The sequence below is a fragment of the Macrotis lagotis genome, chromosome 4 (genome assembly GCF_037893015.1).
Source record: "Macrotis lagotis isolate mMagLag1 chromosome 4, bilby.v1.9.chrom.fasta, whole genome shotgun sequence".
Classification (NCBI taxonomy): Eukaryota; Metazoa; Chordata; class Mammalia; order Peramelemorphia; family Peramelidae; genus Macrotis; species Macrotis lagotis.
The window spans coordinates 261465464-261537552 of NC_133661.1; the positions used below are offsets into that span (position 1 = coordinate 261465464).

Genomic DNA, 72089 nt, shown 5'->3' on the forward strand with positions numbered 1-72089 from the left:
GAAAAAACCAAACTCATTTTTCTTTTGCCATATCTAATATACTTTTTATCATCTTGTTTTACCTTTTGTGGTTTAAAAGAATTTCCGCTTGAAAGCTTTAACAAGGTACTTTATTGGTGTGGATACTGAATGATATTTTCCTGGAATTTTAGATGAAAATTAAGCCAAAGGAGATTCTGACATAGATTATCTACTTGTCTTCACTTGACTTTAGCCTCTAAACTATTAATCTTCACACTAATGAGAACTTACCCTTTAAAAAAGTACAAGAGCATTCTAACTAGATTAAGTAGTTATCTTCAAATGAATTCCACATGATAGAATTTTTAAGAGTTGTACCCTAACTTTTCTTTTTATGTCATTTTCATTTCTGAATATACCCCTTCTCAGACTCTGATCCAAAGAGACACTACTGGTAATTAAGAATGAAAAGAGAAGGGGCGGGGGTGGAGCCAAGATGGCTACAAGAAGGGATCCAGTCTTAGGAGCTCTCTGATAAAATTCATCAGCTAAGGACTCTAACTAAACTTTCGAAAGACAGAACCCACAAAGGGACCCAGTGAGGCAGTTCTCCTACTCAAGGTAACCTGGAAAAGAGCAGAAAGGCTCTGCTCCCCGTGCCGGAGGGGCTGCCCGCCAGAGGGGTGGCCCGCCAGAGCCAAAGAACTTCAGCCTTCTGGAGGCAGCCCCAGGGCACTGGGAGCCTCAGCTCAGAGCAGCAGGGGAGTCACCTGAGCTGCACCCCGGGGAGCACCGGGCACAAAGTGGGTGAACAGCAGGGGACCTCTGCCAGAGCAAGCACATGGAGCCCAGCCCTCAGGGCACACAGCAAGCAGCATCCTCTTTCCCCAGCCCTGATCCAGGAAACAGAAGCAGGTGGAGCAGGTAAGCAAGAGCCCCCAGGGCATGAGCCCATTGAGCTGAGGGAGGGGAGTGAAGAGAGACTGCAGAGCTCTGTCCTCAGCCCCTGAAACAGGACTCTGGGGCTCTGACCACATTCAGATCCTGACCACAGTCTAGGCCCCCCCATAGAACAGCAGCGCCCCCCCCCCCACATCAGCCCCTTGGCAGAGGGGGCACTTATGGTCATTCACAGACCAGGAAGGAGGACAGAGCCTCACACACTGAGACCCTTGTGGGAGTGTCCCAAAAGCTCAAGAAACACCCCAAACCAGGCCCAGGCTGGGAAAATGAGCAAACAGAGAGACAAAAAGAAGACTATTGAGAAATATTTTGCAAATGAGCCCAAGAAGGACCAAAATACTCAGTCTGAAGATGAGGAAGCACAAGCTCCTGCATCTAAAGACTCCAAGAAAAACAGAAATTGGGCTCAGGCTATGACAGAGCTCAAAAAAGACTTTGAAAATCAAATGAGGGAGTTGTAAGAAAAACTGGGAAAAGAAAGGAGAGAGATGCAGGAAAAACATGAAAATGAAGTCAGCAGCTTAGTCAAGGAAATCCAAAAAAATGCTGAAGAAAATAGCATGCTAAAAAACAGCTTAGGTCAAATGGATAAAACAATTCAAAAAGTTATTGAGGAGAAGAATGCTTTAAAAAGCAAAATTGGCCAGATGGAAAAAGAGATAAGAAAACTCTCTGAAGAGAACAAATCCTTCAGACAAAGAATAGAATTCAGGGAGATTGATGAATTTGCCAGAAATCAGGAATCAATACTTCAAAACCAAAAAAATGAAAATTAGAAGAAAATGTGAAATATCTCATTGAAAATACAACTGATATGGAAAATAGACTTAGGAAAGATAATTTGAAAATTATTGGAATACCTGAAAGTCATGATCAGGAAAAGAGCCTTGACATCATTTTCAAAGAATTACTACAGGAAAATTGCCCTGATATTCTAGAAGCAGAGGGCAAAATAGAAATGGAGAGACTCCACCAATCCCCCCAAGAAAGAGATCCTAAAAAACCAACCCCCAGGAATATTATAGCCAAGTTCCAAAACTCCCAAGTCAAAGAAAATATTACAAGCAGCCAGAAAGGACACAGTTCAAATATCGTGGAGCTGCAGTCAGGATCACACTTAGCAGCAGCTACATTGGAAGCTCATAGGGCTTGGAATACAATATACTGGAAGGCAAGAGAGCTTAGAATGCAGCCAAGAATGAACTACCCAGCAAGGCTGAATGTCCTCTTCCAGGGAAAAAGATGGACTTTCAATGAACCAGGGGAATTTCAAAGGTTCCTTTTGGAATGGCCAGAGCTGAACAGAAGGTTTGATCTTCAGATACAGGACTCAGGTGAAGCATGGAGATTGGAGGACAGGAGGGGGAAATATGAAGGACTTAATGAGGAGGAACTGCATGTATTCCTGCATAGAAAAATGACACAGATAATACTCATATGAACCCTCTCCGTTAATAGAGCAGGTAGAGAGAGCTTTTATAGTTGAAGCACAGGAGAAAGCTGAATTTGAAGATAAAATATGGTGTAAAAAAAGGAGTCAATAGAAAAAAAGGGAAATGGAATGTGAGAAAGAAAAAGGAGAGGGGGAATAGTCCAAGATATTTCACATAAGATTTTTTTTATTACAATGAGCTATTGCAATGATATGGAAGGGGGGAGGCAAGGGGGAATGAGGGAAACTTTGCTCTCATCAGAGATGGCTAGGAGAGGAAACAGCAAATATACTCAATGGGGTATAGACATCTGGGGTAAGAAGGAGAGGGGAGTAGGGGGAAGGGGTGGGGATGTGAATAAAGGAGGAGAGGATGGACCATGGGGGGAGAGTGGCCAGATATAACACATTTTCTTTCTTACTTCTTGCAAGGGGCTGGGAATGGAAGGCCTGCCCAGGACCACAGGGCCAGGTGGATTCTGGGTCTAAGGGGTGGTGTGGGAGCTCAGGGCTTCTTGGCCCAGGACCAGGGATCTGTCTGCTGTGCCACTCAGTGACCCTACAGCAGAGTCATAGTGAAAGGAGAGTGAAAATATAGTACATGGTAGTGGAGAAATAAGAAAGGAGGGAGTTGCGATCAGCAATGGCAATGGTGGAAAAATATGGAAATAACTTTTGTGATAGGCTTATCATAAAGAATGAGATCCACCCATGAAAAAAAAAAGAATGAAAAGAGAATAATGAGCATTTTGGCAAAGCCAGTCAATCGATAGAGTGATATTGTTGATCTAAAGTTGGAACGAATTTTAGAGACCACCTTAACCTAATCCCCTATTTTACACATGTATCAGAGGTTGTATTGGAATACAATTGCTGCTACATGATGGGGATAGGCCTGTGGGGAATAGCCCCTGGAGCATGTGTGGAGCTGATCTGAATTTCCCAGCTATCTAGGGACACATGTACAGCCATGGAAAACTTTGGGATGACACCAATCACTCAGTCTTTGTGAAGGCAGCAGAAGGAAGGGAATGAACAAGGAGGACTGGTCCTTGAGTCCTGAAGAGCAATCACCCAATAGAACTTCTGAAGGGCTTTGAATGCCAGAGCACTTTGTATTTCTTCCTGGAGGATTTTACCAGCAGGATGGGGGGGGAAATGAGAGGACCTGCTTTCAGAAAATCACTTTACTGACTGAATGGAGAATGGACTGCAATGGAGAAAAGCTTGAGACAGGCATACTCACTAGTAGACTATTGTAATATTCCAAGTAAGAGATAGTGAGGGTCTGCCATAGAGTGGTGACAAGTCAGAGGAGAGAAGGGTAGGAGTATTACAAAGATAAAATTGACAGACTTCGGCAATAGTTTGGATGAAGGAAATGAGAGATGGTGAAAAATCCAGAATGACTCCTAGATTGCAAGTCTAAGGGACTATAAGAGTGTAGTCTTGACCTCCACAGTAATAGGGATGGTAGGAATGCAGGGAGGGTTTGGGGAAAAGATAATGATATTTGTTTTGGACAACTTAAGAACAGTTGACATAAAATATTATCCCTTATAAGCTTGAGGCAGAAATAAATAAATAAATAACTGTAAATAAAATAAATAAACATAATTTCAAAATGAAGAATTAGCTTATACTTAGAGCACAGTACTAGTGAAGCACAGATACAGGTAACATATGTGGCCAAAGGTACCCAACTCTTGGTATTAAAAGTCCTTTCTCTCCCACATCTTCCCTCATAGTAAACACAAAATGTTTTTGCATTCATTCATTCATGTATACATGAAGAGAATATTCCTTGTGTATTTAAGTGCATTATATATCTTTTAAATATATTTAATCTATCTGTCTAGATATATATATACATATGAATAAATGAAAAATGTGCTTGCTATGTTAAAAACTCTGTGCTAACCACTAGGAACACAAATGGAAAGCAAGATAGTCCCTGTTCTCAATAAGTCACATTTTAATAAAGGAGATGACAAACAGAGTAGGATCTGTGTACAAGGAGGGACAGATAGCATCCCTGTTTTGAAAGGGATGAAACTGAGGAATCAAAAATGGGAAATAATATCTAATTTTCACAGCTAGATAGGACTGAAAATAAAGTCCTTGTCTAATTATGCTTAGATTCTCACTTTTTATCCCTCCCCTCAGTCAAATATATGAGAATTTAAATTTTGCTTACAATTGCCTTCATGGTAAATTGCCAAAAATTTTTGCTCTTAATGAAGGCTTAGATGAACCTGCTGCTACTTGCCTTGAAAGCTACTATTTAGAACAATTTAGAAGAAATCTAAACTTTTTTTTTTTGGTATGTTCACCAAGACAATTTGATTTCTACTACTCCTGGTACAATATGTGAATTTTGTTCCAACATTAGCATACAGTCTTTTGTACTAGATCTAGATTTTGTTACTACTAATCACAGAAGACTTCTAACTTTTGCTTCTCTCAACAGTTATGATGAAAGTATAGTGTTATGTCATATTTTCAAATGACTTATTCACTTCTATCATTAGGGGTACCATAAGCCTGATAAATATAGTATTCTTTGCTATATTATTCCTGTGACCTCTAATCCATTCATTTTAAGGCTGATTTTACTTGGGCAATGGGAGAAAATTGTGCTATTAGAGACTTCTGGGGTGAAACCAAGATGGCTTCCTTACCAAAGATAAATGAAGTCTCTGCACAGACATTAAATGTACAGATCCCATCCAGAAAAAAGAGAAGATTCAAAGAAGTTTTCAATGGTAGACATCATGGAGAATCTTTAGTGAAGTTGTCTCTTCAGGGGAAAAGGAGAAGTACAGCCTAGAGAGAGACTGGAGGGGGGGGAAGAAAACAGGAGATTTTAAGTTACAGTGCAGTCCAGGTCCCAAAAGCTTGACAACAGCATAGGTCCCAGCAGCTAGATAGCAAGCCAGCTGGAAGGATCCCAAGCCTAAACAAAGTCTGAACCCCAGTAATACTGGGGTAAAAGATAGAACTGGGATGGAAATAAACCATTGCATAGGTAGAACCTGAACACAAAGGAAGAAATAAACCCTTGCAAAGACAAGGCCTAGACATGTTGCATAGGCAAACATCTTGGCCCACAACAAACCAGGGATCAGACCCAGCATAAAAAGCTTGTATCTATACTTCCCATAACTCGGGAGAAGAGCTAAAATAACAAAGATGAGCAAAAAACTAGAAGAGATAAAGATGCAGATAAAGATGATAGCAATGCCATGTCAGAAGAAGAAATCAGTGAAAAATTCCTCATGGGCAAAGTCTCAAAAAAGTCTATGAATTGGACTCAAATCCAGAAGCTCATTAGATGAGATTAAAAAAGAATTTAAAGGTCAAAGAAGAGAGGAAGGAGAAAAATGGAAAAAAAAAAATGAGAGTCATGCTGGAAAATTAAGAAAAATTCAACAAAGCCATCAACTTCATTAAGAGTAAAAATAACCAACTGGAAAAGGAAACACAAAAAGTAATTGAAGAAGATAAAGACCTAAAAATTAGAATTGAACAAATAGAAACTACCAAATCTACAAAACTACAAAATTCAATTAAAGAAAATGTAAAGTATCTTTTAGGAAAAAATTTTTAAAACCTGGAAAATAGATCCAGAAGAGATAATTTAAAATCATGGGACTACTAGAAAGCCTAAATCAAAAAAAAAAAAAGAACTTGGAAAACATCATGCAGGAAATTATCAGGGAAAACTGTCTAAATCTGCCAGAATAAGAAGACAAAGCCACTGAAAATATCCACAGAACCTCTCCAAAAAAGAGACCCGAGATAAATTCCTAGAATTGTTATAGCCAAATTTCAGAACTCTCAAATAAAAGAGAAAATTTTACAAGCAGCAAAAAGGAAACAACTTAAATATAAAGGAAACACAACCAAACTCACACAGGACTCATCAGGTTCAATATTGAAGGACCAAAGGACCTAGAATACCATATATCAGAGGGCAAAGGACCTGGTATTAAAACCAAGAATTTACTACCCTGCAAAATTCAGGATATACTGTCAGAGGAAAAGATGGATACTCAATGAAATAGAGGACTTCCAAAATTTCCTGACAAAAAGACCAGAACTGAACAGAGAATTAAATCACCAAATACACAGCTCAAAAGAAGAATTAAAAGATAAGTGAAAAGGGGAAGGACAAAACAAAAAAACAAAACAAATTAGTCAAGACCCATCAAATTGTATACAACCCTAAAAGGAAAGATATAACAACTATAACTCTTGAGAATTGTACTTCTCTTAGGATAACTAAAGGGCCAAATATAATTGAAGAGATTGGAGTTAGAGGATATGGGTATGTTTGGATCTTGTCTCGCCATTGAAGAAGTCCAAGATGACATCACTGTGTTTGAGACAAAAATCAGTGGTGTTTACTCTAAATTTAAGTGTCTCAGTTTCCTTTGACCTACTCTAATTCTGCTAAACTCCTAAAATTTAGCACATTCTCTGATGAGGGCATCATCTACTGGGTGGTCCTGAGTCAGTGTGTCCCCTAGCTTACAATCAATTGTAAAGTTCTTAAGTGAGACATTAAGAGTGTCCCTTTTGCCTTGCAAAAAAACCTAAAAAAAAGTGTCTCAGTACTTAGATCCCTTTGAGAATCTTATAGATAATAAATCAGAGATAGGCTTAATCCATACTTTACAAGGGGTTAAATTCCCTGGTTGTTGTGGGGGGATTGAGTGGAGTGAGATTCTTATAGTTAATTAAATCAGGGTTGTACTTAATCCATACTTTTCTTAACAAGAGATTAAGTACTCTGGATGGGGAGGGGAGAGTGTGGGAGTATACTTGGGGGGGGGGGAAAGGGTACAAATAGTTCATGAAATGATTTGGCTTTGGATGATTCAGGGAAGCCTGGAAGGATTTGCATGAACTGATGCTGAGCAAGATGAGCAGAACCAGAAGAACACTGTACACCCTAACAGCAACATGGGAGTGATAATCAACCTTAATGGACTTGTTCACACCAACAGGCACAATTTGGGGGTATCTGTGATGGAGAATGCCATCTGTATCCTGAGAAAGAATTGTGGAGTTTGAACAAAGACAAAAGACTATTACCTGTAATTTTTAAAAAATGTTATCTTATTATGTATTTCTGCTATATCTCATTCTTTATGTTTCTTCCTTAAGGATATGATTTCTCTCTCATCACATTCAATTTAGATCAATGGATACCATGGAAACAATGTAAAGAATAGCAGACCACCTTCTGTGGGAGGGAAGCAAGATTGGGGGAAAAATTGTAAAATTCAAAATAAATAAAATCTTTCAAAAAAAGGAAAGGGGGTAAGGAAAAATGATTATAATTTGCTATAATTCAAGATTCTTGAAAAGTGTATTTTTAATGAGACAGAAGAGGGGAGGTTATTTAGTGACTTTGAGGTAATGCTGCTTATCAAACAATCAATCACTATGTTATTGTACTTTGATAACACTTTTAGCTTATTAAATAAATCAATTAATCAAACTATCATTGATGATCTCTGATTAATAGAATTTGAGTGATAATAGTACTTCAGAAACAAAGATTTATAATTTTAGAGGGAAAGAAGGGAGGGTGTGAATACTGAGTAAATTCAATAGATCTGACCTAGAGAGGGAATAAGATACATTCCCACTATTTAAAAACACTTGGGTTTAAAAAACCCTTACTACTCTATGGGGGGTGAGGAGTGGTGGTTGGTGGGGGTGAAGAAAGGGAAGAAAGGTATAAGTAAAAATAATCAGAAAGTTAAATTTTAAAAGAAAAGTTAAAGGAAAAGGGTGTAAAACTTTGATTAGATGGAATAAGAGAAAAGAAAAGAGAAAAATATAAATAGAGAAAGATAGCATGGAGGGAAATACAGAATTAGTAAACTTAACTGTAATGTGAATGGGATGAACTCTCTCATAAAATGGAAGTGAATAGCAGAAATGATTAAAAACCAGAATCTTACAATATGTTGTTTACAAGAAACAGATCTGAAGCAGAGAGATACACACAGGGTGAGGATAGAAGGATGAAGCAAAATGTATTATGCTTCAGCTGAAGTAAAAAAAAAAACCAGGGATAATGATCTTGATCTTAGATAAAACAAAAAGCAAAAATTTATCTCATTAAAAGGGATAAGGAAAGAAACTACATCTTCTTCTTTTTTTAAAATTTATTTTTCATTTTCATTTTGTACAAATGTTTTTCTTTACATTAATAAAATATACTTGTTTACAAGTAAACAAAATACCCCTCCCCCCATGAATATAGATAGACTTGCTTGGGTGAAAAAAAGTAAAGGGGGGAGAAAAAAATTAAAATAAAAAAAAATAATAGTAATAATTGCAGGTATGGCCAGGTGGTGCAATGGACGAAGCACCAGCCCTGGAGCCACAAGCACCCGAGTCCATATCCAGCCTCGTAAACCCAATAATCACCCAGCCATGTGACATGCAAGCCACCCGATCCCCACTGCCCTGCAAAAACCAAAAAGAAGAAAAAAAAAGACCCAAAATAAAATAAAATAGTAATAATAATAGGGGTGGCTGGGTGGCAGACATAGCATTGGCCCTTGAGCCAGGAGCACCCGGGTCCGAATCCGGCCCCAGACACCCAATGATCACCCTGCTATGTGGCCCCAGGCAGGCCACCCAGACCCACTTGCCCTGCACCCTCCCCCAAATAAAAATAATAACAAAAAATGTGTTTCAGTCTTTGTTCCAACACCATCAACTCTGTCGTGAGTGGATCACATTCTTTATGATAAGTCCATCACAAAAGTTACTTCCATATTTTTCCAATGTTGCCATTGCTGATCGCAACTCCCTCCTTTCTTATTTCTCCACTACCATGTACTATATTTTCTCTCTCCTTTCACTCTGACTCTGCTGTAGGGTCGCTGAGTGGCACAGCAGACAGATCCCTGGTCCTGGGGCCAAGAAGCCCTGAGCCCCCATACCACCCCTTAGGCCCAGAATCCACCTGGCCCTATGGTCCTGGGCAGGCCATCCAATCCCAGCCCCTTGCAAGAAGTAAAAAAAGAAAATGTGTTATATCTGACCACTGTCCCCCCATGGTTCATCCTCTCCTTTATTCACATCCCCACCCCTTCCCCCTGCTCCCCTCTCCTTCTTACTCCAGTTGCCTATACCTCATTGAGTATACTTGCTGTTTCCTCTCCTAGCCATCTCTGATGAGAGCAAAGGTTCCCTCATTGCCCCTTGCCTCCCCCTTCCATATCATTGCAATAGCTCATTGTAATAAAAAAAATCTTATTATGTGAAATATCTTGGACTATTCCCCCTCTCCTTTTTCTTTCTCCCATTTCATTTCCCTTTTTTTCTTATTGACTCCATTTTTACACCATATTTTATCCTCAACTTCAGCTTTCTCCTGTGCTTCAACTATAAAAGCTCCCTCTACCTATGAATATTATCAGTATCATTTTTCTATACATGCAGTTCATCCTCATTAAGTCCCTCATATTCCCCCCCCCCCTCTCCTCCAATCTCCATGCTTCACCTGAGTCTTGCATCTGAAGATCAAACCTTCTGTTCAGCTCTGACCATTCCAAAAGGAACCTTTGAAATTCCCCTGGTTCATTGAAAGTCCATCTTTTTCCCCTGGAAGAGGACATTCAGCCTTGCTGGGTAGTTCATTCTTGGCTGCATTCTAAGCTCTCTTGCCTTCCAGTATATTGTATATGAGCTTCCAATGTAGCTGCTGCTAAGTCCTGTGTGATCCTGACTGCAGCTCCACGATATTTGAACTGTGTCCTTCTGGCTGCTTGTAATATTTTCTTTGACTTGGGAGTTCTGGAACTTGGCTATAATATTCCTGGGGGTTGGTTTTTTAGGATCTCTTTCTTGGGGGGATTGGTGGATTCTCTCCATTTCTATTTTGCCCTCTGCTTCTAGAATATCAGGGCAATTTTCCTGTAGTAATTCTTTGAAAATGATGTCAAGGCTCTTTTCCTGATCATGACTTTCAGGTATTCCAATAATTTTCAAATTATCTTTCCTAAGTCTGTTTTCCATATCAGTTGTATTTTCAATGAGATATTTCGCATTTTCTTCTAATTTTTCATTTTTTTTGGTTTTGAAGTATTGATTCCTGATTTCTGGTAAATTCATCAATCTCCCTGAATTCTATTCTTTGTCTGAAGGATTTATTCTCCTCAGAGAGTTTTCTTATCTCTTTTTCCATCTGGCCAATTTTGCTTTTTAAAGCATTCTTCTCAATAACTTTTTGAACTGTTTTATCCATTTGACCTAAGCTGGCTCTTAGCATGCTATTTTCTTCAGCATTTTTTTGGATTTCCTTGACTAAGCTGCTGACTTCATTTTCATGTTTTTCCTGCATTTCTCTCCTTTCTTTTCCCAGTTTTTCTTCCAACTCCCTCATTTGATTTTCAAAGTCTTTTTTGAGCTCTGTCATAGCTTGAGCCCAATTTCTGTTTTTCTTGGAGTCTTTAGATGCAGGAGCTTGTGCTTCCTCATCTTCAGACTGAGTATTTTGATCCTTCTTGGGCTCATTTGCAAAATATTTCTCAATGGTCTTCCTCTTGTTTCTTTGTTTGGTCATTTTCCCAGCCTAAGCCTGTTTTGGGGGGTGCTTCCTGAGCTTTTGGGACACTCCCACAAGGGTCTCAGTGTGTGAGGCTCTGTCCTCCCTCCTGGTCTGTGAATGCACATAAGCGCCCCCCTACGCCACGGGGCTGAGGTGGGGGGGGCTGCTGTTCTATAGGGGGGCCTAGATTGCGATCAGGATCTGAATGTGGTCAGAGCTCCAGAGTCCTGTTCCAGGTGCAGAGGACAGAGCTCTGCAGTCTCTCTTCACTCCCCTCCCTCAGCTCAATGGGCTCATGCTCTGGGGGCTCCTGCTTACTGGCTCCACCTGCTTCTGTTTCCGGGTTTAGGCTGCTGAAAGACCAGGCTGCTGGCTGTGTGCCCTGAGGGCTGGGCTCCACATGCTTGCTCTGGCAGAGGTCCCCCACTGTTCCCCCACTTTGTGCCGGTGCTCCCCGGGGAGCAGCTCAGGAGACTCCCCCACTGCTGTGAGCTGAGGCTCCCAGCGCCCTGGGACTGCCTCCAGGAGGCTGAAGTTCTTTCGCTCTGGCGGGCCACCCCTCTGGCAGGCCGCCCCTCCAACCCAGGGAGCTGAGCCATTCTGCTCTTTTCCAGGTTACCTTGAGTAGGAGAACTGCCTCACTGGGTCCCTTTGTGGGTTTTGTCTCTCAAAAGTTTAGTTAGAGTCCTTAGTTTATGAGTTTTTATCAGAGAGCTCCTAAGACTGGATCCCTTCATATCACCATCTTGGCTCTGCCCCTCTTTTCTACATCTTCTTAAAAGGCACCATAGGTGCTATATCATTATTAAACATATATGCACCAAGTGATATAACATCCAAATTTCTAGAGGAAAAGTTGAGTGAATTACAAGGAGACAGACAATGAAACTTTAATAATGGGGGACCTCAACTTCCCTCTCTTAGAACTAAATAAATCTAACCACAAAAGAAACAAAAAAGGAAGTTATCTTAGAAAACTTAGATATGATAAACCTCTGGAGAAAACTTAATGGGGATAGAAAAGAATATATCTTTTCCTCAGCAGTATATAGCACCTATACCAAAACTGACCATGTACTAGGACATAAAAACCTTATGATCAAATGCAGAAGGGAAGAAATAACAAATGATAATTCTCAGATCATGATATATTAAAAATTACATGTAATAAAGGGACACAGAAAAAGAAACCAAAAACTAATTGGAAACTACATAACAATTTTAAAAAAATGAATGGATCAAACAGCAAATCATAGAAATAACCAATAACTATATCTGAGAAAATGATAACAATGAGACATCATATTAAAATTTAAGGGATGCAGCCAAGGCCATTTTGAGGGGAAATTTTATTTCTCTAAATCCTTATATGAATACAATAGAGAAATAAGAGATCAACGAATTGGGTATGCAATTAAAAAAGTTAGAAAAAGAACAAATTAAAAATATCTAATTAAATACTAAATTAGAAATTCTGAAAATCATGGAAGCGATTAATAAAATTGAAAGCAAGAAAACCATTGACCTAAACAGATAAAACTAAGAATTGGTTTGATGGGAAAAAATAAAATAGATAAATCTGTGGTTAATCTGATTTAAAAAAGAAAGAAATCAGATAACCAAATTACCAGTATCAAAAATGAAAAGGGTAAAGTAACCACCAAGGAGAAAGATATGAAAGAGATAATTCAGAGCTACTTTGCTGAACTATATGCCAATAAATTGGATAATGTGAATGAAATGGATGAATATTACAAAAATGCAAACTACCCAGATCAGCAGAAGAGGAAATAACATACATAAATAACCTCATTTCAGATAAAGAAATGGAAGAAACCATCAATAAACTCTCTAAGTAAAAGTTTACAGGTCCAGATGAATTTACAAGTGAATTCTACCAAACATTTAAGGAACAATTAATTCCTACTCCACATAAACTAATTTGAGAAAATAGGAGTTCAAATTCCCATTATGACACTAACATGGTGCTGATACCTAACTCAGGAAGAACCAAAACAAAGAAAATTATAGACCAATCTCCATAAGGAACATTGATACAAAAATCTTAAATAAAATTTTACAATGAATTGCAGCAAGTTATTACTAGGATAATACACCATGATCAGGTAGGATTTATACCTGGTAGACCAGAATAGTTCAATATTAGGAAAACATTCAGCATAATTAAACATATCAATAGGAAATCCAACAGAAATCATATGATTATCTCAATAGATGCTGAAAAAGCCTTTGATAAAACATTCATTCCTATTAAAAACACTAGAAATTTTAGGAATAGAGTTTTCCTTAAAATAATAAGTAGTATCTATCTAAAACCATCAACAAATATTATATGTAATTGGGATAAATAAATTGGGATATCCAATAAAATCAGGGTGAAACAAGGATGTCCATTATAGCCATTACTATTAAATATAGTTTTAGACATGTTAACTCTAGCAATAAGAAGAAAAAGAAATTGAAAGAATTAGAATTGACAGTGACAAAGCAGTTTTCACCCTTTGAAGATGATATAATGGTCTACTTAAAGAATCCAAGAAAATCATCTTTAAAATTATTTGAAGCAATTAACAAATTCAGCAAAGTAGCAGGATATAATATAAACCCACAAATCATCAGCATTTCTATGAACAAGAAAGCCCAAGAACAAGAAATAGAAAGAGAAATTCCATTTAAAATAACTGTAGATAATATTAAATACTTGGAAATCTACTTCCCAAGAGAAATGCAGAAACTGTATGAACACAATTATAAATCACTTCTCACCCAAATAAAGTCAGATCTAAATAACTGGAAAAATGTCAATTGCTCATGGGCAGGTCAAGTTAATACAATAAAAATGTACTTCAATTAAATTGCTTATTCAGTGTCATACCAATAAAACTACCAAATAATTATTTTACCAAGCTAGGAAAACAGTAACAAAATTCATCTGGAGCATCAAAAGGTCAAGAATAGCAACAATGTAAAGGAAGATGGTCTAGCTTTACCAGATCTAAAACTATGCTATAAAGCAGCAGTCATTAAAATAGCCTGGTACTGGATAAGAAAGAGAGTAATGGATCAGTGGATTAAGATAGTTCAAAAGAAATAGTAGTGAATGACTACATCAATCTACTATTTGAACAACCCTAAAGACATTAACTTCTGGGGTAAGAACTCACTATTTGACAAAAATTGTTTGGAAAACTGGAAAATAGTATCGCAAAAACTAGGTATAGACCCACATCTCACACACTGTTGTGATCCCCTGACCAGCAGGGGATCTATTCAGTTCAGGAAAGAAAAGGAAACACATTAACAATCATGTGGGGAATATCATCAGGATGACTGACAGAGCCAGTTTATTGAAAACATCAAAATTAGCATATAGGATAAAAACAATGATGGGCAGGAATTACCCCAGCAGGATGTGATCTAGGTCAAGAAGTTCAGAAACAGGGCTTATCAAATAGTGAGGTCACAAATGATGCAGTTGTGTTATCAAATCAGAGTTCCATGGAAGCTTTCAGCTCAAGAATCACCAGAACTCAGGTTATTTTTGACCATAACTGGCCTCTTGACCCTGAATTCACTTAAGCAGCCTCTACAACACCCTATACCAAAATAAGGTCAAAATGGGTACAGGATTTAGACATGAAGGGTGATACTATAGATAAATTAATGTACCAAGAAATACCCTATCAGATCCATGGAAAGAGGATAAATTATGACCAAACAAGAATTGGAGTATTTTACAAATTGCAAAATGAATGATTTTGACTATATTAAATTTTAAAAAATTTTGCATTAATAAAATCAATGCTACCAAAATTAGAAGGAAAGCAGAAAGCTGAGAAACAATCTTCACAACTAAAAGTTCTCATTAAGGTCTCATTTCTAAAATAAAGAGAATTGCATCAAATTTATAAGATTACTAGTCATTCCCCAATTGATAAATGGTCAAAAGATATGAATAGAAAGTTTTCAAATGAAGAAATTAAAGCTATATATGTATATATAATATATATATATATATATATAATCATATGGAAAAATACTCCAAATCATTATTGAGAGAAATGTAAATTAAAAACACCGAGGTATCATTTCACACCTATCAGATTGGCCAAGATGAGAAAATGGGAAAATGATTAATGTTGGAGAGGTTGTGGGAGAATTGAGGCATTAATGGAGTTGTGAACTATGGAGCAATATGGAACTATGCCCAAAGAGCAACAAAACTGTTCATAACCTTTGTCCCAGAAATTCTAATTCTAGGCTATATTCAGAAGAAATCATAAAAACGGGAAAAGTCCTACATATTCCAAAATATTCATAGCAGCTCTTTTTGTAGTGGCAAAGAATTGGAAATTGAGGGGATGCCCACAATTGGGGAATGGTTAAAAAAATTATGGTACATAAATACTATGGAATATTATTGTTCTATAAGAAACCATAAAGGGTCAGACTCAGGAGAATTATGGAATGAATTACAGGATCTGATGCCAAGTGAAGGGAGCAGCACCAACAGACCATCCTACACATTAACAACATTGTCAACCTTAATGTATGCAGCCCCTCTCAGGAGTTCAGAGAGCTGGGACAACCCTATTAGATTGGTTATGGACAATACTATCCTCATCCAGAAGAAGAAAAACAAAACAAAACAAAACATACTTTAGAATCTGATGAACTCTACATTAACTTTAAAAAAAACATCTCTTATGTGTTTCTTTCCCTGAATCCTAAATCCTTATACAGAAAATGACTAATCTGTAAACATATTTATCACAAATGTGCATATGGAGGGGGGCGGTGGGAAGGAAGGTTGGAAGGAAATTTCATAACTTAAAAAATACATAGGAATATGAAAAAAGTAAACAAATGAAAATTGTGCTAATAAGAATTCCAAATTAGATTGTGGAATTAAAGATTGGTTTTTATCTGGACATTTTGAAAAACCCATTAAATTTAATAGTTTCAATAAAAGAGAACTTCTGGTACTGAGCCATTTTGCTGAGTGCCAAAGTTTAAAAAGAAGCTGTTAATTTAATGGCATCTTAAATTATAAGAAGTGATACCAAATGGCCTAGTATGAGGAAGGAAAATGAACATTTTCAATTTAAAATATCCTAATATTTTTGCTCATTAGATTATCTGAAGGAAAACAGGGAATTCTTCACACCAGGTCAAGTAGTGGTAGGCTAAAGAATATAGGTATGTTTATGTGTGTGTGCACATATGTGTATAAGGAATATATTATGAATAAATATGTACATAGACTATATATAAATTATATATATATGTGTATTACACATGAATGGATAGATTAGACAACAGCTAAGACAAAAAATAAATTTAATTTTAGTATATTACCTTAGGACATAAGCAAACTAGCTTAATTTTGTCCATCTCTAAATGTGATTGTCTTTTTTTATGCTGTTTGAACTTTCAAAAAATTGCTCAAAATCTCTGCTTTTCAAATATTACTCCAATCCTCCCTTAAACAGCTAGAATGTAAGAAAAATGAATTCATAATACAAACTTGGATTGGTTTAGCAATGTAAATATTCACTTATTTAAGTATTAAATTCTAAATAAAGTAACATTTAAGAAAATACAGCTTCTAGTGAAATGACATGACTACGTAATCTTTTCATATAAGATAACAGGCAGCATTTTACGTGGTTATTAAAATTGGCATAGTACATTTTTTTCTGCCAAGCTTAGGGATCTGGTTGACAAATACTACCTTTCCCATGCCTTTATGTAGCATACAACTATCTGTCCTAGATGATTTAGACACTAATCTGCCTGAAGGGCTAGATCAGATACTATCTTAAGAATGCTTCTGGCTCTATGATTCTACACCAAGTTAAATTTATGATGTGCTATTTCATAAAGCCTGTTAATCACTTTATTAAATATGTAGTATAAGTTTTGAGAGAAATAAGATTCTTTATGATGATCCTATTATAACTTATTATAATAAATTCAGATGACAAAAAAAGAAAGACAAATGTTGGAGGTATTGTGAGGAAACAAGTAAATTATTAATGCAATGTTGGTGAATGTGTGATTGGTTCAGCCATTCTGAAAAGCAATTTGGAACTATGTCCCTAAAATCCCTAGTTATTGATTACCATAACCAGTACTAGCAATAATCCAAAGAAAGAGGAAGGACTCATTTGTACAAAACTTTGTATTGTAGCTCTTTTTGTGGTGAAAAAAGACTGGAAACTAAAAAGGTCAATTGGGGAGTAATGGAACAAATTATGATATATGGATATAATTGAAGACTATTGTGCCACAAAAAAAAATGTTAAAAGATGTTTTCAGAGAAACCTGGGAAGACTTGTTTGTAAGAAAGGATACAGAGTGAAGTGAGTGGCTCAATTTATATAATAACAACATTGAAAAAAAGGACAATTTTGAAAGGTTCATCTCTGCTCAATACATAAATCATCCACTATTCAAAAGACCAGTGATGAACAGCATGCTGCCTAGCACCTTACAAAGAGACTTAATCTGCACAATAAAACAAATATTTTTGTACTGAGTAGAGAAGAAATTTCTTTGACTAATATGTATTTATTAAATTGGTTTTCTTTTTTTTCTTCTTTTTTATTAGGGGAGTTGGGAGGGAGAGAAAATAAATGCTTTTTAACAAAAATGAAATAAAAAGTTTTTAAAGTACCTACATGGCAAGACAGAGGTTTCATCAGTGACACCTTAGAGCAGATTTGAAATCTCACAACTCCTATCATCATCCCTGATGTTTTCCATATAGATTCTGGGGCAATTTTAACACTAGTACCCTTGGAGCAGGTTCAATGATGAGATTAAATGAGTCACTCACATGTCATTGAACATTTACAAAAGTAGATTTCTTTATCTAGCCAGCCAGGATATTTAAACATACACACACACACACACACACACACACACACACACACACACACACACAGAGGCACTTAGCTGCTTTAGATGGAACCCCCTGGTCTCCCTATAGAAATGAGTCTAGGGTGGCTAGGTGGCCCAGTGGATAGAGCACTGGCCTTGGAGTCAGGAGTACCTGAGTTCAAATCTGGCCTCAGACACTTAATAATTATGTAGCCGTGTGGCAAAGAAATGAGTCTGGTTAGCAGAATAGGTCAGGGTGATTTTACTCACTTGCACTCAGAAATATGCCTTGTCTTATGAGCCTAGTTTCTGCATGACTTGAACGTTTTTGTCCTTAGATAATCAGAAAACAGAATCAGGGAATCTATGGTCAATCAAGTCCAATGTCAATTTTGTCTTAGACTTATCTCTTATTTGCTAGGGGATAAGGTAGGAAGAAAATTACAGGAAAGTTAGGACCATTCACAAAACTCAATTTGCCAGAGGCTAGGTGATGAAGTGGATAAAGCAGTGGCCCTGGAGTCAGGAGTACCTGGGTTCAAATCCGGTCTCAGACACTTAATAATTACCTAGCTGTGTGGCCTTGGGCAAGTCACTTAACCCCATTTGCCTTGCAAAAACCAAAAAATAAAGTCAATTTGAACCTAGGGCATTTTTGTCCTCTTTTAGGTAAAACCTCCCTGTGCTATGGGTCAGAAGAAAGAAATTTCATCAGAGAAATGCTATACCCCAAACCGGAAGTCCTATGTATAGTCAGATACAAACATATCACAGAGATATTACATGATCATTATTCATTTATGGTCAGAATTCTTTGTTCTACCAAAACTGTCTTTGTTTACATTCTAAGTAGATGTGTTCCCTTTTTATCTGCTTGGAAAGGCAGAATGATGGAGTAGTGAGTGATAGATTAGAGGTCAGAAGATTTAGGTCAATCATTTACTACCAGTTATAAACAAATTATGAACACTTGCTGGGTTTCAGTCACTGTATCTATAAAATGACAAAGTTTATAGTTTCTAAAGTTCTTTTTTGATTATATTCTCTGATCCTTTCTTAGTACATCATAGCAAATATAAGGAAATAAAGTAAATAGCTTAATAATTATAAACTTAGAAATGTTGCCTGGTTTGGACCAATGGGTGCTATTGTAGCCATAAGCAATACAATTTTCTTGTCTTTTCTTGTAATGATTTTTATTTTCTGAGGTAGAACTATACTCAGATTTAGTTAACTATACATTTAGGAGGCCCTTCTGCTTTTATGGGAGAATGTGAATTTTTAAAGTTTCATTTTGGGTCTCAAAATCTGTGAAAGACCTGGAGACCTTCTGGGAAGGTTTGCCTGACAAACATACCACTAGTGAGCAGTCCTGAATAGGAATAAGGAATGGATGAGAGACTAATGTGTTTGGAGAACTAATATGTTGATGTTTGTCCTACTTGGCAGAGCCCCAGGAGCACTTGTGAGAAATGTCTATACAAATATAATTAGGAAGTGAATAAAGTATTGAATGTTTTTTTTCCTGTGTTTCTCAGGGTCCCCAAACTTCAAACCACTTGTTATGCAATGGGTCCATATAACTTTTTTCAGGAAGCATGGGGCCATCATTCCATCTCTGATTAGCAGGATGGATGGATGGGGGTGAGAGGGTGGGAAAGTTGTCAGGGCAAAAAAGGGATTGATATAGAGGGGAAAATCTCAGACTAATTCAAGGTCTCTCAAGGACTGTTGCCTCTCCAATAAGAATACTTTAGGAAGATGCTTTATTATTTTTTGTTTTTATCATTTTTATAATTTTTCCTTCAATAATTAAATGATGCCATGTAATGGGAACAATTAGTTGAATGGATGAGTGCTATGTATATGAACTCAAGCGCAAATATTGTTCATATTTGTAACATTATAATACTAAACAGGTTTACCATTGCTCCAGCACAGAGTTCTTTGCAAAGACATAGGAAATATTAGCCAAATAAGGACAAAAAATGGGAACCACATTAAAATAGCAATTAAAAATTGGTTACGGTACAAATCTATGGAGAACCAAGAGTTGGCTACATTCAACAAAAAAGATGCAAATCAATTCAACTTGATAAACATTTATTAATTGACTAATATGGGAAAGGTATTATAAACATAAGTAATGTGTGAGAGTTAATAACCAAAAGGACAAATAACACTAAGAACAAGAATCTGAGTACTCAAGGATGGAAGTAAGAGGGAGAAAAAGCAGATTTTTTTGCTACTTGAAAAAATTTAATTTTTTTAGGGTTTTTTTTGCAAGGCAATGGGGTTAATGACTTGCCCAAGGCCACACAGCTAGGTAATTATTAAGTGTCTGAGACCAGATTTGAACTCAGGTGCTCCTCACTCCAGGGCCAGTGCCCTATACAATGTGCTACCTAGCTGCCCCAATAATTTAATTTTTTAAGAAGTCTGAGATAAATGCAAAGAATTCTAAGGGGAAATGCTTTGACAAAAAGATACATGGGATAGGACTGGGAAAACTTCTTTATAGAGGTAACAACTGAGGTGTTTCTTGAAGGAAGGGAGGGATTTCAAGAGGTGGAGGCATCCTTGGGTTGGAAAAGGGAGTTTCTTCCTGATATCAGAGGTATCGTGAACAAAGGCTCATGGGACAGAACAAAGATAAAAACAGGAACTGAAAAGTAATCCAGTTTGATTGTAAGGAAAACTATGAAGGGAAATCAAGTAAATGTCCTTCAATTGGGGAATGGCTTAACAAACTGTGGTATATGTATGTCATGGAACATTATTGTTCTATTAGAACCATGAGAGAGATGAATTCAGGGAAGCCTGGAGGAATTTGCATGAACTGATGCTGAGTGAGATGAGCAGAATCAGAAAATCATTGTACACCCTAACAGTACCATGGGGGTGATATTCAACCTTGATGAACTTGTTCATTCAATCAGTTCTGCAATCTGGGACAATTTGGGGCTATCTGCAATGGGAATACCATCTGTATCCAGAGAAAGAATTGTGGAGTTTGAACAAAGACCAAGGACTATTACCTTTAATTTAGGGAAAAAAACTGATATCTTATTATGTAATCTTGCTATCTATTATACTTTATTTTTCTTCCTTAAGAGTATAATTTCTCTCTCATCACATTCAGTTTGGATCACTGTATACCATGGAAACAATGTAAAGACTGGCAAATTGCCTTCTGTGGGGGGTGGGGGGAGGGAAGCAAGATTAGGGGGAAATTGTAAAACTCAAAATAAATAAAATCTTTAAAAGGAAAAAAGGAAATGAGAAGATCATTTAAGAGGTTATTATAGTAATCTATATGAAAATTGATTAAAAAAACTCAACAAGTATAGTAATGGACAGCTAAGTGACACAGAAGATAGAGTGCCAAGTTTGGAGTCAGAAAGGCTATTCAAATCTGTCCTCAGACACTTCCTAGCTATGTGACCCTGGGAAATTTTCCTTATCTGTGAAATGAAATGGAAAAGGAAATGCAAACCACTCTAGTATCCTCACTAAGAAAACTGCAAATGGGATCATGAAAACTTGAATATGATTGAAAATGAATGTAAAAAAGTATAATAATCAACTTCTCAGATATTTGTTATATACTGTATATAAGGGTTCCAGGGACACAAAGAAAAAAGAAAAAGAAAAACCATCCCTGGCCTCAAGGAACTTATTATACACTACCAGGAATACACAATGAATACAGATAGCTGAATACAAAGAAATATGAAGAAGGAGAGAGCATAAGTAATGTGGGATCAGGAAAGGTTTTTGAGGAAGGGGAATACTTAAATTAAGCTTTGAAGGAAGCTAAGGATTCTAAGACTCTCAGCTGAAGACAATATACCTATGAAGCATGAATAAAAACATGAAGGCAAGAGGCAAAATTCTAAACTCAGAATCTATATAATGTAGGAGAGGGTATAAATTACACTAAATCTAGAGAGGTAGGTTGTAGCCAGATTAAGTGCTTTCAATACTAAACTAAGAAGCTTCCATTTTGTTTATATATACCATTGCAAAACACTAAATATTTTTGAACAGGGAAATGATATGGTTAAACTTATAGAAAGATTTTTTTTCAGCTATGTGGAGGAAGAAGACTTGGAGAGGGAAGACACTGGAAGCAGGGAAGTTGTTGAAATAATCCAGGAAAGAGATTAAGGAGAGTGATGGTTTTGTAAGTGGGTAAAAGGGACAAATGTGAGAGTTGTGGAGGTAGAGTTAGCGAGAATTTATTGCAGGGAGAGTGGAGGAGAGGAGCCAAATTTGTTGTTGTACAGGTAGAAACGATGGAACTTGGAAATTCATTGGTAAAATTCATTGGGAATTCAAGGGAATAAGAAGAATCAAAGATGAACCTGGGTGAATTGAATGAAGGATAAATCCTGGGGTAGTTAATAGAAGTAGGAAAGTTGAGGGAAGGGGCAATTTTAGTGGGGGAAAAGAATTCTATTTTAGACATGTTGAATTATAGGTGAAGATTCCCAGAATAAGATTGAAAATAATAGTACTTAAGGCAGCTAGGTGGCACAGTGGATAGAGCACCAGCCCTGGAGTCAGGAGTACCTGAGTCCAAATCCAGCCTCAGACACTTAATAATAACCTAGCTGTGTGGCCTTGGGCAAGCTCCTTAACCCCATTGCCTTGCCAAAAACAAAAAACCTAAAAAAAAGAAAATAATAGTACTTTAATCTCTGGAGAGAGGAGGGATTGAAATTATTATTTGGAGTCATCATCTGAATAGAGATGATAATTGGAGACTAGGAGAATAGAAAATTTCACAAGGAATGGAGTGTCAATAAAGAGGAGAAGATCTTATGAAATATCCATTTTTAAAGAGGGTTGAGAATAAAGAGCCAGAAGGGGACAAGAAAAAAAAAAAGACACTTGGGAGGAGAATGATGAGAATGTAGTGACATGGAAACCCTGGGAGGAAAGGAAACTGCCCTCAGTGTCAAATACCATAGAGAGGTCAAGAAGAATGAGAATTAAAAAGAGACTGTTTAATTTAGAGAGATAAGAACTTCATTAGTAATCTATTTCAGATATTTAAGGCACCTTGTAAGGGGTTAAAGAGTGAATTCATGACAAGGAAGTGAAGTCTGTATATAAAGTACTTTTTCTAGAAGTATGGTAGTTCAGAGGGAGGAAGAAGATAGGAAAAACTTTGGAAGGGGTGGAACTGCTAATGGAAGGTTTTTGTTTGCTTTTTAGGATAGTGAGGACTTGGCTTCCCTCCTCTGGCTCTGATTCTCGCTCACTGCCTCCCACACACAAGGCTGGGGAAAAGGCATCAATAGAGATAGAGAAGAAGAGTTTGGAATTGTTTTGTTAAATTTTCTACTGTTCCTACACTTCTTAAAATACAATCTTGAATTAAATGCATTACTCAAATAAAGGTCTGTACAATGCAATCAGGTCATCATGTGATATCCTCTGAAATATCTAACCAGTGATGATAGCAAGGCCTAATTTTAAGGAAAGTCATATCTACCACAAGGTCAACAATCCTGAAGACTCAAGTGATTTTCCTCTTTAATTATCTATTTGACTTTTTTTGATGATTTATCTTTTCTAGAAATATGCAAAATTGGTCAAAGAAAGGATGGTTTAAGTTACTTGAATTTTTATTATCAAGAAATTCTAGAAATAAGTTTGAAGACTATTGATGTTTTTGTTGATAAATTTAATTATGCCGTCTGTCATGTTCAATGATAATTTTAAGAATTCATGTCAGTAAATGCCCCTCAAAGCAGCAAAAGTTTTGAAAAGTTTGCTTACTCTGCACCTCAGAGTAAAGAAATATCAGACATTTTTGGAATATAAAAGGCTTCCAGATGCTCACTTCTTTATAGATTTCCTTTACAAATCAAATGACAATAGATTATCCCATAGTGACAAACTAAAAACTGGGTATCATTTCTTGATACACAGAGGTTAATTCAACCATAGTGATGCCACATAAAAAGAGGGGATGGATCTATCCTTCTAAGAATAAAGACTTCCCCTATAAGGAATTTGAAAAGGAACAGAATGAGAGCAGGACCCTGGTTGTTGCCCCCCAAGAAGAATGCAAGTTCCTTGCAGGTAAGAAAAGGTTTTATTTTGTTTCCATATTACCAGAGCAGAACATAATACCTTGTTCATAGTAGGCAATTAGCATATGCTTATTGAGTTCCTTGTATTCTTATCTAAAAAGTGAGGGTGTTCTAAGGTCTCTTTCTATGATGCTATGTCACAATGGCAAAGCAAAGTAGGAATACATGACTTCACAGACTAAATATTTCACACTCATAAGAGCCCTACTTCAATTGTTAAGCATCAACTCAAAAATCTCAGCAGTTCCATATATATGACATTTACTTTTTTACATAAATACAAAAATATAAATGGCAAAAGAAGATATCTAAGCCCACAATGCAGAATTGGGTTCTGTCATTTATAAGTATAATCATATTTGCTACTGTGACTCTAGAAAGATAGGGAAAAGGTTTAATGAAAAGAAATGGGTTCCATAATTCTGTAAGACTATCATCTTCTCTTCAAGATAACCTTTACAAAACTTAGCTGGCCAAACACCAAAATATAATTTCAGTTTAAGACATATCATCTAAGAAGACTGCTTCACAATAAGAGCTGCTTTCTTTCTCTTCAGTGTCCAGAGGAAAGATCTCCTTAGAAGAATGTCTGACACATGTTGAGCATCTCCCGTTTTCTCTACCTACTTTTCCTATTTTGTGGATGTCCTCAACTATCTTTTTTTCCGTGTCTTCTAAAAATCTGATCAACAAATTAAATACAAGAGCAATCCAGGCAAGACCAAACAGAATCCAAATGCCCACCAGTGCTCGATAATAGGAACAGTAGTGTCTCTCAGGTTGCACACCTAGAAGGAAGAAATAATGCAAATCAAGAAAAATTGACTTTCATGTCTGTTTCTTTCTTCATATACATACCAATTTTCAAGCATAGTAAAGTACCTTCAGGTATTTCCCATTTAACAACCTTCAGTTCTTCAAGTAATTCATTTTGAGGGGGTAGGTGCAACTTTTGCATGATTATTATGTAGACTTAGAGGACTGCTATGGCTGAAAATGTTATCATCCTGTGCCCAACCTTTCCAAACTTGCCAATTATTTTCCTCAGGTGGCATTCAAAATCTTTCAAAACTTTCAAATCAGTTAGTTCAAGACCCTTACCTTTCTAGTGTTCTTATACTTTTTTCAATTGATATTTTATTTTATTTTTCCAATTACATATTATGAAAGTTTTTCAACATTCATCCACATGTATTTGCATATTTTAAGCTACATAATTCCCTTCCATGCTCCCCTCAGCAGTGAACAGTCTGGTTAATAATATACATAAACATCTGTGATTAATGTGTTTAGCAATTAGTAATTTTCTGTGTGAGGAATTAGGATCAAGGAAAAAGAAAGAAAACCACAAGATAGGAAAGAAAAACATAACAGAAAATTTTCAAAAGTGAAGTAAATCCATTCAGATTCTGTAGGATTTTGTTTTGTTTTGTTTTTTCCTCTGGATCTGTATAGCATTGTCCATAGCTGGTCTCCTTTGGTTGTCCTAGCTCTCTGAATTGCTGAGAGGAGCTGCATCCATAAAGGCTGATCAAATCACAATGTTGTTAATGTGCACAGTATTCTTTTGGGGCTGCTCTCTTCCCTCAGCATCAATTCCTATAATTCATTCCATGCTTCTCTAGAGTTTGACCATTCATAGTTTCTCATAGAACAATAATATTCTATAACATTCATATACCATAACTTGTTCAGCCATTCCCCAACTGATAAGTATCCCCTCAATTTCCAGTTCTTTACCAGTCTTCTTATACTTTAACATCATTCAGTTGTTTCAGTCATAGCCAACTCTTCATGACCCCATTAGGAGTTTTCTTGGCAAACTAAAATGATTTGCCATTCTCTTCTCCAACTCATTTCACAGGTAAGGAAATTAAGACCAAAAAGTTAAGTGATTTGCTTCAGGTTAAACAATTAGTGTTTGAAATCACATCTTCCAGGCTCTGCACTCTATTCACTTCTCTTTTCAATTTCTACACAGCCAAATACTTTGTATGCCAGTGACACTGACCTTAACTGTTCCCCATATAAAACATTACATCTCCTGGATGTCTCACCCACCTCATATCTGGCTTTTTTTTCAATTCCCTAGTCAAATACTATTTTTCTACAGGAAATCTTTCCCAGTTCCCCTTAATTCTTATGCCTTCCTTCTACTCCTTACCATCAGTTTGTCTGGTATATAACTTCTTTGTACATATTTGATAGTTGCTTGAATGTCCATTAGATTGTGAGCTACTTGAGAGTAGGAGTTGTCTTTTGTCTTTTGCCTTTCTATCTCTAGTGCCTAACAAAATAGATGTTTAATAATTGTTTATTGACTTACTCAGATAACCAACATGCAGTCTATGACCAGACCAAGACTTTCCAGGCTCTAAGACTCCGCCACATCTTATACCAGCATTATACCTCCAGTAATCCAGTAGCACCTTTACATATCAAATCATCTGAGGAAATCATTAGAAGCTATTTAACAATGTTTTATATATGGATACTTAATTGATTTAATCATAGACTTAAAGAGCAACAATTAATGTTTCAGATTTCATATCAATGTGATAAAATTACAAATGAAAATAGATAAATATATGACCCAAAATATGATTGTGATGGAATGCTAGTGTGCTATAAGAAATGACAAGTAGGATGCTCTCAGAAAAAAAAAAAACCTGGAAAGACTTATATGAGCTGATCCAAAATGAAATGAGCAGAACAAGGGTAATATTGTATATAATTGTATTTTATGATGATCTACTATGGATGACTTAGCATTCTCAGCAATACAATGATCCAAGACAATTCTGAAGGTCTTTTCATGAAAAGTGCTTTACATCTCCAGAGGAAGAATTGATAAAGTCTGAATGCAAATCAAAACATATTTCTTCTTAACTTGCTTTACTTTTCTTGGCTTTTTAAATCTGTTGTCTTTCACAACATGACTGAATTCAAGAAAATTTAAAAATTGAGAGAAAAAGTAAATTATCAAAGGAAATATCTATAGGCATATATACATATATATGTATATGTGTAATATAAAATTGTTCTAAAATAGTTGTATATATTAAATGAAGAGTGATATATCCTTTCAGTTGGACATTGTGGTTAGTGTTAGAACTCAAAAAGACCCAAGTTCAAGTTCAAATTCTGCTTTTGCACTTACTAGGTGACTATGACACAGTCATTTAATATTGAAATCTCAATTTCCTCATCTGTAAAATGAGGATATAATGTCTTATATCTCCTACCTCACAGAGTTCTTAGGGTGTTCAAATGAGATCAAGTATACAAAGTTCATGGAAAAATTTTAAAGCACCTTATAAATGTCTCTAAGAAGCATGGTACATTCAATAAAAAGCCAGACTTAAAATTGGGAAAATGCAGAATAGAAGACTGTGTCTGACTCACATTGGGATGTGACTTTACGCAAGTTGCTTGTTCTCTCAGGGCTAGAAGCAACTAAGACTATAAACTGCATAATAGTTAAGGATTTGAATTGGTGAAGAAAGCTTACTCATTGGAAATACCCCCTACAAATATAATCATAGATTCAGATCCATTTCTATATAAATGTCAGCTGTCATCATTATTATCATAGGTTTCCATTCTTAACAATTTTATTCATTTGCCCTTTCAGATAATGACAACTTTGAAGTTTGGGTCTCTATCTCACATAGCATTTAGTGTAGACATAAATGTGAAGGAATAATATCAGTTCCCAATCAAAGAAGCTCTAGGTTGCTTTTTGTGATCTCATGAAATAATCAACAACACAATTACACATTTTTTCCCCATTCTCATCCACAACCCACCTCTGGGGCTTCTTAAATAACAATGTCTTTGTCAGTAAGAACAGTAATCATCAAGAATATGATTTAGGAGTCTACCAAAGACACAACTGGAATACGTGTGGAGTCCTGTGACTTGTCAAGCCAGAACAAAACCACAAAGTCTATTTAAATGAGTCATTAACACATATAGTCCCAGGACAGGCTAATTTTGACTCTACAGTTATTTAATGAACTGGCCTCTGGGGGGGTAGTAGTGGAAATCCTGTTTTCATACAAAACAATTGTCTATTAACAATCTATTCTTGTGAGTTGGTGGGAAAACACAATTTACTTATGACTTCGTCAAGGCCAAGATTTACTAACCCCTGTTAATTAAACTAGAAAAAAACCCCTTAAATAATTAGTAAATTTTTACTTCTAACACAACAGAACTCTTCTAATAATCTTCCAATCAAGATACATGCTCCATATAATAAAAACAGTTTAAAATCTTCCCAAATTGCATACCTGCCATACTATTTGGTTAGCCTAACATAATCCATTCTCCAGTAAAATCTGAATAATTTTGGTCCTCTTGAGTTTGTTAGAAATGTTTGTAATGCAATATGTCTGTCGGCACATGTTAGATCATTAACATTGCATAATGTTGACATAAACATATAGACATGTAATACAAGAATCTTGGATTTGGTCCTCTCCATAATCTTTGGTATTTATGTATTACAGTGCTCTTCATCCAAATAGATCCTAAAAAACCAGTGATAATATAAGTTCATTGTCTCAATTTTATAGCAGATAATTGAAGCATGAGAGATTAAGTAATTTTTCTAGTCTCAACAAGGAAGATAGCAGTAGAGACTGGAGTAGAGCCTAGTGAGTCATACTTCTCATATAGATTTCTGTTCTCCAAGAAATAGTTTGTGGAAAATTTCCCACCCCATATTAACAAATTCACATTAGCTTAAATGGTCAAAAAGCATACTTTTCCTCTGAAGTTCTGAAGGCTGAGTTCATTAGTTATAGGGAACTCTTTCAGAAATAAGACTTTGCCTTTGACTCTCAGCATTTAGTGGGTCATCACTTCTCTATCCTTGGTCATTTTATTAGTCCTGGAGTAACTACTAATTTCTTTTTCTCATCCTCTTTTTCTCTTTAGAATTTTGCTGATTTTATGTCACACTCTGTGGGGCATATCCTTTCACAGGATACTGGTTCACTAGGCATTACTGTAGTTATGATGAGCATTTGAGGGGGGGACCACCATAGAGAGAAGTGCAATTTATCTTCCAGTGTCTGATGCTAAAAATAGGGAGGTAGAGAAATTCTCCAAAATAACTTGGTTAAAAAAATTCTAAATGAAATCAATATAAAGTTTAACACTCAATTACTTAAATGAAACATTAACATAAAAGAGGAGAGCAAAAAAGATGTTGAAAAATATCACTTTTAGGAATAACAAATAAGAGTATGCAAAGGTTCATCAATTTAATGGAAACTCAAGTCTTTATATCAAGAGTGCTTTCTTTAAGAAAATAGAGAAATACTACACAAGGTGAACAATGAATAAAATCACAAAAAAACTTTTTTATTATATTCTAACAATTAGAAAATCACTAGCTTGTAATGTCATGTGTGTATACAGACTATTAACTAATTAGAGCAAAAACAAAGCTCCCTATCAAATTAGACAAGATGAGAAGATACTATATAGAACATTGACAACTTCAATTTGACCTTTTTTAAACAGTGTTAACACTGAAAAGTGAGAAACAGTTAAAAAAGCAATTGTCAACACAGAACACCACCATTTTCTGAGGAAATCTAACAAATGAAAATTAGTCAGAAAATGAGGAGACCAAAATCCCTTAGAAAGCAAATTCTTGACAGTGATAGTCAAGGATGGCACTTGTTTGGAATAAAAATCCATTTATAATATTTAACAGGAGAATGGAAGAAGATTATGAGTTGTATCCCCTTATAAAAAAAACTAGAAACTGTGGAAGGAAAAATAAAATTCTTAAAAAGATAAAATAGAGCTAACTGTTTAACAACTTGTCTTTGTCTCTGTCTTTCAAGTCTTACTTCTGTTTGTCTCTCATGTTTATCTCTTTGTCACTGTCTGTCTCTCTGCCTCTCCTCTATATCTCTCTCTTTCTCTGTCTTTGTTCCCCCCTCCATGTGTATACATACTCATATAACACTGTATTAATTACTGGTCCAATTAACTGCTATAAGAATAATTGACTAGATGGAAGAGAGTGGACTCAGTTGCATTTGAGAAATTATTCAGTGCTTTTAATGACCCCAAAGTCCTTCCTAAAACAAAGGCTTAACTTTCATTATCAATATTCCATCAGTGCTGTATATTTGCAAATCATGAAATATCAGTCTCTAAAGATTTAAAGTGACAAGTCACACAAAGGAAAATGGAGCAATGCATGATGACTGTGAATAGACAGCTGTATTTTTCTAACCATTGAAGAGTGACTCTAGAGCAGCCATATTAAGGCTTTTATTAAAAACAAGAATGATTGGGAAAGAAAATGGGATATCTACATAAAGAAAATGAGGATAATTGAAGAGCAGTATGTGTAACCACAATTTTTGACTCAATCTACAGGGAAATCTATAGGGAGACTCAAAGAATTTTGACTGTATACCTGGCTAATAGGATAAGAGTTAACACAGAATAGGAAGGCTAAGATGGGTTGTGATATATTCTGTTAGAGATAGTACCCACATTGATGAGATTGTACATCCATCAAAATTTTGAATTAAACTGCTAATGCACTCTTATAAAAACTCAACCTTAAGGAAATCTACAGAATAGAAATAAATGAATTTTTAATTAATAAAGATAGAAATTCATAAGTAATGGAATTCAAGAAATGGAAATTCAGTCTTGCCAATGGTAAAAAAAATGGTAAATTTATTCATCTTCTGTTTATAATAAATGGAAAACTTGACCTCCTCTAACTATGATATTTTGAGATTGTGAAAAACACCCAGATAAGATAACTTTATTTTAATTCTTTTTTTGTATTTCATATCCAGCTTCCATCTGGAGAACTACATTAAATTAAATTCTGACATATAGTATGAATAGTGTTAAAGTGAGCTTCAATTGTAGAACATATCCATCAGTTGGGGAACAAATAAAAAACTTAGATATATGCTGGACCAATCAATCAATCAATCAGTAAATATTTATTAAGTACTTCTAATACCAGATACTATGCTAAACACTGGGAGTATAAAAAGAGGTAAAAAAAAAATAGTTCCTGCTGTCAAGGAGTTTTCACTCCAAGAGGAAGAAAGTATGCAAACAAATGTGTACAAATATATATACAAAGCAAACTATATTCAGAATAAATAGTAAACAGAGGGAAAGGACTAGGCATAAGAGGAATTAGGGAGGGCTTCCCATAGAAGGTAGGATTTTATTTGGTAATTAAGGGAATATAGAGAGGTCAGTAATCAGACTGGAGGAGTAAACATGGGGGACAATCAGATACAGTACTCTGAGTATAACAGCCAGGAGACTAGGAGAATGTGATATAATAGAATATTATTGTACTATAAGAAATGATGAAGAGGACGATGTCAGGTAACATGGGAAGATTTATCTGAACTGATACAGAATGAAATAAGCAGAACTAGTAGAACAATTTATATGATTGCAGTAATAATCCAAAGATACACAATTTTGGAACTCTGATCAGTACTAGAACCAATTGAAGTTGTAGAGGACTCAAAATGAAACATGCTACCCATCTCTTGAGAGATGGTAGACTTGGAGTACAAATTTAAACACATTATTTGGGACAAGGGATGGGGGTATAGAGGGAGGAAACATGGCCAGTGCAGGAATTCATTTTGCCTGACTATACATGTTTTTACCAAAAGTATCATTTTTCTTGCTTCCACAACTGGGAATGAGGGGATAGGGTATAGGGTAAGAAGCAGAGCAAAAGGGTATGAGAGAAAATGATTGTCTACCCAGACTCTTACCTGACCAGTGAAGTTATTCCTTAACCTTCCAAAATTTTGTAACCTGGTATCAGAATACTGATTCACGCAATACAGCAACAACAAATAACAACAGTATTAATTATTATTATTAGATCTAACATTTATATAGGGTCGTAAGGTTAGTAAAAGTTTGCATACATTTTCTCAATTAGTCCTTATAATTCTGCAAGCATTATTCTCACCATTTTACATATAGGGAAACTAGGACTCATAGAAGTTTTGAATTTTGTGTCCATAGTCAAACAGCTAGTATCAGAGGCAGGATTCAAATCCAAGTCATTCTTGACTATGAGTTCAACACTCTTTCTAATATACCGTGCTACTTTTTAAAAGTCCTTTTGAGGTTTCCCAGATACAAAGTATTCCAGCATAAGCAAAGACACTAGATATAATACATAGCCACTGTGTAACTTAAGATTCTAACCCAATCACAAAATTCTGTACTTGGAAGAGGAGCACATTAGAGATTAATATAGTTTATTCCTTTCACAAGTCTATCTGAAACAAAGAGCTTACTTCATGATGATGTGAGCTGCGACACCAATGGTAGATTACTTATGTACTTTTCTAATAAAAGGTTGTCTCTGCAGGGTATGATGGTAGGAACAGCTTGTGAAAAGCATGCTTGACCCATCAGGAAGACAGAGGAAATTCAGCTGAAGAAGAACATTTTAATTATGCTCACACACAGCATGAAAACTAACTGAGGAGCAAAATATAAATCAGATGCTATAACCATATGCATCTAATTTCAGTGTCATGTCACCAGGAAAATCTACAACTAGCATTACTTTCACTAGGACAAACTAAAACAGTAGAGAGGGGGTAGTATTGAACAAGAAATTCAGTAAAATGAAGTAGGGTGTAGGGGTGGGAAAGTAGTCAGTGACAGCCCAGTATTACCATTTTCAAGTATAAGAGCTGTCCCCAGAGAGGACAATTTACAGGCTTTGAAGTGAGGGCAAGCTGGGGCCTGGGGGAAGGTTGCCATGACAAAAGAACCATGGAGAAGTCAGAATAAGGATTAGAGCTGCATTGACTGGCAGAGGACTGCAAAGAATAAAGATACCTGTAAGAATAGAGATACCTGTCTCTGAATCCCTGTGGTAGGAAATGTATTTTTCTAGATGCCAACACCTGGGGAAAATCTCTGGTTGCCCTGTCTTGGTTAATGACCACTACCATGTTCTCTCTTTTTAAGATACCGATAGTGGACCCCATCATGTAGTTATTGAAAAAGATGAACAGTTACTCAGCCAGTAACTAACTAGCTTTGTGCCCTCATTTAAATTTAATTCATATGCTAGTCAAGACCTTTTCGAAAATGATAAACTGTGACCTAAGGCAAGCCCCACATTTCTAGACTTTAGTTTCCTCCTTTATAAAATTATGAGTCTATTTAAAATGACCTTGAGACTACCTTTTAGCTCTAAAAACCAAGGATCTTAAGACGGGAGGAGGCTCTGCTGATTCAAGAAAACAGCCTAGTTCTCTTTTATTCTTCTACAAAGATGTTTGTGAGACCAGATTGTTGGAATGTCATGTCCCTCTGGCAAATGTTTTTATTTTATATTTGAATTTGTTTTTCTAACAACATGCAATGGTAGTATTTACCAATTATTTATTTGCAAGGTTTTGAGTTTTACATTTCTCTCCCTCCCTCCCTTCCCTCCCCCCCTCCACTCAAAAGCAATCTAATGTAGGCTCTACATATGCCAAATGTTTTTATTTTAAATTACTAGCACTCAATTATTTTATATTTGACAGATTGGAAGAAAAACATATTCCTATATTCTTAATACAATATTTTTGGTGATCCTTTATAGGTAGTATGAGCAATGCAATCTGTTTAGGTTATGTGGTTGGGCATATGAATATGGACTTGATCATAGATTCTTTTAACTAAAGAAATATTTTCAATTTAGAATATCCTTTAGTAAGACCTTCCCCCTTCTTCCATTGCTGAATTCTTTCTGGAGCCTCTATTTTGTGGAGAGGCCCAAATCAGCCTTCATTCCTCTTCTGACCCTCTTCTTGAGTTCCAGACTTCAAAACTCTTCCCTTGCATCAAGTACCATTCCTGCACCTCTTATGCTTTTCATCAGTGGATAAAATGCCAAGTTTGGACTCAGGAAGACTCTTCTTCCTGATTTCAAATCTTGCCTCAGATACTTACTGGCTGTGTGATCCTGTGTAAATCACTTAAGCATGGTTAATGCAATTCCTAATCTGTAAAATGAGTCAGAAGGAAATGACAGACTACTCCAGTATCTTTGCCTAGAAAACCCCAAACAGAGTCACAGAGAGTGGCATAACTGAAATGACTGAACAAATTCCTCCATTAGAATGTAAGTTCCTGAGGACAGGACTATCTTTCTGCCTTTACTGGTATTACCAATGCTTAAAAATACTAAGCACATAGAAATTTCTTTCTTCAAATTATTTCTTTCCTTCTCTATTAAACTACAAGAAAAAGAAAGATGGATAAAATAAATGCTATCTATTCTATCATTACAGAGAATAAAACTAAGACACTAAAGCATATTATTAATTATTAGCTGACTTGTCACAGGGTCAAGGATACACAGATCTAGGAGCAAAACTCATACCAAGTGCTATTTTTATCTTCATTGAGGAAACTGAGACAAACAGAGGTTGAGTGACTTGCCTAAAGCTATTAAATGTTTGAGGTCAACTCTTCCTTCTTTGGGCTGAGCACTCTAATCACTGCAACTCTTAGCACTTAGAAGAATAATTCTCCAATCTTGCCTAGCTTGTCCATACCTGATACACAAAAAAATAATGGTAATGAATATAGATGACTAAATTAAGCTATCTTGTTCTTTAAATTCTATGATTTTTGTTAGTATGAGGATTTCCAGAGGATGTTTCTCCACCTACTTTGATCCATTTGTTTGATTCAGTGGATAGGACATTGTCTGTCGTAGTTTACAGATTACAGGTTAAGTGACTTGTCCAGAAAATTTGCCTCCCCCCAAAATAGCACCTACCTCCTAGTGCTCCTATGAAACCAGATGAGATAATATTTTTTATTACTTAGCAATGTACCTGAAGCATGGTAGGTACTTCCTTTCCTTCTTTCCTTTATTTTTTCCCTTTCCCCCTTCCTTCCTTCCTTCTTTTATTTCCTTTCTTCCTTCCTTTCTTGCCTTTCCTTCTTGCCTTCCCATCTTCCTTCCTGCCTGCCTTCTTTTCTTTCCTCCTCCCTCTCTTCTTTCCTCCTTTCCTTTCCTCTTTCCTTCCTTATGAGCCTCTTCCCATGAGAGAAAGCTGAATAAAGAGGATCTGGCTTGGATTAAAGTGACTAAGGGCTGTGAGAAACTGTTGAATGCTTATTTTATGTGTAGAAGTGTGTATGTGACTATGTGTGTATGTTTAAATTTTAGTATTTTTTACTCCAATTAGTACATGATACATCTCATGTTGACACTTTATTTCAAATCCTATTTCAATCCGCTGCCTTAAATGAAAGAGCTACTTTAAATATGAACATGAGAGTCCTTACCTACTACGTAATCACCAAAACCAATAGTGCTTAGGGTGACGAATGCAAAATAAAATCCTTCACTATAGGTCCAACCCTCTGTTGAGTGGAAGACAATCGGTGGTAATCCAAGAAATATGATGATTCCACTCACCACAAAAAATAGAAGTGTCAGAAATCTGACTTTTTTCTAGAGAAAAATGAAAAGAGATTAAAAAGTTAGGCACAAATAGTTGCTCTCTTCTAGGAGTTCAAATAATGACATGAAATCAGTCAATAGTAGGATTTTGAATTTAAATAGTACATTTTATCCTGATACCTTTAAGACATGATTGACAGAATTTTTTTTTTTAATTTTTGAACTCTGCAATAGGGATATTTGTCTTAAGGATGAATTTCTTACTTAATCTCCCTATAGCAATTCCATGTTTTTGGTACAATTATTAATAGTCCTTATAATAGGGTTTATTTCACACTGATTGGCTAAGTGAATGCATTGTCATCAGTCATGAATTTGAAATCATCCATTATTTAACATTGTATTGAGTTAATGCAATCGTATGTATTTTAAGAGAATGTTGTTCATTTTAATGGTCAAATATCACTTTGCTAAGATAGCTTCCAGGCATCAAAATATTTTTTCCTCTTGTCTGAAAACACAGAAATGTTAGACAGAACATTGTATAGAGTATAAGACTTAGAATCAGAAAAACCTTAGTTTCTATTCCTGCCTCCCTCACTCTCTAGCCATGTGATCCTGGGCATTTACTCTCTCTGTGCCTTTGATTCCTCATCTGTAAGATAGCTCCTATCTTGCAGGTTGTTGAGAGGATAAAATGAGATATTTGTAAAAATACTTTGCAAACTTTAAAGCACTATGTAAATGCTAGCCATTATTATCATTTTTGTAATAAAGAGGTAAATAATATAATGGGTTTTTTTTTTTTTACCGATTCCTCAGGTACCAGCATTATTAGTTATTAGAAATACAGATGAGAGAGAGGAAATGTTCAAAGTTATTCATCTCCCCTCTAAAGACTAAGGACAAATTACTAATTATATTAGACCACAATTATGACATCAACTATAGGCTTATTATATAGTTTTCTAATAAAAAAGGAATACCACAGTAGAAGCAGTTCCAAACTGTGGAATATGTTGCTATGTCCTTTACAAAGTCAATGCATGATTAAGTTGCTTCACAGCTTCATCTCAATTTCTCTATTTATAAAGTACATTCATAATAAATCATATTTATTTTGCATTATAAGCAAGGCAAAGAAAGCACAGTAGATAGAGAGCCAATCTCTGAATGGGGAAGACCTGTGTTCAGTCCCTCCCTCTGACATGTACTGGTTAAGAATCATAGACAAGTGCATTAAGCTCTAACTGAACCTAGGAAAATCTCTGAGTTACAGATTTGCTAATGTGCATCAGTGAGGGAACTTACATGCAAAAAGTTCCCCACTATCATTCAATCATAAGTCCAGGCCTCTTAAATGTGTGCAAAAATACCACAAAGAAGTATGAGCCATGACCTCAATCTTCACGAAGTTTACCATCTCACCAGGGGCATGTCAGATAGATGGAGAGATAGATGATAGATACGATGATTGATAGATAGAGAAAGAGATATAAATATAGATAAAAATATAGGTGAGTAGATATATATATATATGTATACATATATATAAAATAACTAATAATATAGCATAAAGAACAACTGGGGCAGCTAGGTGGTACAGTGGATAGAACACCAGGTCTAGAGTCTGGAAGACCTAAGTTCAAATCTGGCTTCAAACACTTTTTGTGACCCTAGTCAAGATACTTAACCTTGTTTGCCATAGTTTCCTCATTTGTAAAATGAGCCAGAGATGGAAATGGCAAACCACTCTGATATCTTTACTAAGAAAACCCCCAAAAGTAGGTCACAAATTGATTCTGTTCCTTCTTGATTTCTACCTTGTAGGTTTCCTGGTTACCATGTAATTTTCCACTTTTTTTTCAAGAAAACTTTCTCATTCCTCCTTAAATTTAATGCCTTCTAATAACTTGAATATGCTTTGTCTGTACATAATTGTTTGCACATTGTCTCTCCTATTAGAATATCTTTGAGGTCAGGGATTAGAATTTTTTTTTCTTTTGAGTTTTTTGGGTTTGCATGATTTTTCCTTTCCTTGTATCTTCAGAGCTTAGAATGATATCTAGTACATAAAGTAGATAATTAGTTGCCTCACTATTTTTCTTTCAAAACATCTTTAGATATATTTGTTTCTCCAATGTAAAAAGTAGACAGAGATATCTTTAGATAGCAATATTTATATATAAAATAAAGGTAAACCATTTTGATATAGGTATAGCTATAGATAAAGATCTCATAAACTAATTCAAAGGTTTGTGATATAGGTATTTCAACATGTATTTTTTATCCACTTTGGGTTCCAGTTATGTACAGTAATGCAAATTTTCCAGAATGAAAGATAAACAACAACAACAACAACAGTATTCCAAAGTTGAGTAATTAGAATAATATCATGAACAAATTAGAAATTTTTCAAGAATTTCACAGCACAGAATCTTTTTTTCCCTTTTGAATTCTGTGTAAAATCTTTCAAGATCCCAGTAAGGAAGTTGCTATTTGGTTTTTAGTCATTTAAGTCATGTCTAACTCTTCATGACTCCATTTGGGGAAAGATACTGAAGTAGTTTGCTGTTTCCTTCTCCAGTTCCTTTTACAGATGAGGAAACTAAGACAGGGTTAAGTGACTTGTCCAGGGTTACATAGTTAAAAAGTATCTGAGGTCAGATTTGAACTTAGAAAAAGGCATCTTCCTGAGTTTAGACCTGGCACTCTACTTTGCCGTCTGGGTGTCCTAATAAGGAAGTTATATAAGCTTATTTAGCCTGTTTTACACCGTGTTTAAAATTAATATTCTGTAGAAACTGAAGGTGGTTATTTTCATAGATGCATCTTTCCTAGAGTCTTATAAAATTTTTCTGGAACCTTGCCCCAGGAGTCACTTTTACACTGGCAGCGCTTACCCTGTTTAGTCTCCTCCTCTGGTGAATTCTTATCCAAACCTGTATGCCAGTCTCTCTCTTTTTTTTAGATTTTTGCAAGGCAAATGTGGTTAAGTGGCTTGCCCAAGCCACACAGCTAGGTAATTATTAAGTGTCTGAGACCAGATTTGAACCCAGGTACTCCTGACTCCAGGGCTGGTGCTTTATCTATTGTGTCAACTAACCGCCCCTATGCCAGTCTCTCTTGAGGGCAGAGAGTAGTTCAGCCTGTGATTCCCTGGACTCCTGGACTTTTACCCCATCAGTCATCTTCAAGTTCATTGCCTCCACTTCTACAGCCTTCTTCTCTGATTTGTAAATTCATCCCTGAACTCCAATTTGAGGAAGTACTCATGCAAGTGATGCTTACTTGAGAGCAGAGATTCTCTTGGGTTTTGCCTCTATTTATATTCTCAGGACTGAGGCATATAGTAAATTCTGATAAATTCTCTCTCTCTCTCTCTCTCTCTCTCTCTCTCTCTCTCTCTCTCTCTCTCTCCCCACCCCATTCATCTATCAACTATTTCCATTTGTTTACATATATATGCATTTATCTATCTATCTATAAATCTATCTAAATATCTATCTAATGTGTGAAAGTTGTTATATAACGAAAGTAACCATAGCTATATTTTTTCAACTAAGTTAAGGTTTTTTTTTCAAGTCACTAAAAATTTAGGTCTAGAGAGGCCATATATGATCTGTACTTCTCAGTAGATAATATAATCATAAATATGTCATCTGTTATAAAAACCTATCTGTGGACACTTTCCTATTCTCTTTTCATATTTTCAACAAAGATATAGCCAATACATGCACAAAACCTTCTTGGAAGACAAAAAGACAAAAAGTAGGTATATGAGTATATGAGTCAGTAGTTGCTGATATCTTCTTGATTGCCCTTTATACATTAAAACACCATATGTTTTCCATTCTTTTTGAATCTCCTTAGAAATCCTATAAACCTATCCCTTAAGTACCTTTAAAATGATATTATCCCCATTATAGAGTTCTTCTATTTGTATTCAGCCAAATCTCCAACTGTTCTTCCTAACTTAATATTTTAAGTGGTATTAATTGACCTTTAATAATATACACTGAAATGAAAAAGTTCAAATGTGGTGGCTCCACTATTATGACCTACGAGAACAAAAATGCTGCTACTTCTGTTCCATGATGCTTATGCTTGTTGTCCCCCTTCCAGTTTTATTTACAAATGCTCTTGGTTTTGTTATGTCTCATGTTAAGCTCTCTGGAGACTTATATTCTCCACAACTAATTTTCCACTATTTTGTGAAATAATACAGTTCATAGTTCCTAGCATCGTTCCCTATGATGTTTTGTAAATAAGCTTATAACTCTAGGTCAGTATTGCCTTTAGCTACCATACCTCTCCAGCTGGCAAAGAGATTAACTATTTGTTGTCTAAGATTCTTTTTGAACTCTTTCAACTTCAAAATAGTGATTTTCAAATCTGACTTAAACATCTTTAAGAGACAGTGATATGTCATGGCATTACTTTTTAATTATCCATTTTCTGTTTTTTCAGTTGACTCCTAATTTCAACAAAATAGATCAATCTTCCTGCAATTGAACACTGCATCTTCCTTTTGTCTTTTTTCCATATAATCTATTATTTTCTTTGACCTTTGCTGTAACTGCATTCAAATGCACATGAGCAGCTGACTGAAATTCTGTGTCTGTTACCATTCATTTCTTGTCTGCTCATGTGAACTAGTGAAACCCAATTTGACAGTTCAGCCATAGCTCCCAAGATGCATATATGATAAGGTTTAACAGATCTGAGAGACCTGATCCAATCACTTTTATGCTGAGACACAGAGTTAAATTTCTTGCTTTTCCATCCCCCATTCCTCATTCAGAGAATAATGTCAATTTTATCTACTATGATTTGTTTGTGCTCATCATGAAGATTGTAAAGTGAGATGACCAAGTAACTCAATAACTGTTGTTTCTAATTATTAGGTAGGAAAACCAACCTAATCCATTCCTTTATTTACTTTTCTTGGGACAACCTGAAAGTTTCCCTTCCATTTAGCTACAGCTTGTTTTTGTCTTCTGGTTCCTTTTATAACAAGAATATTAGGATGAATATGATTCAGTTACTCCCAGTGTTTCAATTTGGCCATTGGATAAAGATTGCAAAAGTCGGTGTAGAAGCAGAAAGAATGTTAAGACCTGGATTTGAGTCCTATCTCCCACAGCAATCTGTATGTCCTTTTCATTTCCCCTCTGTGGGCATCTTTACTCATCCATTTGAATTCCTCTACCAAATCCAGTACCAAGTCTCCTTATTCACCCTTGACCTGGTACACCTGTCACTTCTTGAGGAGCTTCTCTTATGGGGGAGGAGAAAAGCAGTACTATTCCTATAAAATAGTCCATAGATTTTATAGACCAAGGGTGGTTAGTAACTTGGGGCTCCATGAACTTGTTAGAAGTGGAGGAAAAGAGAGAGAGAGAGACAGAGAGAGACAGAGACAGAGATAGAGCTAGAGAGAGACACAGAGAGAAAGAGTGTAATTCAATATAATTGTTTCCTTTGTAGTTATTCATTTAAAATATTGATATGAGGAAGAGTTTGCATTTTTCACCAGATAACCAAAGGAATTCATGATGAAAGGTTAAGAACTGCTACATACACTGACAAATGTACATCCTGACCTATATGTAGAACTTTTATTCCCAGCAGTATTTATCCTTGGCAGAGGGACAACTGGGGTTATGTGCAAAACACAGGGGTTGGACTAGATAGATTGATGATCCTGTAAACATTCAAATCCCCAGGGTCTTGGGTAGTACCAGTCAAATAATAGGTAATTGATAATTGCTGGAAGAATTGAATTAAATAAGACTACGAGTTGGAGGTCCTGTTGTATAGTTAGTTGTATAGTTAGTCAATTAACAAGCATTTGATTAAGAACTTACTACTTGTTGGAAGTACTGGAGATACCAAGGAGGGGGGAGGGGAAGCTTGGTTCCTCTTCTCCAGGAACTCACATCCAAAGGTTCCAACAACATGCAACTATACACATTCAAATATATTCAGCAGAAGTAGAAAATCATCTGAGAGGGAGGGATTAGCAATAGTGAGGTTTGGATTTTGAGCTGAGTCTTAAAGGAAACCAGGGAAGCATATCAAAAGTGAAGATGGAAAATATTACAGACCTGAGCTTCTCTGAGTCTATTTTGAGCATGCCCAGTTTGCCCAGCATCAAACCCTATAGATCCCTTACCACATGGATGGGGTAGTCACTTTGGTTGGCCTCCTTCATCTTTAAAACTAGCAAGACTGAACTATTCATTCTTTTCTGGAGGTGCCTTTGTTATCTTTTGGCTGCCCTCTTTCCAGTTTTGTTATGATTCCTATCAGCATTGTCCATGCTATGAAATGAACTGGTAAGAAGGAAGGCACATTACTCCTTCTATTTACTTCTTTTTTACCTTGGCTCTGAAAAATGGGCCTGGGGGTATTTGTTTTGTATTGTTTGTTTTCAACAGAGGAGCAAAGTATAAGAAGACCGGGAAGGAAGAAAGAGACCAGGTTGTGAAGGGTTAAATACAGCATCTTATATTTGATCCTGGAAATAATTAGGAACTACTAAATTTTGGGGGGGTGGAAGTGAGGGGCAGGAAACAATCAGACTTGTACTTTAAAGATTTTTTGGGTAATCTTTGGTAGTTGAGTGGCAGATGGATGGGAATGGGGAAAGACTTAAGGTAGGAAAACCAATTTAAATGATTTTTATAATAACGTTGGCAAGAGATAATGAGGGACCATAAAATAATGGAGCTATGCAAGTGGAGAGAAGGGAATATAATGAAAGATGTCATTAAGATAAACATTAAAAGATTTGACAATAGATTGGATATAAATAGTGATTATAAATGAAGCACTGAGGATGAAACTGAGACAGGGAGTCAAGATGCCTGGAAGAATAATGATAATAGGGGTGGCTAGGTGGTGCAGTAGATAGAGCACTGGCCCTGGAGACAGGAGTACCTGAGTTCAAATCCGGCCTCAGACACTTAATAATTACCTAGCTGTGTGGCCTTGAGCAAGCCACTGAACCCCATTGCCTTGCAAAAAAAACTAAAAAAAAAAAAAGAATAATGATAATACCCTTTATAGTAATAGGAAAGTTGAGAAAAGGGGAAAGTATGGGGAAAAGATAATACATTCTGTTTTTGACTTAAGTTTGAGATGTCTACGGAACATTTATTTTGAGATGCCCAAAAGGCAATTGTGAAAACCGGGGAGAAATTATGACTGAATATCAGTCTCATAATTCAGTGAGTCAGATTTGAGGACCAAGTCTAATACTTATTTACTAGCAGTTGTAAAATTTCAGAGCCTCAATTTGCTCATTTATTAAGAAGGAATGATAATATATTACCCAACTCATAGGACTGTTGTGAAGAAAGTACTTGATAAATCTTAAAATAATTCATATTAAGTGTGAATTTTAACATTAATTTTAGTAATAGTATTGAATAAAAATTGTTTGAATAAAAATTAGTGAGAAAGCTACCATGTTTGATTTTAACCCAACAAATTAAGCTTAATTCAATTGATGATGATTTATTATTAACTCTTCCTTCTCTCTTCTTGATGGGTTCATATTTCAAATGGTGAGATACAGAGAGCACCATGTAAACTCCTCATATTTTGCCACTTTAAACAAATATTCCACTCCCCTATCTGAATATCATATTATTTACTTACCTCCAATGTTCTTCTTTATTTTTTTAATTATTTTTCCAACTTATGCAAAGATAGTTTTCAACATTAATTTTTTTAATATTTTGAGTTCTACATTTTTCTCTCTCCCTTCCCTCCCCCCTCCCCTTGACAGTGAGTAATCTGATATAGGTTTTACATGTATAGCTATGTCAAACATATTTCCTTAATAGTTTGAAGAATCAGAACAAAAGGGAAAAAACATGAAAGGGAAAAATCATAAAACATAAAATAAATTTTAAAAATTGAAATATATTTTTGGTCTGCATTCAGACTCCATAGTTCTTTCTCTGGATGTGAATTTAGCTCCAATATTTTTTTAAACTTATTTTCTAGATCTCTTTATAACACTTCTATTTAATAAAACATTTTTATAAATCTTACTTGGTCAAAGGATATTAATTTCAGTCCATTAAAATTGTCTGTGGTTGAATTAATTGTTTTCATGAAATGATCTCCCAAGAGCATTCCTTGGATATCTGTTACAAGTCTTCCTTAACTACAGGCTAAGGACCTAAAAAGAATCATTAATTTCTGGAATATTAGACTTGAAAACATTAATATCATAGATGAAAGCATTAGACTTTAATACCTTCTCAGAGTTGATTTTTCTAAACTAATAAATTAATTTATATTACTATATGAGGTTCCTGCTATACTTGATACAGAGACTACCCATTCTGAACAAGTACCCTGGTTCTAGTTAAAATTCCTTAAAGAAAATACAATACAGATAACAAGCTTGCATCAAAATACTGAATAATTATTACCTCTTTCATTCCTTGATGCTGAAGGAATTTTCCAAGGTTTTCACATACCATAGAGAGTGTCTTACCCACTTGGTGTAGGAAGATGAGATTTAAAGGAATTCCAAATAAAGCATAGATGATACAGAAAATCTGTCCACCAACTGTCTTGGGAGCTAGAGTTCCATAACCTGATTTTTTTTTAAAAAAAAGGTAACAAATTAAGCATCTCAGTCTATTTGCTACTATAAGTCTGTGCTTTTGATGATAATCTTGTCTATTACTGAAAAATACTGCTATTCTAATATCACTAGCATGTGCATAGTATTGAGGAAAAAATAAAATTTCAAGATTCTCTAAAATACCCTGCAGGGCATATTTTTCAAGTTAAAAACTACCTAAAGAAGATCATTTGGCCTTTTCAGGTACCAAAAATGTTGGACAACTAAGAGCTTACTGTAATATGGAACATTTTTTACCTAGGACTTATCAGTGTTCATATGAATCACATTTGGATCCTCTTTCATCAAATGTTCTTACAGAATTTTATCTGGAACTTCATTCCTTTCTTATCATCTACTGCTTTGTAATTATTTGTGCACATAAATTACTAGATTATTAGCTTTTTTGACAGTAGGGATAATTTTGTTTTTCTATTCATATCCACAAAATATAAGCCTTGCACACCTAACGAGGTGACTAGGTGGCTCCGTGGTTAGAACAACAGGATTCATAGTCAGGAAAATCTGAGTTCAAATCCCACCTCAGATATTTACTAGCTGTGTGACCCTGGACAAGTCACTTAAACCTAATTACCTCAGTTTCTTCATCTGTAAAATGAGTTGGAGAAGGAAATGGCAACTCCAAATGAGGACACAAATCATCAGACATAACCAAAATGACTCAAAAACAACAATAACAGCAAAATGCAGAAAATATTTAAGAGGTTAATAAAAACCCAATCATGAACAGAACTATCTAATGCAATTGAATCAGCAAACTCTATTTCTGGAAACCAATTCCATTTTTACTTTGTGGCCATTTCTTGTCATGCTATACCCTTGGGGAGTGATTGTTATCTCACATGTTACATGACTAACAAAAAGCTCTTCTCTGTATTGTGGATTTGGCATTGCTCATGGGAAAAATGTTCCAAATGTTATTTTCTTCCTTTAATTTATTGACTTAAAGATCTAAAAATCCCTTAGTTCCCTCCTTTTTAACAATTCATTTTCTGCCATCAGTGTCCCTAGGGGAAAATTTATCTTGAATGTTTGAGAATAATATAATGCATTTAAATGCTTTCATACATCACTATTTTTCCAAAGCATTTCAAGGATTTTACATCCTGGCTAATTTGCTCAAGTATAGCCATATTTTTTTCTGAGGAAGCCCAGTGATTGCTTGTTATGTCACAACCAACTCACAACAGATTTCTTGGGGTTTTTTTTTAACTTTTTTAATGAAGAAATAAGTTCCATTTGAGTCTCATTTTTACTCTTTATTCTCTTTACCCAATCTGATCCAGACAATATTCTTTTATTCTTATGTAAAGATGATATAAGATCTTTTTCCTTTCATCTTATTAGTGTCTTAAAAGTTCCCCAAACAACTGAAAATTTCTCATAAACTTTTGTGGAATTATATATTAAATTAGTCAAAAATATTATTAAAATTTGACAGACTCTAATCTTTTGTTAAACCAAAATTCTAGGACTGATGTCAGAATGACCTGAGTTGAAGATCTGCCCCTAATAAATACTAATTATGTGTCCATGCACAAGTCACTCAATTTTTAAGTGCCCTCCAAGTAACTCTCTAAGACTAAAAGTAGAGGTGAGCAGACTTCATACTGGAAGTTCTTCCTCAGTGATGAAATTACATATCCACAATAAAAAAATGCTATTACCTGTCTCAAGGAATTAGATGCAAGTAATTGTTTTCATGAAATATATATTAGTGAGTAAAATGCTTGATTTGTCATTTGGGGAATTTAAATTTTGTTCAGATATCATTCCATTTCCCAGTTATTATTATTATTATCATTGTTATTGATAATAGTTTCTCAATGGACTCAAGAAATTATTATTGTGGGGGGGTTAGGTTTTTTTTTTTTTGCAAAGCAATGGGGTTAAGTGGCTTGCCCAAGGCCACACAGCTAGGTAATTATTAAGTATCTGAGACCAGATTTGAACCCAGGTACTCCTGACTCCAAGGCCAGTGCTTTATCCACTACGCCACCTAGCTGCCCCTATTGTGGGTTTTTTTTTGGCAAGGCAATGGGGTTAAGTGACTTGCCCAAGGTCACACAGCTAGGTGATGCCAGGGCCAGTGCTCTATCCACTTCAACACCTAGCTGCCCCTCAAACAATTATTTTTTCCAAAGATTTTATTTATTTTGTTTTACAATTTACCCCCAATCTTGCTTCCCTCCCCCACCCCCCACAGAAGGCAATCTGTTAGTCTTTACATTGTTTCCATGGTATAGAGATCCAAATTTAATGTGATGAGAGAAATCATATCCTTAAGGAAGAAAAATAAAGTATAAGAGATAGCAAAGTTACACAATAAGATAACGGGGTTTTTTTCCCCTAAATTGAAGGTAATAGTCTTTGGTATTTGATCAAACTCCACAATTCTTTCTCTGGATACAGATGGTACTCTCCGTCACAGATAGCCCAAAACTGTCCCTGATGGAATGATCAAGTCCATCAGGGTTGATCATCACCCACCCCCACATTGCTGTTAGAGTATACAATGTTATTCTGGTTCTGCTCATATCACTCAGAATCAGTTCATGCAAATCCCTCCAGGCTTCCCTGAAATCCCATCCCTCCTGGTTACTAATAGAGCAATAGTGTTCCATGAAAAACATATGCTATAGTTTGTTAAGCCATTCCCCAATTGATGAATATTTACTTGATTTGCAATTCTTTGCCACCACAAACAGGACTGCTATGAATATTTTTGTACAAGTGATATTTCTACCCTTTTTCATCATCTCTTCAGGGTATAGATCCAGTGGTGGTATTGCTGGATCAATGGGTATGTACATTTTTGTTACCTTTTGGGCTTTGTTCCAGACTGCTCTCCAGAAAGGTTGGATGAGTTCACAGCACCACCAGCAATGTATTAGTGTCCCAGATTTCCCACAACCCTTCCAACAATGATCATTGTCCTTTCTGGTCATATTGGCCAGTCTGAGAGGTGTGAGGTGGTACCTCAGATATGCTTCAATTTGCATTTCTCTCATAAGTAATGATTTAGAGAAATTTTTCATATGACTATGACTGCTTTACTTTCCTCATCTGTAAATTGTCTTTGCATATCCTTTGATCATTTGTCATTTGGGGAATGGCTTTGAACAATTTTTTTGATGGCATCTTACAGGTTATATGAATTATGTCACTATAGTCACTAGAAAAAAATTAATATTTCTGTTCAACTTTTTTTGAAAAATCTATTCTTGCTAGGGTAAAGATAAATAAATAGTATTCCCATGTAAGAACACTAAATTTTAAGATAGATAATTTGGAATCAAATTAAGCCTCTGCCAATTATTATCATAGTGACCTTGGGTAATTAACTTCACATGAGTTTCTTGTTTTATAAAGTAAGAAGTTTGGACCATATGCATAAGGTCATTTATAGCTCCAAACTTTGGTCCTGGGGAATATTTCAGAAGAATGGTTGAAAAATAAGTATAATACTTACCTATTGTGGAAACAGTAGATCCCACAAAGAAAAAAGAGTTGCTAAAATCCCAATTGTTCCTGTCCGTTACATTTCCCAGGGGTGATATTCCATTTCGGACTGCATGAGTTAAATTCTGTAAGTAAAAAAATTTTTAAAGACAGTCTTTAAATTAATGTCTATTTGTGATTTTTATGGGAATTGTGGACATAATGAATAGGAGCCTGAATTTAGAACAAGGGGACTGAATTCAAATCCCATAACCCAAATCACTTACTTCCTCCGAATGTGAATTTCCTTATTTGTCAAATGGGGATAATAATCATATTACTGACCTTCACAGGGTTTTGTGTGGAGTTGTTGTTGTTGTTATTGTTCAGTTGTTTTAATCATGTCTGACTCTTCATGACTCCATTTGGGGTTTTCTTGGCAAAGATCCTGGAGTGGTTTGTCATTTCCTTCTCCAATTTATTTTACAGAAGAGGAAACTGAGACAAATAGGTTTAAATGATTTGCCCAGGCTCACACAGTTAGGAAGTGTGTGAGGGTGGGTGTGAACTCAAGAAGATGAATCTTCCTAATTCTAGACCTGGCACTCTATTCACTGAGCCAACTACCACCCTTTATGTGAAGACTTATTTGTGAAACTTTAAAGCACTATGTAAATAAAAGTAATTTCTTGTTGCAATTTTTATACTTTATAGCAATAATGGAAAAATTGAAACCTCTTTTTTAATGAGGGGTCAAATTGAAATCTTAAAATATGTTCTGGGAAAATGGATTGAAGGTAATTAAAAGTTGAAATAAAAAGCTAGCAATCTTATCCACCTCCAAGAAGATGGCCTTTGTAGGAACTGTGAATCAGAGAAGAGCATGGCAATGAGAAAAACAAGATGTATGAATAGGCTTTTATTAAAAGCTTGTAAAAAGGATATGTATAGATTTTGTGGGATAACCAACACGTTGGTAGGTCTATTTTATTTGCAAAATTAATTTAAAGTCAGTCAAAGGAATGGAAATCATTTTCAAAAAAGCCCAGACATAATAATATTTGCATCCTGCTGGGACTACCATAAGTGCTTTACTCTGATCATTATTTAGGACTGTTATTGTTCAATCATGTTCAACTATTTGTGACTCCATTTGGGATTTTCTTGGCAAAGATACTGGAATGGTTTGCCTTCCCTTCTCTAACTCATTTTACAGATGAGGAAACTGAGACAAGTTAAGTAACTTGCTCAAGGTCACACAGTTAGTGTCTGAAATGAGATTTGAATTCAAATTTTCCTTTCTCCAGGTCTGGCACTCTATCCACTTACTGCTCTATCTAGCTGCCCTGTATTTAGAATTAGATTGCCCTGAAAGCTGAAAAACCTGAAACTAAAAATAAAAGAGTCTTATGAAATTCTCAGCTATCAAAGTTCAGTTCATGTTGTTAGCTTCTGGTATAACATTTTAAATTTGTAGCTCATCCTCTCCCTAATCACCCTCATAGGCCACCCCTCTAATCAATGTTTCTAATACAAAGCAATTTAATTACAACAGAATAGTTGAGTAAATAACCATGGTAACCCCCACTCTTCCCATAGAGGTACATCTTTGCCAAAGATTCTTATGCCACTAGTGGGGAAAAAAAGAATATGAAAAGAAACATACAGAACCAGAGAACATGTGTGAGAGAGGAAATAAACCTAGGGAACTCACATGGAAGTGGGAACACATGCATCCAGGAAACTTATGCAGCCAAGAAACACACACATGAAAGAATGCATGTACCCAAGCCAACTCAATCCCCAGGACTATGTTACAGCTGGAATTTTTTTTCCTCTAACCCTACCACTTTCTGTTCCTCATACACGCAAATACTTAGATCTTCAGGTGTTCTGGCAAAGTCATCTGTCAGGTTTTCTCTACCAAGATGTTTTTTCTGCTATGTTTGTAATTGTTGGAACTGTCTGCTAGGTTACATTTCCATCTGTGCAGCCAGAAATCTTCTGTTTTGTGAATAAAGTATTTGGGCTATGTGGTGTCTTCCCCACATAGCAGTGTCCAGAGCTATTTTGGAATCTGTGAGCCAGATCCCCAACAATACCCTCCTATTGATCAAAACATACTTGGTCAAGACAATATTTTAATGCTTTGCTTGTGTCTCATCACAACTCCTTACATGTCTGATACTTGGGTTAGAGTGAGAAAATTAATTTTCATCATGTTTCTAGAAACAAACAATAGCCCCGTCAATTATCCTAGAGCTTCCCTTTGGCAAGAATGAAGGTGAGCTTGCAACATTTGTCTTGGATTTCTGTAATGGTGCCCAACCCACTTATGTTCCCAAAGATAGTTTTTCTTGAAAATTATAACTTCAGAATGATTTAGGTGCCAAGATCTACATGTATAAGTGATTCCATTCTAGTCTGTCTTTGCCAGCAGACTGTCCCCTCTATTAACCACCTTCTCTCACTAATGTTCAATCACTTCCACTGTGGTGGTTGCTTCTCTGTTGACTACAACTCTTCTTCATCTTTAAAACCCTTCAGTTGATCCACCCAACCCCACCAGCCATTGTCTTATATTTCTCCTTTTTGTGACTAAACTCCTTAGAAAGCTGTCTAAAATAGGTGCCTTCACTTCCTTTCCTCTCACTCTTAACTCTTAGCAGTTTGGTTTCTGACCTCACCAAATACAAACTCTTAATTATCAAATCTAATCACCTTTCCTAAGTTCTCATCATTTTTTAAACCTACATCCAACTGTGATACTGTGGATCACTCTCTTCCCCTGGTTTCTCTCTTCTCACTAGCTTTTCATGACATTGTCCTCACCTGACTCTCCTCTTATGTATATGCTCTTTTTCTGCCTCCTTTGTGGTATATTCTTCTGGCTTAGACCTGCCAATCATGGGGTTCCCCAAGGCTCAGTCTAGGTCTGCCTTCTCATCTTCTATATTATTTCACTTGCCAATCTCTTTAGCTGCCATGACTTTAATACTCATTTCTATGCATATGACTCTCAGATATTCATGTCTATCCCTAACTTCTCTCCCAATCTCCAGTCTCCCATTTCTGGGTCCCGATCAAAGGCCCAGTTACCCAACCTCACAATTTACATGTCATTCTTGATTATTTTCTCTCTTACCTCCCATATTTAGCACTGATTTAGGTACTGGGACCTAAGTATAATTTATAAAGTTTATATTATAGAGAAATAGTGGCTAAAAGAAAAATCACAGAGATCTTTTCCCCTTGTTCCTTATCTCATAACACCCAGATGCGATTGGCTTCAATCTCCTCTTTTATTTCTGTTTCAAATTCAATCAGTAGTCTAGTCCTGTCATTCTCATCTTTGTAATATCTTTCATACTTGCCCTCTTCTGTCAGTCAGTCAATAAATTTTTTGAGTACCAACTATATTCCAGGCACTCTATTAAGTGATGAGGATAAAAAAGAGGGAAAAGACAGGCCCTAAAGAAAATAATAAGCAAGCAATATGTACAAGAAAGCTATAGTATTAAAAATGATTTACTTAAGCAAGTGAAGGAACTAGAATTAAAAGGAGCTGGGAAAGGTTTCCTGTACAAGACAGGATTTTAGTTGGAATTTTAAGAAAAAACAGGGAGTAAGGTTTAAGGATGCTAGACCAAGTTATGAAGGACTTTAAGAGAATTTAAGAACCAAGCCTACTCCCCTCCATATATTCTAATCCAGTATGACTGCCTTTCATTCTGTTGCTTGTGTATAACATTCTATTTACTGACTCTTAGAACTTCTAATTGTTGTCTCTCCTGCCTAGAAAGTTCTCTCTCTCTCCTCTCATCACAGCTTCCTAACTTCCCTGGCTCCCTCCAAATCTCAGTTAAACTTTCACTTTCTGCAAAAAGCTTTTCCTAGTCCTCCATAAATTTAATGACTTCCTCTGAGATTACTCCCAATTTGTCCTATATATTTTTGCATGTACATAGTGGCCTGTACTCTCCCTGTCTGGGAACAAATTGGAAGTGCTTTAAAAAAAAAAACTTACTTTGTAAGCCCAGGATTTACTAGCACAAAGTAGGTGGTTAATAAATCCTAATTAACTGAGTATTAGTTGATTGGATAACTGATCTTCTTTATGATGTCTGTTTTCAATTTGCAATTGGAAATCAAATATGAATGGCATTTTTAGGTTGGTCTGGTTTTTTAATTGGTCTTTGCCAAGTATTTTTTTACTAAATGCATCTATATCCTACAGTGTTCGATGGTAGTTGCCAAGTGACACTTTTAGGCCAGTTGTTTTATAATAAATACTTTAAAGTAAAAATGTCTACTGCCTATGCTAAGATAGGAAATGTTCCAAGATCTCTGTGAGCTGAGTGAGAAGGACTATCTGAATCTGTGTTGTGTCATAATGTTTCTGGAGATCTTTAGGGAAGTCCTGGGTATCATTGATAAGGCAGAAACCCTGACTCTGATTTTTCCAATCCTAGAAAATATCTCTAGAATTTTAGCATGTATTGGGATCAAATCTAGTTAATTCAAATTACTGATAAAATATAAAATCATATATATGTATATATAAACATATATATGTGCATGTGTGTATACATGTAAATGTATATTATGTAGGGTGGCAAAATCATATATATATAATATATATGTGTGTATATATATATATATATATATATATATATATATATATATATATATGAAAGTCTATACCTTGAGCACACATAAATCTGGAACTAAATATCTAAATATTCTACCAATCCGTGTTACCTGTGTGAAAGACAGATGATTGTGATGGCAGGGACCATCAAATAAGTCCTGAATTCTCAAATTCAGTGATGACAGAAGTTCAACTTTGAAGATACTCTAGTGTCTGAGGGATGTCACTAGATAGGTTATTTGAGGAATAAATGCATCTGTGCATTTCTACTACATGGACAGATGTGGAACATATTCACAGAGAAATACATATAAGTCACTTCCAAAGGTCAATCCACCTTTCCCCCTCATTAAGGCATATACAAGCTAACTTGGATGTCTTGATCACTTGCTGCCAGAGGCATAACAGAAGTTGAATGGAATTCACTCCTGGAAGGTTGGATGGAGACTTTTTACTAAGACAGAATAGGCTGACCCAGGTAGGGAGATGCCTGAATAATAAAAGAGATGAAAATACTAATTATCTTTCAGACATCTTGACCAGAGCTATCTCATGAAAGATCAATAATATCACCTTTAAGGAAAAACAAGTCAAGGCAACAGATTATAGGAAGTGATCATAGATCATAACATAGATCATAGATCATCATTGATCATAACTGCTACTACAACCAATGACAGATTATATATATATAATATGTATATATACATATTATATATATATATATTATCTTGGAAGAGGGGGGGAATCAATAAAACACAATGAAGTCCTTTATTGTCTAAGACAATAAGTGTTTTTCTCACCTTACACCTTCATGTATTCTTTGAGGTGGGAATAATTTTATTTCTTGATTTCCCTCTACTGTTTATACTGCTAATCTGTCCTAATTAAGTTCTCTCTTTTGATTTATACTTCCCATCTGGTCTGTTGGCAGAAGAAAACAATTTATGATAGCTTGAGCTCTATTTGTGTAGACAAATTTAATCAAAGGAAACATAGTGATTTGAGAGCTGACCTTGGAGTCAGGAATACTTGGTTTAAGCCCCACCTTTGATACATCCTGTCTATATGACCTTCAGCTAGGTTAAATCACTTAACCTCTCAGGGCCCCAAGGAATTCAAAAAAATATAAGCTGCAGGGAAGATATTGATATGGATATACAAAAGAAGTAACTCCCTGGAAGCTCCCTATATTTATTAAATCACTGGCCTAGTTAAAAAAATAATCATAATTAATACAATATAATATTTATATATTACTTATTATGTGCCAGACAATGAGTTATGTATTCATAATTATTATTTCAATTGATCCTCATAATAACAGCAGGAGGGAGGTACTCTTATTATTCCCATTGTATAGATGAGAAAAATGAGGCAAATAGAAGTTAGGTAACTTGCCTAGGGCTACACAACTAAATAGTTGTCTGAGGTCAAAATTTGAACTCAGTTTTTCCTGATTCCAGGTCAGGTGTTCTATCAACTGCGCTACCTCTTGTTTTCTGTCTTCTTTCCTTTAACTGTATTTGATAGGCTTAATATTCGTTTAATATAAATTGTGGAATGTCTTAGAAATCTTGTTTGTAAAGGAAAACATGATCCTTTAATATTTATATGCGTTACAGAATAATTATATTTAGTTAGCTGTTAAGAATATTTTACAAATGACTAAGTCTGGAAACATGACAATTCTTCCTTTGTTTATTGATTAGGTTACAACAGCAAATGACACAACCTCACCACTCACATTTCTGTAGTACTCTGAGGTTTCAAAACATTTTACTTACAAATAACTTTCTGCTGTAGAGTAGTATATGCATTAAGTCCATTTTACAGATGAGGAAACAGTTTTAGAAAGATTGATTTATTTTAATTGAAGGGCAAAGAACTAATCTCTAGGTTTTCTAAATCCAGTTCTCTTTCAACTATATCACATGGATTCATTCATATATTTTGATCTTGTGACACTCTATGTCATAGTTATAGCTCATCTTCCTCCATTCTTATTGTGAGGAAATTAACATTCCTTGGGGTTGATGAATGCATTAAATTATTCATTATTAAATGAGACTGACTCTTAAAGTCCCATCTTTGTTCCTATCTCCCTTGATCATCCTTTTCCATTATCCAAAGGTTCTCTACCTACCAGAACCTTTTCTCCTTTCCAGTATTCTAGATTTATGTCTTTTCTCCTGTTTGGAGAGAAGTCTGGTATAGATGACTTGAAATTAGAATGATTTTCATTTGAACCTTGCCCTCTTCCTATAATAAGCAGGTGCTATATGTTAACAAAATCACCACAAAGATGATGCAGTTTGATTTAGATAGTAAACAGACAATTCAAAGAGTATTTCCAACAAACTAAAAATTGCATATTCTAGAATACTGAACTCAAGAGTGATATTTGGGGCACATAAAAAGGGACTACAAAAAGAGAATAGCAATGTTAAAATAGTGTGTCCAGAATATTTTGCTATATCATCTCAGAAACCAAACAGGCAGATTCTAGTTCCATGGTACCCTTAAATCTCCTTTCCTTTCAGAATGTCCTAGATGATGGGACCAGGCAGAAGTGAACTAAGTTGCTATACCAGTGAAAGTCTGTACTACAATTTGTCTCTCCTACAATTTTATCTCTGTCATCATTATAGACATAAAGATGGAAGAGATTTCGAGGATCATCTAGTCTAATCTCCTCCCCACCTACTACAACAACTATGACTACATTACTACTACTACTACTACTACTACTACTACTACTACTACTACTACTACTACTACTATTATTACTACTACTACTACTACTACTACTACTACTACTTCTACTTCTACCTCTACCTCTACTTCTACTCCTACCACTACTAATTACTACCATCACCTCCTCTCTCCAAAATGAGTTGTAAAACCATTGTTGCTTCTTACCTTCACAAATTGTTCAACATCTTCTGGTGTTAGATCACCAAGTTTATTCAGGAAAGCAGCTTTCATTTCAGATACTGATGTTTTCAGATCTCTCTCAAATTGATTTTCTAGGGCTTGAAATATCAAAGATCCCATTATTAAGTAGGTAAAATAACTAACCACCAGTAAGCAGATTTGGATTTTAGAGTCATTCATAGTTTTCTACAGAGCTGGTTCCAGTGAGAATCAGGAACAAAAAATCTCAAATCTCTTAAATGTAAAACTGTTTCCTTTCCCAACCTTTAAAAAAAGGCCCAAGAGGAAAGACCTTCCTAGATACAGAATCTAAATGACTTTCTGTCTTGAAGTTTAACTTTTACACAAATATACAAAGACTACACATAATTTTAATGGAAAAGGAAAACTTGAACTCTTCCCGACTAGGGACTTCCTTCTCTCTGTGAAATATTGAATTTCTCAGTTCCCCTGGCAAGTCAGTCAGGGTAAAAGTCAGGGAGGGAACTTGGCACTAGGCCATAAACTAGTTCACATAAACTAGTGGCATAGACTTGATAGAGACTGGAGGACATGAATATAGTGGTTGTTCTTGGGGCACTTTCCATGTTGATTTTTTTGTATAAGAGACAAGGCTATTATTTTGTTTTTGAACTTAGATAGTGATTGAAGCCAGCTAGCCAGGGGCTTAATTTTTGACTCTCATTTCTATAGAATTAATTCCACTGTGGGGGGGGGGGAGGAGGAAAAAGCCTTGGTGACCATAAAAATTTTCACCAAATATGAATTTGACAATAAAACGGGGAACTTTTTAACTCTACAGTTAGAAAATTCTTTCTGGGTGTGTATGCCCCATTTCTCTAATATAATGAAATTAATCTTCTTTATATATTTGTCCAAAATTAACTGGAAAGCAAGAAATTATTTAGACTGTATCTAGAAAAGACTCTAATGTAATAGAGGATTACATAAGCTATTTTTGATTTATCGTGTCACTTTATAATTAAGTTTGAAATCCTCAACTCTTCCCCTACCCTTGTCTTGTACTTGTAAAGTTCTTTTCAAACCCAAGTATAAAATTTCACTTTTATTCTTATTCAGATTTATCTAATTAAATTCAATCCAATAGTCTAGCAGAGCTTAAAGAGAACTTTTTGGATCTTTATTCTGTCATCTGGTATATTCAAATCAAGTGAGTTTGATATTTCTACTCTTCTAAAATAATGGTATAAGTGCTAAATTGTAAAGGATTTGGGATTAGATCCTTGGGATACACCAGAGACCATCTTCCAAGTTGTCAATGAATAATGAAAAACTCCTCTTTGGTACTGACCATCACTCAGTTTTGAATCTAATCAACAATGCTCTTATTTAGCTCAAATTTCTCCACAAAAATGACAGGAAAGATTTTGTTAGTTCTTTGTGAAAATATAGGTAAACTCAAACTTTGGGATTTCTCATTGGTCCAGTAACTTTTTCAGTAAAGGTGTTAAGCTTAGACTGATAAGATCTGTACTTGACTAAGCCTTGCTTGGTTCCTTGTGATCAGTGCTTTCTTTTCTAGGTGTTCACGAATCATCCTTTTTAATATGTTCTAGGAACTGAAGTCAAGATCACTGGACTTAGTTCTCATATTCCATTCTCTTACCTTTTTAAAAAACAGAGTGACATTTCCCTGTCTCTTGTCTGATAGGATGTCCTCTCATCAAGGACAACTAGGTACTACCTTTCTCCCTATACCTTTTAGATCTCCACTTCCCATTGACCATTTTTCAACTATCCTTTGTAGGTCAAAGATCATAGAGAGAAAAAAAGAAAATCAAGAGTTGAATAACTGTTTTCTCTCAATCATGCATTATCAGCCTCCTGTTCAACTGAGAGAGCTGTCTATACTGATCATCTCTTCTAGCCTCCACACCACACAAACACACACACACACACACACACACACACACACACACACACAAACACACTATCTACTATACCTTAAGAATCCTGTTTTGTTACACTTAAAATTCTTTGCCACTCTTAGTTCATCCTTAAACATCCTTGCTGTCAGTATTCATATAGGATCATGGAATACATTTGTATGTATCATACCTTCCCTCACTTCAATATCTGAACATGCCTTGTTCAATGAATTTCATTTGTATCTACACTATATTCTTTAGCCATTTCCCCTTTTCCTCATCTGTGAAATCATGCTTTTTTTTGCAAAATGTCATCTTTAAAATATAAGCATCTAGGTATAGATTAATTGAATAATTAAACTTCAGCTATTATTCATCACTACTGAACCTAGTTGTAGCCTTCCTCATTCTATTTAAAGAAAAAGCATTATTTTTTTTTATATTGGGTATTCGAGATGTTAAAAAAAAGATCCCATATCCTGGCATCTTATAACTTGCAGACCTTGAATTTCAATACTTCCCGGTTGGGGCAGCTAGGTGGTGCAGTGGATAGAGACTGGCCCTGGAGACAGGAGGAACTGAGTTCAAATTTGGCTTCAGACACTTAATAAACATCTAACTGTGGGACCTTGGGTAAATCACTTAAGCCCATTGCCTTGCAAAAAACAAAACAAAACAAAAAGATCCTCCCCAAAACACTTCCAGGACATATTGCTGATTTTAGCCAGAATTTTTATATACAAAAACTTTATAGTCATCAAAAATTTACATGTGGTTGGGGGTGATGTTCAACCTTGATGGACTTGCTCATTACATCAGTGCAACAATCAAGGACAATTTTGGGCTGTCTGCAATGAAGAATACCATCCGTATCTAGATAAAGAGCCATGGAGTTTGAACAAAGTTCAAGGACTATTCCCTTTAATTTAGAAAAAAAAACCAGATATCTTATTGTCTGATCTTGTTATCTCTTATATTTTTTGTTTCTTCCTTAAGCATATGGTTTCTCTCTCATCACACTCAATTTGGATCAATGTACAACATGGAAACAAAATAAAGACTGACAGATTGCTTTCCATGGGGGTGGGAGGTGGGGGGAGGGTAGTAAGATTGGGAGAAAAATTGTAAAACTCAAATAAAATCTTTAAAAATAATTACATGTGGGGTGGCTAGGTGGCGCAGTGGATAGAGCACCTGCCCTGGAGTCAGGAGTAGCTGAGTTCAAATCTGGCCTCAGACACTTAATAATTGCCTAGCTGTGAGGCCTTGGGAAAGCCACTTAACCCCACTGCCTTGCAAAAACCTTTAAAAAAATTTACATATTAATTTTATGACTTTTATTCAGCCTTGGATCTGTTCTACTTACTCTCCTCCTGTCCCTGCCCAAGTAAAGGGTACAGCTGTGCCCGTTGTCATTTTTTTAATTTTAGAAAGTCTTTATTTATTTTGAGTTGTACAATTTTTCCCCCAATCTTACTTCCCTCCCCCCACTCCCCACAGGAGGCAGTATGATAGACTTTAGAGAATTCCCATAGTATGCACTGGTCGCAGTAGAATGTGATGAGAGAGAAATCATATCCTTAAGGAAGAAACATATAGTATGTGATATAGCAGAATTACATAATAAGATAACATTTTTAAAAAATTAAAGGTAATAGTATTTGGTCTTTGTTCAAGCTCTACAATTCTTTCTCTGGATACAGATGATATTGTCCATCACAGAAAGCTCAAAACTGTCCCTGATTGTTGCACTGACGAAATGATCAAATCCATCAAGGTTGATCATCACCCCCATGTTGCTCTTAGGGTGTACAATGTTTTTCTGGATCTGCTCATCTTGCTCAGCATCAGTTCATACAAATCCCTTCAGGCTTCCCTGAATTCCCATCTCTTCTGGTTTCTAATAGAACAATATGTTCTATGACATACATATACCACAGTTTGCTAAGCCATTCCCCAATTGATGGACATTTACTTGATTTCCAATTCTTTGCCACCACAAACAGGGCTGCTATGAATATTTTTTGTACAGGTGATATTTTTACTCTTTTTCATAGTCTCTTCGGGCTACAGACCCAGTAGTGGTATTACTGGATCAAAGGGTATGTATATTTTTGTTGCCTTTTGGGCATAATTCCAAATTGCTCTCCAGAAAGGTTGGATGAGTTCACATCTCCACCAACAATGTAATAGTCTCCCAGATTTCCCACATCCCTTCCAGCATTGATCATTGTCCTTTCTGATCATATTGGCCAGTCTGAGAGGTATGAGGTGGTACCTCAGAGATGCTTTAATTTGCATTTCTCCAATAAGTAATGATTTGGATCAATTTTTCATATGACTATGGATTACTTTGATTTCCTCATCTGTAAATTGCCTTTGCATATCCTTTGACCATTTGTCAATTGGGGAATGACCTTTTTTTGAAAATTTGACTCAGTTCTCTGTATATTTTAGAGATGAGTCCTTTATCAGAAACACTAGTTGTAAAAATTGTTTCCCAATTTACTACATTTTTTTATCTCAGTTACAGTGATTTTGTCTGTGCAAAAGCTTTTTAATTTAATGTAATCAAAAAGTATCTAGTGTATTTTTAATGATGTTCTCCATCTCTTCCTTGGTCAAAAATTGCTTCCCGGGGCAGCTAGGTGGCACAATGGATAGAGCACCAATCCTGGAGTTAGAAGTACCTGAGTTCAAATCCAGCCTCAGACACTTAATAATTACCTAGCTGTGTGTCCTTGAGCAAGCCACTTAACCCCGTTTGCCTTGCAAAAAACTTTAAAAAAATTGCTTCCCTTTCCAAAGATCTGACAGGTAAACTATTCCTTGTTCTCCTAGTTTGCTTATAATATTGTTTATTATACACAGATCCTGTATCCATTTTCATCTTATCTTGGTACAGCATGTGAATTGTTGGTCTAATCCAAGTTTCTTCTATACTAACTTCCAATTTTCCTAACAGTTTTTATCCCAATAGCTGAACTATGGGTTTATCAAAGAGCAGATTACTATAAACATTTCCTGCTATTGCACCTAGTCTATTCCACTGATCCATCACTCTATTTTTTAGTCCTTACCAGACAGTTTTGATGACTAATGTTTTATAATATAATTTTAGATCTGGTAGGGCTAAACCACCTTCTTTTGAACTTTTTTTTTTCATTAAGTCCCTGGAGATTCTCAACTTTTCTTTCTCCATATGAATTTGCTTAGAATTTTTTCTAACTCATTAAAGTAACTTTTTTGGAATTTTGATTGGTAGGGTACTAAACAAGAAGTTTAATTTTGGTAGAATTGACATTTTTATTATATTTGTTTGGCCTATCCATGAGCACTTTATATATATTTAGGTTTTTGCAAGGCAAACGGGGTTAAGTGGCTTGCCCAAGGTCACACAGCTAGGTAATTATTAAGTGTCTGAGATCGGATTTGAACCCAGGTACTCCTGACTACAGGGCTGGTGCTTTATCCACTACACCACCTAGCCACTCCTGAGCACTTTATATTTTCCCAGTTATTTAAGTCTGATTTTATTTACATGAGAAGTGTTTTGTAATTTTCTTTCAAAAAGTTTCAGAGTCTACCTTGACAGGTAGACTACCAGATATTTTATATTATCTGAAGTTGCTTTGAATGGGATTTCTCTTTCTGGCTCTTTCTGCTGCATCTTTCTAGTCATATATAGAAATGTTGAGGATTTATGAGAGTTTATTTTATATCCTGCAACTTTGCTAAAGTTGTTAATTATTTCTAGTAGTTTCTTACATGATTTTTTTGGATTCTCTAGGTATGCCATCATGTCATCTGTAAAGAGTGAGAGTTTTGTCTCCTTCCCAATTCTAACTCTTCAATTTATTTTTCTTCTCTAATTGCTAAAACTAACATTTCTAATAGGATATTGAATAGTAGTGGTGATAATGGGCATCCTTGTTTCATCCCTGATCTTATTGGGAATGCCTCTAGCTTTTCCCCATTGCATGTAATGAATGCTTGTTGATGGTTTCAGATAGATACTGCTTATTATTCTGAGGAACAATCCATTTATTCCTACACTCTCTAGTGTTTTTAGTAGTAATGGGTGCTGTATTTTGTCAAAGGTTTTTTTCCAGCATCTATTGATATAACTATGATTTCTGATAGGTTTATTATTGATATAATTAATTATACTGTCAATTTTCCTAATATTGAGCCAACCCTACATTCCTGTGATAAATCCTACTTGGTCATAATGTATTATCCTAGTGATAACTTGTTGTAATTGTTTTGCTAAGATTTTATTTAAGATTTTTGCATCTATATTAATTAGGGAGATAAGTCTATAATTTTCTTTCTCTGTTTTAACTCTTCCTGACTTAGGTATCAGCACCATATTGGTGTCATAGAAAGAGACAGAATTCTGTCTTCCCCTCTTTTTCCAAATTGTTTATATAGAATTGGAACAAGTTGTTTATTAAATGTTTGATAGAATTCACTTGTGAATCCATCTGGCCCTGCAAATTTTTTCTTAGGGAGTTCAATAATGGCTTGTTGAATTTCTTTTTCTGGGGTTCTTTCTAGGGTTATTTAGGTATTTAATTTCTTCTTCATTTAATCTGGGCAACTTATATTTTTGTAAATATTCATCCATCTCATTTAAATTATCAAATTTATTGGCATAGAGTTGGGCAAAATGATTCTTAATTATTACCTTAATTTCCTCCTCACTGGTGATGAGTTCAACTTTTTCATTTATGATACTAGCAATTTGGTTTTTCTTCTTTCTTTTTTTAATCAAATTGGCCAGAGGTTTATCAATTTTATTGTTTTTTTTTTCAAAAACCCAGCTCTTGGTTTATTTATTAGTTCAATAGTTTTCTTGGTTTCAATTTTATTAATTTCTCCTTTAAGTTTTAGAATTTCTAATTTGGTGTTTAACTGGGGGTTTTTAATTGGTTCTTTCTCTTTTTTAACTGCATATTTAGTTCATTGATTTCTTCTTTCTCTAATTTATTCATATAAGCATTTAAAGATATAATATATCCCCGAATAGCCAACTTGAGTGTATCCTATAGGTTTTTGTATGTTGGTTCATTATTGTCATTATCTAGGATAAAATAATTAATTATTTCTATAATTTGTTGTTTGATCCACTCATTCTTTAAAATAAGGGGCTTGAGTCAACTAGGAAGCAGAGGCACTGGTGTTGGTGCTGTCCCCCAGGAGCTTGCGGACAGAGCTATGGGGAGAGTACTGGTGCAGGAGAGCTGCAGACACCATCCCTGGGCTCCTCTGGTCTGAGGAAGTCTGAGTCCATGCCTCCTTTACAGCTGAGACCTCTTCCTGAACAAACAAATGCAAACTACTTCTGCCTCAGGCCCAGGTGTGTGAGCAGAAGAGCCAGCCCAGCTGACCAAATGACCTCAGGCCAGGGTAAAGAGCACCATTGATTGAAGGCAAAAGAATTCAATAGCTCCAACTCCTCCCTTCAAGCAAAGGGAGAAGGCCTCAATCAAGGTCACAGACACTCCAGAGAAAGCAACCAGCACCTCCTACTGGCCAGACAGAGAAACTGCACTTAGTGAGTAAAGCTTTTAGTGATCCCAAGCCCCTGTGAACCAGCCCTCCCCAACTCAAGGTCTTAACAAAATGAAGAAGGGTCAGTGGAAAGGTGGATCCCTAGAAAAATTCTTGGAAGGGAAAGACCCTAACTCAGAAAGACCTGGAACCTCTCAGGAGAATACTATCTGGTCTTCAGCACAGAAAGACTTCCTTGAAGAAATAAGGAAGGAGCTTAAAAATTTGGGAGAGACATAATACCTTGCAACAAGAAAACAAAACCTTAGAAAGTACAATTGGACAAAATACAAAAGGAGAATAAATCTCTCAGATCATCAATTGGACAATTACAAAATGAGAATAAATCTCTCACATCATCAATTGGACAAATAAAAAATGAGAATAATTCTCTCAAAACCTCAATTGGTCAAATGGAAAGCTCTTTCAAAAGTAGAATTGACCAATTGGAAAAGGAGTTGCAAAAGGTTAATGAAGAAAACTCCTCTCCCAAAAAAAGAATGGGGTCTACAGAAACTAATGACTCCATGAGACAGCAAGAGTCAGTTAAACAAAATCAAAAAATAGAAAAAAATAGAAGAAAATGTAAAATACCTCATCAATGGGGCGGCTAGGTGGTGTAGTGGATAAAGCACCGGCCTTGGAGTCAGGAGTACCTGGGTTCAAATCTGGCCTCAGACACTTAATAATTACCTAGCTATGTGGCCTTGGGCAAGCCACTTAACCCCATCTGCCTTGCAAAAACCTAAAAAAAAAATACCTCATCAACAAAACCACTGACCTCCAGAACAGATCAAGGCAGGGCAACCTGAAAATTATAGGGCTTCCTGAAAATACTGAAGAGGAAAAAAAAGCCTGGACTTAATATTACAGGATCTAGTGATGGAAAATTGCCCTGATATCATGGAATCAGAGGGCAAAGTAGTTATTGAAAGACTACATTGATCTCCACCAGAAAAAAGATCCTAAAATGAAAACACCAAGGAATGTTGTGGCCAAATTCCAGCCAGAAAGAAACAATTTAAATATCAAGGAGCCACAGTAAGGATCACGCAGGACCTGGCTGCATCAACATTAAGGGATCGAAGGGCATGGAACAAGATATTTTGAAGAGCAAGGGAGCTTGGAATGCAGCCAAGAGTCTACTTTCCTGCAAAGCTGAGCCTTCTCTTCCAGGGAAAAAGATGGACATTTAATGAAATGGAATAATTCCAAAATTTTTTGTTGAAAAGACCAGAACTAAACAGAAAATTTGGACATCAAACAGGAGGTTCAAGAGACACATGAAAAGGTAAAAGAAAAAAAAGGGGGGCGGTAAAAGGAAGAAAATGCAATCCAGAAAGTTGAAACTGGCTATATCCCAGCATGGGGGGGAAAAAAGATTCTCATAAATCTTGCGAATTGTAACTCTAACAGAGAGAATATACCTATCCAGGAATGATGGACATTCATGACCTATCCATGAGACTGCTATCTAATGGGATATAACTGGCTTTAACCCCACTTGGGAGAAAGACTCTAATAACTCTCAGAATTTTGACTCTATTCGATAGAATATACACTGAAATAGAAGGGACAGACCCTCAGAATTTTCTATGACTTAGAGAGAATGATCGAAAAAACACTACCTCCTTAAAAGGGGGGACAGGAAAGACACGGGAGAAGGGAGGGGATTGAATGGGGTAAATCTCATTTCACTAAGTGGTAGAAAATACCTATGGTAATAGAGGGGAAGAAGGGAGCAGAGGAGAAACACCTGAATCTTCTTCTCATCAGACTTGGCTTAAAGTCAACCTACACATACTCAGATAACTTATAAAACATCTAATCTTTCAAGTATTAAAAGGGGAAAAGGGGGGTGACTGCACCAGAGCTGAGCTGGCCCGGGCCCACAGTGGCCACAGCACTGGGCCACAACATGCTCAAGTTGCGCTTCCCCGCCGAGGAGGAATACCCCGACCTGTCCTTGCACAACAACCACATGGCCAAGGTGCTGATGCTTGAGCTCTACGAAAAGCTCCAGGAGAAGGCCACGTCCAGCGGCTTCACTTTGGACGATATCGTCCAGACCGGTGTGGACAACCCAGGACACCCATTCATCATGACTGTGGGCTCTGTAGCTGGAGATGAAGAGTCCTATGAAGTGTTCAAGGAACAGTTTGATCCTATCATTGAGGACAGACATGGAGGCTACAAGCCTTCAGATGAGCATAAGACTGATCTTAACCCTGACAATCTGCAGGGTGGTGATGACCTGGATCCCAACTTTGTGCTGAGCTCTCGTATTCGAACTGGCTGGAGCATCCGAGGATTCTGCCTGCCCCCACATTGTAGCCGGGGCAAGTGCAGGGCCATAGAGAAGCTCTCTGTGGAAGCCCTGGCTAGCCTGGAAGGTGACCTGAATGGGAAGTACTATGCTTTGAAGAATATGACTGAGCAGGAACAGCAGCAGCTGATTGATGACCACTTCCTTGTCAACAAGCCTGTCTCCCCACTCCTCTTGGCCTCTGGCATGGCCCGAGACTGGCCTGATGGCAGGGGCATTTGGCACAATGACAACAAGACCTTTTTGGTTTGGATCAGTGAGGAAGATCACCTGAGGGTCATCTCTATGCAGAAGGGGGGAGAACATGAAGGAGGTGTTCACATGCTTCTGCAATGGACTCACCCAGATTGAAACCCTTTGTAAGACCAAGAACTATGAGTTTATGTGGAATCCTCATCTGTGTTATATCCTGACATGCCCCTCCAACCTGAGTACAGGCCTACGAGCAGGTGTGCATATCAAACTTCCTCACCTGGGCAAGCATGAGAAGTTCGGTGAGGTGTTGAAGAAGCTGAGGCTGCAAAAGAGGGGGGACAGGGGGTGTGGACACAGCAGCTGTGGGTGGTGTCTTTGATGTCTCCAATGCTGACCAACTGGGCTTCTCTGAAGTGGAGTTGGTACAGATGGTGGTGGATGGTGTGAAGATGTTCATTGAGATGGAGAAGCATTTGGAGCAGGGGCAGTCCATCGATGACCTTATGCCAGCCCAGAAATGAACAGTTGCACCCCCCCCCAATTCTGCACTTCCTAATTTATTGGATGAATGAATAACCATCCTTTCCCCCTGTGGCACCCTGGGGGGCTCTGGATGCAGCCCACCTTATCATGCTATAGAGAAGTCTTCCTTCCATCCTTTGGTGTTAGAGTTTTATTTTTGATGGCTGAGATGTTGCTGAATGCAGAAATAATAAACTATTGTTTTGGCCTGAAAAAAAAGGGGGAAAAGGGGAGGGGGGACAGAGAAAGGGAAGGAGAAAGGGAAAAAGAGAAGGGGGAAAGAAAGGGTAGGGTGTGACATAGGAGGGCAAACACGCTGAAGGGAGTGGTATGCAGAAACAAAATACTAGGGAATATGGATGGGGGAAGGGGGAAAATACAAACAGAGGGAAGATAGCATGGAGGGCAATAAATAATTAGTAATCATAACTTTGAATGTGAATGGGATGAACTCTCCCTTAAAACATAAGCAAATAGCAAAGTGGATTAAATACCAGAATCCTTCTGTTGAGAATCATGTATTTTGGAACACGAGAGCTAGCATGGCTGGGAGGAGAAGGGTTGAATTCAAGAAGCCATCTCCACCATGGACTTTGGCCAAGGGACCAAAGTACAATCCAGATTCTTCTCTCTTAGCCATTGTGAAGTCAGATTTCATAAGGATGGATAGTGAGAAAGGGGAATGTGAGGATTCCTTAAGGGAAGTTTCCTAAATTGTTGTGCTTTGGGGGTTGTTTTCATGTACCCTGGAGTGTGATGGGATAAAGAGGTCTTCTCTTTTTCAAGAGAACACTCTTCAGGAGTTATAGCTGTCCCAAAAGAGCATCTATGGACTTTTCCTCAAATCTTGGAAAATCAAATATTGGGTGATTTTTTTTTAAAAATCAAACAAAATGAAATTATTTGAAATTTAATGGCTCCTAAGCACCGTCTCCAATTTGGATATATATATATAATATATACATTATATATATATATATATATATATATATATATATGTGTGTGTGTGTGTGTGTGTGTGTGTGTGTGTGTGTGTGTGTGTGTGTGTAATGGGCATACAATTATTTTTATAAGACTGAAAGACTACCTCAAGTGCCAATTTACTTTTTGTACCTAGAAATTAATTTTTCCCCATTTAAATCCAAACTCCTGTATTTGAATTTCTTGTGGTTCTTGCCTCTCCTTCATGGTCTTTCTGGGGTTTTGCAGTTTCCCTAAGCAGCCATCCCCAGTATTTCATGACCCTGGTTCCTTTGCTTTTGAGACCCAAAGAAGATTGCCAAAGCTCCTCCACTGATAACTGGGCCTCAGTCTCATGTTAGTTAGCATGACACCTTCCTAAGGTCGGGGGAATCTCCCCTTGCCCAAGCCCATTACTTCCAAGCAATTGTGGTAGAAATATTGTGTTCTCTGTGTCTTAACCTCTGCCATTGTTTCTTTTTGTACCTTGTGGTGAAAAATAAAGCCAATTTTGTCCCTGAAAAACAACAACAACAACAAAAAAAAAACAAGAATCCTACAATACGTTGCTTACAAGAAACTCATTTGAAGCAGAGAGAAACATTTAGAGTAAAGGTAAAAGGTTGGAGCAAAATATATTTTGCTTCAGCTGAAGTGAAAAAAGCAGGGATAGCAATCTTTATCTCAGACAAAGCAGCAGCAAAAATAGATAGCCTTAAAAGAGATAAGGAAGGAAACTTTATCCTCCTAAAAGGTAACATAGACAAAAAAGTCATTTCAATACTGAATATATATGCACCCAGTGGGACAGCACCCAAATTCTTAGAGGGGAAGCTGAAAGAACTACAGGAAGACATAAACAGCAAAACTCTACTAGTGGGAGACCTCAACCTCCTGCTCACAGATCTAGATAAAACAAATCATAAAATAAACAAGAAAGAAGTTAAGGAGGTAAATAGAGTGTTAGAAAAAATAGATATGGAAGACTTATGGAGGAAACTGAACAGGGATAGAAAGGAATATACCTTTTTCTCTGCAGTACATGGAACTTATACAAAAATTGACCATGTACTAAGATATAAAAACCTAATGATCAACTGCAGAAAGGCAGAAATAGTGAATACATCTTTCTCAGATCACAATGCAATAAAAGTCACATGCAATACTAGGCCAAGGAGATATAGGACCAGAACAAATTGGAAACTGAATTACCTCATTTTACAAAATGAGTGGACCAAAAAGCAAATTCGAGAAAGAATTAACCATTTTATCCTAGATAATGATAATAATGAAACAACATAACAAAACCTTTGGGATTCATTCAAAGTGACTCTCAGGGGATATATTATAGCTCTAAATGCTTATAGTAATAAATTGGAGAAAGAGGAAATCAATGAACTAAACATGCAACTACAAAAATTAGAGAAAGAACAAATCAAAAATCCCCAATTAAGTACCAAATTAGAAATTTTAAAAATTAAAGGAGAAATTAATAAAATAACAAAATAAAAAACTTATTGAATTAATAAATAAAACCAAAAGTTGGTATTATGAAAAAACCAATAAAATTGATAAACCTCTGGTCAATTTGATTAAAAAAAATCAAGAAGAAAACCAAATTGCTAGTATTATAAATGAAAAAGGTGAACTCACCACCAATGAGGAGAAAATTAAAGTAATAATTCAAAATTATTTTGCCCAACTCTATGCCAATAAATTTGATAATCTAAGTGAAATGGATGAATATTTATAAAAATATAAGTTGCCCAGGTTAAATGAAGAAGAGATTAAATAACTAAACAACCCTATCTCAGAAAAAGAAATTCAACAAGCCATCATTAAACTACCTAAGAAAATATCTCCAGGGCCTGATGGATTCACAAGCGAATTCTACCAAACATTTAAGGAACAATTGGTTCCAATTCTATATAAACTCTTTGGAAAAATAGGGAAAGATGGAATATTGCCTAACTCTTTCTATGAAACCAATATGGTGCTGTTACCTAAACCAGGAAGAGTTAAAACAGAGAAAGAAAATTATAGACCTACTTCCCTGATGAATATAGATGCAAAAATCTTAAATAAAATCTTAGCAAAGTGATTGCAACAAGTTATCACTAGGATAATACATTATGATCAAGTAGGATTTATTCCAGGAATGCAGGGTTGGTTCAATATTAGGAAAACTGTAAGTATACTCAATTATATCAACAGCAAACCTATCAGAAATCATATGATCATATCAATAGATGCTGAAAAAGCTTTTGACAAAATACAGCACCCATTCCTATTAAAAACACAGTGTAGGAATAAATGGACTGTTCCTTAAAATAATTAGCAGTATCTATCTGAAACCATCAACAAGCATTATATTCAATGGGGAGAGTCTAGAGGCATTCCCAATAAGATCAGGGGTGAAACAAGGGTGTCCATTATGACCATTACTATTCAATATTGTATTAGAAATGTTAGTGTCAGCAATTAGAAAAGAAAAAGAAATCGAAGGAATTAGAATTGGGAAGGAAGAGACAAAACTCTCACTCTTTGCAGATGACATGATGATCTACCTAGAGAATCCCAAGAAATCATCCAAAAAACTACTGGAAACAATTAGCAAATTTAGGAAAGTTGCACATTATAAAATAAACCCACATAAATCCTCAACATTTCTATATATGTCTAGCAAGATACAGCAGGAAGAGCTAGAAAGAGAAATCCCATTCAAAGTAGCCTCAGGGGGTGGCTAGGTGGCGTAGTGGATAAAGCACCGGCCTTGGAGTCAGGAGTACCTGGGTTCAAATCCGGTCTCAGACACTTAATAATTACTTAGCTGTGTGGCCTTGGGCAAGCCACTTAACCCCATTTGCCTGGCAAAAACCTAAAAACAAAACAAAGCAACCTCAGACAATATAATATACTTGGGAGTCTATTTGACAAGACAGACTCAGAATCTTTTTGAAAACAATTATAAAACACTTCTCACACAAATTAAATCAGATTTAAATAACTGGGCAAATATCAACTGCCCGTGGATAGGTAGAGCTAATATAATAAAAATGACAATTCTACCAAAACTAAACTATCTGTTTAGTGCCCTACCAATCAAAATTCCAAAAAATTACTTTAATGAGTTAGAAAAAATGTAAGTAAATTCATATGGAGAAATAAAAAGTCAAGAATTGCCAGGAGCTTAATGAAAAAAAAAAGTACAAAAGAAGGTCACTTAACCCTACCTGATCTAAAATTATATTATAAAGCATCAATCATCAAAGCTGTTTGGTATTGGCTAAGAAATAGAGTGGTGGACCAGTGGAATAGACTAGGTGCAAAAGCAGAAGATGATTATAGTAATCTGCTGTTTGATAAACCCAAAGAGTCCAGCCATTGGGATAAAAACTCCCTCTTTGATTAAAAACTGCTGGGATAATTGGAAGTTAGTATGGAAGAAACTTAGATTAGACCAACACCTCACACCCTTTACCAAGATAAGATCCAAATGGTTACAGGACTTAGACATAAAAAATAATACTATAAGCAAATTAGAAGATCAAGGACTGCTTTGCCTGTCAGATCTATGGAAAGGGGAGCAGTTTATGACTAAGGAAGAGGTGTAGAACATCACCAAACCCAAATTGATGATTTTGATTACATTAAATTAAAAAGCTTTTGCACAGATAAAACCACTGTAACCAAGATCAACAGAAATGTAGTAAATTGGGAAATGATCTTAATGATTCTAATGATTCTGGCAAAGGACTCATTTCTAAAATATACAGAGAACTGAGTCATATTTTTTCACTTTTTTATTTAATATTCATTCTGATTTTGTACAAATAATATTTTTTACATTAATAAAATATTCTTGTTTAAGAGTAAATGAAATACCCCCTCCCCCCATAAATATAGATTTGCTTGAGTGATAAAATAAAGGGGAGAGAAAAAAATTAAAATTAAAAAAATAATAGTAATAATTGTAGGCATGGCCAGGTGGCGCAATGGATGGAGCACCAGCCCTGGAGCCATAAGCACCCGAGCCCACATCTGGCCCCATACACCCAACAATCACCCAGCCGTGTATCATGGAAGCCACCCCAACCCCAATGCCCTGCAAAAACCAAAAGAAAAAAGAAAAAAAAGACCCAAAATAAAATAAAATAGTAATAATAGTAGGGGTGGCTGGGTGGCGGACAGAGCGTTGGCCCTTGAGCAAGGAGCATCCGGGTCCAAATCCAGCCTCAGACACCCAACGATCTCCCTGCTATGAGGCCCCAGGCAGACCACCCAGCCCCATCTGCCCTGCACCCCCCAAAAATAATAATGATAAAAAATGTGCTTGAGTCTTTCTTCCAACACCAACAACTCTGTTGCGGGTGGATCACATTTTGCCATTCCATTACTCCAGATGTCTATACCCCATTGATTTTATATGCTGTTTCCTCTCCTAGCCACCTCTGATGAGAGTGAAGATTCCCTCATTCCCCCTTGCCTTCTCCCTTCCATATCACTGCAATAGCTCATTGTAATAAAGAAAAATCTTATTATATGAAATATCTTGGCCTATTCCAACTCTCCTTTTTCTTTCTCCCATTACATTTCTCTTTTTTCTATTGACTCCATTTTTACACCGTATTTTATTTTCAAATTCAGCTTTCTCCTGTGCTTCAAGTATAAAGGCTCCCTCTACCTGCTCTATTAACTGAGAGTATTTATATGAGTATTATTAGTGTCATTTTTCTATGCAGGAATACATGCAGTTCATCATCAAATCCCTCATATTTTCCCCTTCTCCTCCAATCTCTATGCTTCACTCAAGTCTTGTGTCTGAAGATCAAACCTTCTGTTCAGCTCTGGCCATTCCAACAGGAATGTTTGAAATTCTCCTGGTTCATTGAAAGTACATCTTTTTCCCCTGGAAGAGGATGTTCAGCCTTGCTGGGTAGTTGATTCTTGGCTGCATTCTAAGCTCTTTTGCCTTCTGGTATATTATATTCCAAGCCCCACAAGCTTTTAATGTAGTTACTGCTAAGTCTTGTGTGATCCTGACTGCAGTTCCACGATATTTGAACTGTGTCCTTCTGGCTGCTTGTAATATTTTCCCTTTGACTTGAGAGTTCTGGAATTTGGCTATAATATTCCTAGGGGTTGGTTTTTTGGGATCTCTTTCTTGGGGGGGATCGGTGGATTCTCTCCATTTCTATTTTGCCCTCTGCTTCTAGAATATCAGGGCAATTTTCCTGTAGTAATTCTTTGAAAATGATGTCAAGGCTCTTTTCCTGGTCATGACTTTCAGATATTCCAATAATTTTTAAATTATCTTTCCAAAGTCTGTTTTCCATATCAGTTGTTTTTTCAATGAGATATTTCACATTTTCTTCTAATTTTTCATTTTTTTGGTTTTGGAGTATTGATTGCTGATTTCTGGTAAATTCATCAGGCTCCTTGATTTCTATTCTTTGTCTGAAGGATTTGTTCGCCTCAGAGAGTTTTCTTCTCTCTTTTTCCATCTGGCCAATTTTGCTTTTTAAAG

The 72089-nt window shown here is 36.0% G+C and overlaps 1 protein-coding gene and 1 pseudogene across 1 annotated transcript; one reads left to right on the forward strand and one right to left on the reverse strand.

The window, feature by feature from the left end:
- Positions 1–23904: 23904 nt before the first annotated feature.
- LOC141522454 (potassium channel, subfamily K, member 16-like) lies at positions 23905–55527 on the reverse strand. The gene is made up of 5 exons (XM_074235914.1): positions 55100–55527; positions 47558–47672; positions 43868–44034; positions 35297–35465; positions 23905–24738 (listed from the first exon to the last, which is right to left on the reverse strand). Exons 1-5 carry the CDS (start codon positions 55292–55294, stop codon positions 24449–24451), a joined length of 936 nt encoding a protein of 311 aa, XP_074092015.1. The 5' UTR covers positions 55295–55527; the 3' UTR covers positions 23905–24448.
- A 6872-nt stretch (positions 55528–62399) lies between these two features.
- LOC141522900 (creatine kinase B-type pseudogene) lies at positions 62400–65601 on the forward strand (annotated as a pseudogene).
- Positions 65602–72089: the final 6488 nt, after the last annotated feature.

What these genes read in the sequence shown, in the direction of transcription:
- LOC141522454 (XM_074235914.1), bottom strand. Translation starts at nt 55,294, where the DNA reads ATGAATGACTCTAAAATCCAAATCTGCTTACTGGTGGTTAGTTATTTT. An exon ending in ATGTTGAACAATTTGTGAAG is followed by an intron (nt 47,673 to 55,099) that starts GTAAGAAGCAAC and finishes TTTTACTTACAG; the next exon opens with AATTTAACTCATGCAGTCCG. An exon ending in TTTTGGTGATTACGTAGTAG is followed by an intron (nt 24,739 to 35,296) that starts GTAAGGACTCTC and finishes TCTTCCTTCTAG; the next exon opens with GTGTGCAACCTGAGAGACAC.